At 41.0% G+C, this 51,300-nt stretch overlaps 1 pseudogene across 1 annotated transcript; it reads right to left on the bottom strand.

Annotated features, from left to right (window-relative positions):
- Positions 1 to 31,492: 31,492 nt before the first annotated feature.
- LOC308501584 (ATP synthase subunit alpha, mitochondrial-like) lies at positions 31,493 to 33,137 on the bottom strand (annotated as a pseudogene). Its single transcript has one exon. The product of its transcript is annotated as an ATP synthase subunit alpha, mitochondrial-like (transcript).
- Positions 33,138 to 51,300: the final 18,163 nt, after the last annotated feature.

Below are 51,300 nucleotides of genomic sequence, written 5' to 3'. Positions count from 1 at the left end.
TGGTAGGGGGCTTAATTTTATTTGTAGGTGAAGAATAAAACAAACACTTAAAAAATTGTGAGCTCTGGTTATCAGCTGGACTCTCCAACAATGCATTTGTAAATGTCTAGAACTGGAATTTGCCAGTTTCACAGAACAATGCTCCTTTGCCACCAAAGCATTGGACCAGTGGCATGTTTTCATGAAGGTGTTTTTACGGAGAACAAATGCACCATTCTGAAGGACTTTCTTGGAGTTGCCAACATTCATGGCTCAGTCAGGTGAGCTGACCACATTCCAACGTGGAAATACCAACAAGCCAGCTCCTAGGCGACCAGCTGAATTATTATTTAGTATTATTATTTAATACATGTTTAGTAATGCATTTAGTCTCTGAATTATACAAAAACAAAAACTTGCTAGAACCAATTTGGTTGAACAAAACATGGTTATAAAATAACAGAATGCACAAATTTCCTGAAATAAAATAGCTTATAATAACTTCCCTCAAGGGAGATTTGATTTTTCCAAAACTGCAGAGGAAGCAGGAAATGTGTGCTGAAGGACAGGCCTGGGGTTTAGTGGTGCCAGCCTGCTGTGAAAAGGACTGTCCCCAGTGTCTGGGGACAAAGTGTGGAGTCATCAGAGTGTAGAAACAGTCTACTGTTGTTGGCATTGCTGTGCACCATTTATGGCTGGTGATGCACTGTGTGCATAAGGCTTGGTTTCCTTCCCACCTGTCTGTGCCATGCTGGACCCTGAGAACTGGGACACAGAGAAGGGATCCTCCATCACAGGGTTTCCATTTCAAAAGGGGAGATAGTCAAGAAACCGTCAGTGACCCTCCAGTTCCTGAGTGCTTTAATTAGGGAACACATGGGACCTTGTCGTGTGTGTGTGTGTGTGTGTGTGTGTGTGTGTGTGTGTAAAGGAGAGTGAGAGCAGCAGTCATCAACACCTTCCCAGAACATCTAAGTCCCAGTTGAAGACTGAAGGAAGAGTTTGACCAGGGATAGGATGGCTCAAGAGTTGAGTTTTAGAGGTGGGTCCAAAAAAGGTGGTGTAAGAGGATATTGAACTAGCATCATCAAACACACAAAATCTTAGAGCGCTTCCTCCTAAGAGACAACTAAGGGCCAATTGAATAGCTTCTGCACAATAAACAAGAGGAAGAGACCACATAGAGAAGGTTGGGGAACCTTGAGAGCTCTCCAGGATCTGAGGGCACTCTCCGAGATTGGAAGTGACAGTGAGCACCATTGTTTATGTACCTCCTCCACTTAGAGAGCATGAGTGGGAACTCTATCCAGGTGTTCTAGTCACCGTGCAAGGCAGCTGCAGTGCATTCCTGTCATCCCTGCCCTGGAATTTGCTTCAGTGGGATCAACAGGGCACTGCAGCATGCGCACCCAACTGGATCAACAGGGTACTGCCACATGCATGCACTCTGGACTGCTCATTCCAGCAAGACCAACAGGGTGCTGACATGCATGTGCACTAGCCTGCCCAACCCAGACCCCAATCCAGACACTGACAGCTGGAGCTACAGGAAGCAACCACGCACATAATGTGTGCTGACATCAGGCCACCCCACCCTGAGCCCACTCCTCCTGGCCAGCTGGCACCCCACACACCCACCATGAATCCACTTGCCTGCCAAAACTACCTTGCACACAATCTACACAGTGGTTGCCTATACTCAAGTTCACTTTTTCAAGAATGCAAGAGATAGGTATTTCATCTATTTCATAGGAACAAACATAGAAAGTCAAACAAAATGAGAGAACAGAAGAATATGTTACAAATGAAGGAACAAGGAAAAAAAGACTGAAAAACTTTCATGAAATAGGCATAAGTAATTTGCCTGATAAAGAATTCAAAGAAATGGTCATAAAGATGCTCGTCAAATTTGAGAGTAAGATGGAGGAACTCAGAACATTTCAACAAAGAGACAGAAAATTTGATAAAGAACCAATCAGAGATGAAGAATACAATAACAGAAATGAAAATTACTTTAAAAGGAATCAACAGCAGATTAGAAATACAGACGAATGGATTGGTGACCTGGAATATAGAATAGTGGAAAACACCCAATTAGAACAACAACAACATAAAAGAATTTTAAAAAATGAGGATAGTTTAAGGGACCACTGGGACATCAAGATCACTAACGTTTGCATTATAGGGATCTCAAAGGGTGAAGAGAGAGAGAATGAGACAGAAAGTTTATTTGAAGAAATAATGGCTGAGAACTTCCCTAATCTGGGTAAGGAAACACATTCAGGTCCAGGAAGCACAGAGAGTTCCAAACAAGATGAACCCAATGAGTCCCACACCAAGATATACTGAAATGAAAATGGCAAAAGTTAAAGATAAAGAGACAATCTTGAAGGCAACAAGAGGAAAACAATTAGTCACATAAAAGAACAATTCCATAAGGCTATCAGCAGATTACTCAGGAGAAACTTCACAGGCTAGAAGACAGTACCACTATACATGTAAAGTGCTGAAAGAAAGGAATCTACAACCTAGAATACACTATCCAGTGAGGTTACCATTCAAAATTGAGGGAGAGATAAAAAGTATCAAAAAGTATCAAAGTATATTTTGTCATATATATATATATATATATATATATATATATACACACACACATGACAAAAAGATGGTCGAACAGGTAAACTGTGTGCTTACCTCCTCTCATGACCATATCAAAATTACAACTACACTACAGAACAACCATCATTGAGAATTGTCTGAAGTCTAGCTGAACTTAAGTACTATAGTTAAGGACACACGGAAGAAGCCACCTCAAGACTCATAGGAGGGACAGAAATGCAGAACGGACTGGTTCCACACGTGCATGTGACCATTAAGGATCCAGTAATCCCACTTCTGGGTATTTATCTTAAGAAACGCAAAATGCTATTTCAAGGGGATGTGTGCATCCATATGTTCATTGCAGCAGGAATTTACAATAGCCAAAATACAAATGCAACCTGGGTGTACCTGAATGGATGAACAGACAAAGACAAGGTGGTACATACAAACAATGGGATATTCCTCAGCCATTAAAAAAAAATAAAATTTTGCCACCTGTAACAACATGGATGGACCTAGAAAGTTTTGTGCTAAATGTAGCAATTCAGACAGAGAAAAACAAATGTCATGTGATTTATCTTATAAGTGGAATCTAAGAACAAAATAAACAAGCAAATGAAACAGAAACAAACTCATAGATACAGACACTATTTTGATGGTTGCATGATGAGAGGGGCATTAGGAGTGAGTGAAAAAAGGGAAGGGATTAAGAAACACAAATTGGTGAAACCCAAGGTCAGCAGAAGAAAGGAAATAACAAAAATCAGAGCAGAACTAAATGAAATAGAGAACAAAAAGACAATAGAAAAAATTAATGTGACAAAGAACTGGTTGTTTGAAAAAATTAACAAAATCTACAAACCCTTGGCTAGACTCAGTAAGATGAGAGAAGACACTAATTAACAAAATCAGAAATGAAAAAGGGGAAGTTATCACGGACACCACAGAAATACAAAGGATCATGCAAGAATACTATGAAGGACTATATGCCACCAAATTCAATACCCTAGAAGAAATGGACAAGTTCTTAGAAACATATAGCCTCCCAAGGCGTAACAATGAAGAACTGGAAAATCTAAACAGACCAATCACCAGTAAAGAAATTGAATCAGTCATCCAAAACCTTCCCAAAAGCAAAAGTCCGGGACCACATGGCTTCATTAGTGAATTCTACCAAACCTTCAAAGAAGATCTAATACCAATCCTGCTCAAACTCTTCCAAAAAATTGAAGAAGAGACAATACTCCCTACCTCATTTTATGAGGTCAACATTACCCTGATACCAAAACCTGGTAAGGACAACACAAAAAAAGAAAACTACAGACCTATATCTCTGATGAATACAGATGCTAAAATCCTAAACAAAATTCTAGCAAATCAAATACAACAATGCATTAAAAAGATTATCCATCACGACCAAGTGGGGTTCATCCCCGGGGCACAAGGATGGTTCAACATTCGCAAATCCATCAATGTGATACATCACATAAACAAAATAAAGGACAAAAATCATATGATTCTATCAATTGATGCAGAAAAAGCTTTTGATAAGATACAACATCCATTTATGACTAAAACACTTACTAAAATTGGTATAGAAGGAAAATACCTCAACATAATAAAGGCCATATACGACAAGGCCTCAGCCAATCTCATAATTAATAGTGAAAAGCTGAAGCCCTTTGCTCTACGTTCAGGAACACGACAAGGTTGTCCCCTATCACCTCTGCTTTTCGACAGAGGTTGGAAATCCTTGCCAGAGCAATCAGGCAAGAGAAAGAAATAAAAGGCATCCAAATTGGGAATGAAGAAGTTAAATTGTCACTCTGCAGATGACATGATGCTATATATAGAAAACCCTAAAGACTCCACCAAAAAGCTATTAGAAACAATCAATGAATACAGTAAAGTTGCTGGCTACAAAATCAACGTACAAAAGTCCATTGCTTTCCTATATACCAACAATGAAATCTCAGAAAAAGAGATAGAAAAAACAATTCCTTTTGCAATTGCAGCAAAAAGAATAAAATACCTAGGAATAAACTTAACCAAGGATGTGAAGGATTTATATGCTGAAAACTATAAGACATTTTTGAAAGAAATTGAAGAAGACACAAAGAAATGGAAAGACATTCCGTGCTCATGGATTGGAAGAATCAACAGAGTTAAAATGGCCATATTACCCAAAGCCATATACAGATTTAATGCAATCCCCATCAAAATCCCAATGGCATTTTTTAAAGAAATAGAACAAAAAATCATCAGATTTGTTTGGAACCACAAAAGACCCCGAATAGCCAAAGCAATATTAAAAAAAAGAACAATACTGGAGGTATCACACTCCCTGATTTTTCCTTTACTACAGGGCTACAATAATCAAAACAGCTTGGCATTGGCGGAAAAACAGACACATAGACCAATGGAATAGAATTGAGAACGCAGAAATAAAACCACATAAATATGGACAGATAATTGTTGACAAAGAAGCTAAAAACATACAATGGAGGAAAGACAGCCTCTTCAATAAATGGTGCTGGCAGAATTGGATAGCTACGTGCAAAAGAATGAAACTGGACTGTTATCTGTCACCATGTACCAAAATTAATTCAAAATGGATCAAAGACTTAAGCATAAGACCTGACACAGTAAACTGCATCGAAGAAAACATAGGTACTAAACTTATGGACCTTGGGTTCAAAGAGCATTTTATGAATTTGACTCCAAAGGCAATGGAAGTAAAAACTAAAATAAACAAATGGGATTATATGAAACTGAAAAGCTTCTGCACAGCAAAAGAAACTATTGACAAAATAATGAGGCAACCAACTGAATGGGAGAAGATTTTCGCAAACAGTTCCTCTGATAAGGGGCTAATATCCAAAATATACAAGGAACTCATGAAACTCAACAACAAAAAAACAAACAACCCAATTAAAAAATGGACAGAGGACCTGAAGAGACATTTCTCCAAAGAGGATATACAAATGGCAAATAGACATATAAAAAAATGCTCAACATCGCTAATCATCAGAGAAATGCAAATGAAAACCACAATGAGATATCACCTCACCCCAGTCAGAATGGCTTTCATCAACAAAACAAATAGTAACAAGTGTTGGAGAGGCTGTGGAGAAAAAGGAACTCTCATACACTGTTGGTGGGAATGCAGACTGGTGCAGCCGCTATGGAAAGCAGTGTGGAGGTTTCTCAAGAAATTACGAATAGAATTACCACATGACCCAGCAATCGCTCTCCTGGGTATCTACCCCAAAAATATAAAAGCATTTCTCTATAGAGACACGTGTACGCCAATGTTCATTGCAGCATTTTTTACGGTGGCCAAGACATGGAAACAACCAATAGTCCTTCGAAAGATGAATGGATAAAGAAGTTGTGGTACATATACACAATGGAATACTATTCGGCGTTAAGGAAAGATGATATAGGAGCATTTGTGACAACATGGATGGATCTTGAGAGTATAATGCTAAGTGAAATAAATCAGACAGAAAAAGCAGAGAACCCTATGATTTCACTGATATGTGGTATATAAACCAAAAAGAACAAGACAAACAAATGAGAAACAAAAACTCATAGACACAGACAATAATTTAGTGGTTACCAGCGGGTAAGGGGGTGGGAGGTGGGTGATGAGGGTAAAGGGGATCAAATATATGGTGATGGAAGGAGAACTGACTCTGGGTGGTGAACACACAATGGGATTTATAGACGATGTAATACAGAATTGTACACCTGAAATCTATGTAAATTTACTAACAATTGTCACCCCAATAAATTTAATTAAAAAAAAAAGAAAACAAACAAACAAACAAAAAAAAAACACAATGAGACATCACCTCACCCCAGTCAGAATGGCTATCATCAACAAGACAAATAGTAACAAGTGTTGGAGAGGCTGTGGAGAAAAAGGAACCCTCGTACACTGTTGGTGGGAATGCAGACTGGTGCAGCCGCTATGGAAGGCAGTGTGGAGGTTCCTCAAGAAATTACGAATAGAATTCCCATACGACCCAGCAATCCCTGTCCTGGGTATCTACCCAGGAAATTTGAAAACATTTATACATAAAGACACGTGTGTCCCAATGTTCATTGCAGCTTTGTTTACGGTTTCCAAGACATGGAAACAACCAAAATGTCCTTCGATAGATGAATGGATAAAGAAGCTGTGGTATATATACACTATGGAATACTATTTGGCAGTAAGAAAAGATGATATAGGAACATTTGTGACAACATGGATGGATCTTGAGAGTATAATGCTAAGCGAAATAAGTCAGACAGAAAAAGCAGAGAAACCTGATTTCACTGATATGTGGTATATAAACCAAAAATAACAAAAGAACAAGAGAAACAAATGAGAAACAAAAACTCATAGACACAGACAATAGTTTAGTGGTTACCAGAGGGTAAGGGGAGAGGTGGGAGGGAGATGAGGGTAAGGGGGATCAAATATATGGTGATGGAAGGAGAACTCACTCTGGGCGGTGAACACACAATGGGATTTATAGATGATGTAATACAGAATTGTATACCTGAAATCTATGTAATTTCACGAAAAATTGTCACCCCAATAAATTAAAAAAATACATTTTAAAAAAAGAAATACCTATTGGCAGTTACAAAATAGATATGGGAATGTACAGTATAGGAATATAGTCAATAATATGGTAATAACTATGTAGAGTGCCTGATGGGTACTAGACTAGTCAGGGGGATCACTTCTTAAATTATACAAACATCTAATCACAGTGCTGTACAACTGAAATTAATATAAAATAATATTGAATGTCAACCATAATTAAAATATTGAATGTGAAGGAATAAGAGGTCCAAATATCCAGGTATAAAACAAATTATGGAAAGATGTTGTCACACAGCATCCTAACAGTCTGTCCCTTCTACCCTTTCCTTAGGGAAAGAGGGTTGCGGGGTTTTCCCTTTAGGGGTTGAGTTTTATATGTTCTCTCTCTTGGTCCCAACATGCTGGGTCTGCAGCCAAAGACGAGTAAGATTCCTCAAAGGAGGGACAACTTAAGCCAGGCGGGACCCCAGGGACCCCCATGAGTTAACCTTAAGTTGTGAGGTGTGCTCATCCTTCAACACTTTCTGGGAAGCTGCTGACGCATGCTTCAGATGTCCGGCACCCTATTGTGCAAGGAACAGTAATTGAGCGAAACCAGCTTGCTCTGCGCTGACCTCATGGGATAATTGCTTTGAGAGATCCGCTCCCCCAGGGATCACACACACCGCACCTTGGTCATGTGGGGACGGCATGTACAGGTTGCTTTGGGACAAAATGATTGGGTGATTGGAAATATGATAATTATATTGGTGGTGTAAGAGTTTTGCAGACCCTGCCCAGAATCATGTGATGCCTATTGTAAAAAATCAATAAATACCCACGACGACCCGATTCGGGGCTCCAGTCTCTTAAGGCTGTGAATCCCTTGGTCCTCTGTGGTTTCTTTGCATTCAGTGTCTCTTGTCTCTTTCTTTAATAAACCTTAACTCTCGTCGCCTCCCTCGTCCTTTCCCACTTGCTTGTGTTGTGCAGGACGCGACAGAAAAAGATATTCCATGCAAATAGGAATTAAAAGAAACCTGGGATATCATATCAGAAAAAATAGACTTTAAAACAAAGACTGTACCAAAAGACAAGAAAGGGCATTACATAATAATAAAGGTGTCGATCCCGGAAGAGGATATAACAATTCATAACTATCTACACACCCAACATAGGAGCACCTAAATACATAAAGCAACTACTAACACACATTAAGAGAGAAATTGACAGTATACAATAGCAGGGAATTTAATAGCTCCTTACATCAATAGATAGATGATCCAAACAGAAAATCAATAAGAAAATAATGACCTTAAAAGTCACATTATTTGATCCCATTTACCCTCATCTACCATATGGTGATGGAAAGAGAACTGACTCTGGGTGATGAACACACAATGGGATTCTTAGATGATGTATTACAAAATTGTACACCTGAAATCTATGTACCTTTACTAACAATTGTCACCGCAATAAACTTTAATTTAAAAATTAATTAACTAAAAAGTCACATTATTTCAGATCATCTTGGTGGACATTTACAGAACATTTCATCCCCAAACAGCAGAATACACATTCTTTTCAAATGCACACAGAACATTCTCCAAGATTGGTCACAAAATAAGCCACAAAACAAGTCTCAATAAATTCAAGAAGGTAAATCACATGAGGCATATTTTCCTACCACAATGGTATGAAATCAAGTACAAGAAGAAAACTGGAAAAAACAGGAACACATGAAGATGAAACAACACGCTACTAAACAACCTATGGATCACAAAGAGTAAAGAGGAAATAAAAAATACATGGAGACAAATGAGGATATAAGCACAACTTTCCAAAAGCTATGGGATGCAGTAAAAACAGTTCTAAGAGGGAAGTTCATAGCTATTCAGGCCTACCACAAGAAACAAGAAAAATCCCAGATAAACAACCTAACCTTACACCTAGAGGGACTAGAAAAAGAAGAACAGGCAAACCCAAAATAAGTACAAGGAAGGAAATTATAAAGATCAGAGCAGAAACAAGGGAAATAGACACATAAAAAAAAAAAAAAGATCAGTTAAACTAATAGATGCTTCTTTGAAAGGATAAACAAAATTGACCCCTAGCAAGACTCATGAAGAAAAAAGAGAGCTCAAATAAGTAAAATCAGAAATGAAAGTGGAGAAATTACAGCTGACATCACAGAAATACAATCATTAAAGAATACTACAAAAAAATTATATGCTAAGAAATTGAACATAGAAGAAATTGATAAACTTTAGAAACAGAATGCCTTTCAAGACTGAACCAGGAAAAAAACACAAAACAGAAAATCTGAGTAGACTGATTACTAGTAGCAATGAATTGAAGCAATAATCAAAAAACTCCCAATGAACAAAAGTCCAGAACCAGATGGCTTCACAAGTGAATTATATCAAACATTCAAAGAAGAAGTAATACCTATACTTCTCAAACTATTCTCAAAAATTGAAGAGAAAGGAACACTTCCAAACTCTTTCTATGGGGCCAGCATTACCCTGAAAACAAAACCAGACAAAAACACTACAAAAAAAGAAAATTACAATCTACTATCTCTGATGAACATGAATGCAAAAATTCTCAACACTTGTTTGCTCATTTATTGACGATAGCCATTCTGACAGATGTGAGGTAATATCTCATTGTGGTTTTTATTTGCATTTCCTTGATGATTAGTGATGTTGAGCATCTTTTCATATGTCTGTTGACCATCTGTATGTTTACTTGGGAACAACAATAAATTGCAGTTCAGGACATGCAGTCTAATGGCTAATCACCTGCAAGTCCAGAGAAACAAAGGAAAAGAATGCTCTTTTATGGATGTGGGAGTGGCTGTTGTAAACAAGGGTTCATTGGGAACACTGAAAGTCGAAGTACAGTGACTTTTCATTGGCTGAGTTATGGCAGTCTCCCATTAGCTGAGCTGTTACTGGGGAAGAAGGAAACTTCCTCCTGCTGAGGTGGTAAAGTAGTATCACTTCCTGTAAGAGATGCAAGGTACATCTCTTCCTGATGGGGTCAGTAGTGTGTTGAGTGACATGCATTAAAGTTCACTCTTCTAGCCTCCCAATTCCATTTTAATGAGGTTTCTGATTATTAATTTCCACATTTCCCCTTTGCATCAAGATTGTTCTCGGAAAGCATTGCTGATCAAGAGTCAGGTTTTTCCAGCAGTGGCCTTTTGTCCCTCGATGCCAGGAAGGACATTTCTTGGATGTCATGTCCCACATTGAAGGGAAAGTGCAGAGATTGGAAACTTGTTGTGGTCACATTTGAGTAACACGGAGGGGTAGGAGGGAGATCAGATGTCTCAGGCATTTCCCATCTAAAGTCTGTGTCTTCGAATAGCGAATACCTCAAAGGTACACTCAGAATTGAAAGAATTAAACAAGCGCCTTGGGAAGACACATGCAGGAATAAAACATGAAGCAATTAAACAGTATTGTTATTGCAACACTGTTTCCTAAAATGAAACATCTTTATGCTCATCCTGTCCTAGTAATCATGAGTATATGTGAATGCAAATACATTGTATCATGCCTACACAAATAATTCAGAAAAAAATAAAAACTCAATTACACATTATCCAGGAAAATGTAGATTGACTTAGAAAAGTAAAACCTAAATCTTATTATAACCCATTTGATTTATTTAGTTGGTTAAATCTCTGGTCTAGGGAATTGTTCAACCCTTGGCTATTATTCTCATTATAGTCATCATATTAACCTCTCCAGTGTATTGTATCTTTCCCAAGGTTTTAAATGCATTTCAGCAGTTCCTCACTGGTCAAACAGTTAGCTGTCAGGGTTAGACAACTGGAAGAATTAATGATGGCTATGCAAATGATAAGAACCATGACTACATGTCCTTCCATCCTGATGACTCAACTGTGGTAGCAGAACTATGTGATTTTCTGACCTGACTACGTTAACAGTGGTAACCCAAAATAACACATACCACTTGGTTATACTCAGCTTGGTGAGAGAATGGCCAAAATGGGAGGAATTATTAAAATTAAATACAAAAATCGAGACCAGACTTGAAAATTCCCTGAGCAGACGAAACCAGTTAAGCCACATAAGTGAAACTTAATTTAGCTTCTTCTGCAAAAGAAATTAAACTTAACTTATAAATGCCTCTGAAAATAATTTTTCAAAAACATAAGCTGTTCCCCAAAATTGGCATGAGGTAACCACTTTTAACCAATCCCCTATCCCTAATAAACTCTAAAGCTGTAACGAATAAACAGCCTCTGCATTTTCACTGTATAAGCTGTCCTATAACAACATACCTCTTCAGCTTCATTCCACCGTTGGTTTAAGAGCTCCCAGTTCAAAAACTACTCTTATGTGCACAATAAACTCTTACTAATTACTGTTTTATTGACCTGATGGTTATAATTTTGCTATTTCTGGGCTTTTGACAGTGTGTTAGCTGCCAATAACTCTTATCACACAATTGCCTGTGAACAATAGCTGCATCCTCCAACAAAAGCTGCACGTCTCTTTCGGTCGCTCAAGCAGGGGTGCCTTTGGTGACATGGCCATGCACTTCCATCGTCCTCAGTCAGTTATCAACATCCCCAAGTGCCTGCTCAGGCCCCAGGACACAAAGATGAATAAGTAGGCTCCTCACATTAAGACATGCCTCACATGTCACCACAAGCACCAGGAGGTGGGGGACAGTGTGCTTGAGGTCTATTTTTAAAGATGGTTGGTGTGAATGTACAGAGTGGAAACTTTGCTATGAGTCTCCTGCCTGTTGTCGTCAGACGAGTGGCTTTAGCATAGCGCTAACCTCTCTGAGCCTGTTCCTTCAGGCATTATTTGAGCCTGCTGTGTACAAGTGACAGGCTGGTGCTGAGTGAGAGCCCCACAAATGTGACAGGGCTCTTAAGAGCTTAGTATAGAAGAAGGTTAGATGTGCTCGTACAATAACTATCAGTCAAGTAGAGAAACAGAAGAAAGACTGCAAACAGAAAGCAGGAGGAGCCAGAGGGGTCAGAAAAAGCTTGACAGAAGCTGGAAGTGGTCCAGAGACTGGCTGATGGCAGCAGAGGGGAATGTGAGCAGGCGCAGGGAACTGAGGGCCCATCGTAGGGCAGCAAAGTGGTTTGCCAATATATAGAGGAGGAATATTCACTTACGTTCTCAACAATTAAATATTAAATGCTTCCTTGTTATCACATAGAGGTAAATAAAGCAGAAAAGTCCTGCCTTTATAGTAAGTAAATTCTGATGGGAAAAGGAGAACACATATTTTTTTAAATAAGTGAAATAATGTATTAGAGGAAGAAAAATGCTACTGAGAGAAAAGAATTAAAACATAGAGGGAGGATTTAGAGTGTTTCACAAAGAAAGTGATGTACAAACAGGATCTGGACCCTGAGGTGAAGGCGAGATGTCTGGAAAATGAGCCCAAGTAAAACCTGAGTGTTCTGGGAAGAGGAGGCACGCAGGGGAGGCAGTGTGGAGCCCTGTGGTCGGAGATGTGCAGGCCTTCTCCTACTGAGCTGAGGAGTGGCATAATCGGGCCTAGCTGACAACTGTGCAGAATGAACAGCAAGCTGCAGAGGCTAGCAGTCCAGGAAGGAGGTGGCAGCAAAGACCCAGAGGACAGACACTAGCGGGCTGGGTCAGCATCACCGGGGCATGCGAGGTGGGGGACTCTGGAAAGGAAAGATCTCTTCATGTTCTCTGCCCATTTTTAATTCAGATTGCTTGCTTTTATGTTGAATTGTATGAGTTTCTTATACGTTTTGAATATTTACCCCTTACCAGACATATTATTGGCAAATATATTCTCCCATTCAATATGTTGTCTTTTTGTTTTGTTGATGGTTTCCAACACTGTGCAGAAGCTGTTCAGTTTGACGTAGTCCCATTTGTTTACTTTTGCTTTTGTTGCACGTATCTTCAAATAGCATCATCTTTGTCAACCAATGTATTAAAATATAAAAAGTGGTATTTCTGAGAAATAAAACGAAAGAACAGACCCTGAAATCCAGAAGCCGGTCTGACACTCATAGCTGTTCCATGCTTTTCTCCTGTGGGGCATAAGCAATCTCCGGAACAGCAACCTCAGACAAGATTACTCTGAAACATAATAAAACAAGACAAAACAAGGCCACTTCATAATTTTGTATAAGCACAGAGAAAAACAAAGTCAATGAACCATTCTCAAATTACCCAACTCCCTTTATCAATACCAAAATGTATGACTGCTATTTTTTGTTTAGGAGGAAGTTACAACTTCCTCCTCAGTTTAGTCTCTCCTCCTTCTAGATAACATTACCCAGTCAGAATTTTCCTCACTTTCTAACAGCATCCAATCTAGAGCAGAGCCCCACTTTCTTAGACCCTTCCCCAAACCCCCCTAACCAAGACTCAAATCCCATTAAGAGGTTCTAAAACGCTTTTACTGAGAACCCCTTGGTTCCCCTTTGTGTGTTTGCCCTCACGGCACGGTATAATAAACCCACCTTGTTCATCCACAGGCATGTTTCTGTGGCCTTTGGCTGGAGGGCTCTGGCACCCCTGCTTCTACTCTCTTGCCTCTAAAACCTTATCCCCATTGACTGAGTAATATCTCAGTTCCAGAGACTTTACATATGTTGTATTTATTTTTCAAAATAACTTGAAACCTACATTTCATGGGGAAACTGAATCCCCATGACAATGGTTTTGCACTTAGAGGTCACAAAGGAACCAATATGCAGAAAGAGAATTCAAAGCAAAGTCTGTTCGCCATCAAAGCTCTTGTGTTTATTTTTAAGGTACTTTTCGATATGTATTAAGTAAATATGTCCTCAGAAAACTTTGGCTTTCCAAATTATTTGGGTGAAAGTTTGGACAAATGTTCTTTTCTCCTGAGACATCAGTTGATCCCTGGTGGAACCCTGAACACAGAATCCAGCTAACCTGCCCAAGGCTGAGCCAGAGTACCTCAAAAATTAATCGCGGATTGAACACACTCCATTAGCTAACTCCTGAAAAAGAAAGTAGACCTGGCATATTGAAAAAGCACTCAGCATGGACGAGGAATTTATCAGCTGCTTACTCACTTCAGCAGGTGGACCAGAGATTACAGAAAAAAATGAAACAACAGTCAGTGGGAAAGTTATATTTGGGGAGACACAGTTTTGCATGCCTGACCTTTTAAGTGCAGAGTGTGTCGGGTCCTCTTGCTGCTGTAAGAAACTACCACAAACTTAGCAACTCAAAACAATACATACTTACTCTCTTACAGTTCTGTGGGTCATGTGTCTGACATGGGTCTCACTGGGCTACCATCCAGCTATCAGCAGGGCTCTTCTTTCTGAAGGCCCTAGAGGAGGATTGGTTTCCTTTCTCACTGGCCTGTTGGCAGAATGCAATTCCTTGTGATTGTAGGACTGAGGTCCTTGATTCCCTGCTGGCTGTCAGCTGAGGGCCATTCTGAGATTCTGGAGGACACCTGCATGCCTCAGTTCACGGCCCCTTCCTCCATCTGCAGAGTCAGCAACAGCAGGTGGAGACGCTTGTGCTATGACTCTCTTCCTCCTTCCATCTCATCTCTCTGATCCACACTTTTGCCTCTCTCTTCCTCTTTTAACCATTAACTCATATGATTAGATTGTGGCCATGCAAATAATCCCCATCAAGGTCCTCAACTCAATCACATCGCAAAGTCCCTTTTGCCATAAAAGACAGCACATTCGTGGGTTCTGAGGATTAGGACATAAACACCTTTGGGTAGGGTGCATTATTCTGACACTACACATGGACAGAGGCCTGAGGTGAAAAGGACTACTTGGAGGGGAAGACGCTTCATTTGTGGTCAAAGCAGGAGAAACAGTTAGGCAAGAGGTTATAGGCTCTCTCCTGTACTAAGATTTCAGTTTCCAGGCTTCTGAGAACCCAGTGTCACCCCTTTGCCTCCTTGATCTCAGTAGTTCAAAGAGAAGTTCTTAAGCTGTGGATTCTCTTGACAAGGAAAGCATAATATTTATAGATGGAGATAGTTATTAAAAATATATCTGCCTGAAATAAGAACTTACATATTTTTCCACTCTGTCAGTAAGTTCTTGCCTATTATATCTTCATAATCATGAATTTAAAAACTATAAAAAGGAGAGTAAAGCAAAGGCAAATAAAAAGTGAAGATAAAGGAGATGGAAAGGAGGAGTTTTGAAATCAAAATTATTAGTATTTCCTTCCCCCCACCCCCCTGACCCTTTGGTTAAAAAAAAATTATTAGTATTATCACTATTATTGTTTAGTGCAAAAAACTGTAAAGACATAAAACAATTTCTAGGAAGTTGGAAAGATTTCTCCTCATTACTTGCCTTAAGGCATTTTTTAAAATAAGCTGTCATAACTGATACATATTAAAGATGGATTGCACTGGAGAAATGGAGCACAGAGTGAAATGATTCATGTCAAAACAATACCAATTTGTTCAAAAGAAAAACACTGTAGAGTTAGTCACATGCTGAACAACTGTGAGACTGTTGAGCACCTCAGCTTTGATAAAACCCAGTTAGCCTGACTTGCATGTGTTCCCTTGAGGACCAATAAGCTTTCCTTTGTTGCCTATATTTCATGATCCTAGCATTAAATAAAAATTAAGCCTTTGCCTAGATCTTGTGTCTTCATCAATAACTATTGTGATGACTCTCCTCCAAAAATAAAAGAATTTCAGGGAGTGAAAGTATTAATACAGACACCATACCCAATGCATTAGCCCCTTCAGAGAAGCAGGATCACATCTGCTGGGGCTGGCCTGTGGTTCCTGCTCTGTCCCCAGCTCTTCCCAGAACAGAGTGCCTGGCTCCTGCACAGCGCCCTGCATGAAACGGAAAGAGACACACCTGTGTCCCAAGACCTGCCTGAGGGACCTGGGCTCATCTTTAAAGTGGGGAGAATAAAGCCTCCCTCGCAGAACTGTAGGTGCCTGATGACTGCACGGTACACCTGAAGACGAAGCTGAGCAATAATGAATGTCAGCTACAATTTATATATATTCATATATATATGTATATGTATACATATAGTTACAAGAGGCGGAGTGCAGCATTAGGAATAGAGACAGTGGCTGTGTGCCATGTCAGACGGGTAGTGGATGCAGGGAGGGGCGCTTATCACTGTGTGAGGGATACAAATGGTAAATGTTTAACTATTACATTATTTTGTACACCTGAAACTAATTTTTTAAAATGTTAAAAAAAAAAAAAGAATGAGATGAGATGAGCCATGGATCAGTTGTGGCTGTAACTTGTACCTCCAAGAGAGCTGAGTTAAGAGCTTGGACAAAGGGCGGTCTACACGTAAGCTAATGACTCTGCTCTTTATCTCCTCTTGGCTCCCAAGAGGCAATCCCTGAGGTTAGTGTGGGTTCCACCTGTGGCCAGCAGAGAGCAGGAGACCCAGTGGCTTGGCGGGGCTGTTTCCCTGGGAAAGCAGGAAGCAGTGTAAGGTTCATCAGTGTATTCGGATTGCTGTCCCGAAGATCTGATCTCATCCACCCTGGTCAACACTATTAACAGCCTGTTAGGAGTGGTGGCTCCATTTAGGTCCCCTTGTTCCTTTAGGGGTGCAGACAAACTGTCATGATGAATCTGCAGACTGTGTTAACAGTTCTGTCGTTCAGATACATTTTTCTTATTTTTAAAGTTCAAGCTGTGGCTTCAACCTCAACACAAACTATTTTACAAAGCTCTCCTGGCAGAGCCACCCATTCCCCGGGGATGCACCTGGTGGGCTCCTGCAGTGGCCACCATCATCTCCCTTCTGCCGATTTGTTCTCATTACATTTAATCACCATACTAACTGGACCTCAGAAAGTACCCAATAAACAAAGTGTAAACCTTATGTTTCCAATTTTATTACAAAATGTTTTCTTTATAGTTTATACCCATTTGAAAATGCTACCTATAAGGTTTCCCACTTTTTAAATCATTTTTTCACAATCATCAAAACCCCTAAATGTTTCCAAACTTCTAACTGGAAAGCTGCTGACCCCATGATTAGGCCATTCGTTGATCCTTAAAAACTTCAGGTGTGACTGGCCTCTATGTTCTCTGTAGATGGTGCCCCAGAGCAAATCCGCAAGCCACTGTGGGCCACAGAAGTTCCCAGGGCAGTAGGAGCCAAAAGACCCAGACATGGGCTCCTGGCTGGGCTTCAGGAGACAGAGGAGCCACTGACTGCTGTCTCCAGCAGCGCAGGGAGCAGGGACTGCTGAAGGGACAGTGGGTGCCCCATTTAAAGAAAGGAACACGCCTTAATCCTCTTCCTAAAGGAAAAGTAAGAGTAAAAAGTTTCCGGGGGGCACAGATGGGTGGCTCAGTTGGTTAGAGCATGAGCTCTGGGCAACGGGTTTGCTGGTTCAATTCCCACATGGGCCAGCGAGCTGCACCCTCTACAACTAAAATGAAGTCAATGAGCTGCCGCTCAGCTCCTGGGTGGCCAGATGGCTCAGTTGGTTGGAGCATGGGCTCTCAGCCACAAGGATGCCAGTTCGACTTCCCAACTCCTGCATGGGATGGTGGCCTGTGCCCTCTGCAACTAACAACAGCAACTGGACCTGGAGCTGAGCTGCGTCCTCCACAACTAAGATGGAAAGGAAAACAACTTGACTTGGAAAAAGTCCTGGAAGTACACACTGTTCCCCCAATAAAGTTCTGTTCCCCTTCCCCAATAAAATCTTTAAAAAAATAAAATAGAGAGGAGTGACGTCATAGGAATGGCGGCAGCGGGGCGCACTTTGAGTTCTCCGGATCTTATTACAAACGGGACATATAACCCATCAAACAACTCTTTGCTCATCACGCAGAAGAGCTAAGAGATTCCTAAGAGACTCGTGGAAGGATTACTTAAAGGTGCGCATATTGGGCGAGCAGGGGAAGAAGGAAGGGAGCGGAGTGGAGACGTGCGTTCCAGCAGTGGAATCCAGCTGAAGGAGGCTGCGGCAGCGGTAACCCGCAGCTCTAAAGACACAGGGGTCACCAGGGCGGAACAGAGAATACAAAAGCCAGGAGGTGGGCTCTTTCCCTGCATCCCACAGCTGATCGCTCCCACCAGGGGGGCAGCTTGGTGGGCCCTAGGGCGGACAAAGAACACAGACTCCATACCTGGGCCCCTCCCCCCCTCCAATCCTACCTCTGCCCTTCCAGAGACTTAAACTGGCCCCTGAACTGAGAAGTAGTGTCAGATTACAGAGGAGCCTTAGTGCTCAGGCTCTGGGAAGACTGACAGGCAGCTCTGACCCAGGGAAGAGGCTGGGAAGAGTGTGATTTTTGCTGGGCTAGGAGAGAAGAGACTCCTCCACCCCACAGCTACCACCTTTTCTGGCCTGTGAGAAGAGTGTGACAGCGGCTGGGCTGGGAGAGAGAAGACCCCTCCATCCCCAGCCCCTACCCTTTCTGGCCTGCCTAGGGCGGGGCAACTGCAACAGCGGTGGCACTCCCAGAGATCAGCAGTAAGCGGCAGACACAGTTCCCGGCTTTCAGCAGCTCACAAATCTCCCGCCCACCCCACCCCGACACACACACACACACACACACACACACGGAAGAAGTGCCCTAAGACTTAGGAGAACTGGACACAGGGCTGGTGTTGCTACTCTCAGTGTGCATATGTGCAGGCAAGGGCAGAAACTGCACTGACTTTGTAAAAACTATCATCCAGACCCCCCAGCCCCACGCATTTAAATCTACAATCCCAAAGTCACCCAGGGGACCAGGGGACCTGTTCTGCCTGCACAATAGGCAGGGGACTCTCTGGTAGAGCAGAGGACAACCTGGAGATTACTTGGTGGGTTTAAGCCAAGACTGGCGCTGCTTTTTGTTTTGCTTTGTTTTATTTTGTTTTGTCTTTATATCTTTGATATCTTGACTGTGTTGAGTGGGAGTTATCGGGTGTTTTTACATGTGAATGTATTTGATTTTTTTCTTTGTTGTTGTTGTTGTGCTTGGTGATTTGCTTTGTTCTGAAATTGCCCTATCAGGGCCCAGCTTAAGAGGCACAAGATTCGACATATCCAGAGACCAACTCCAGACCAAACCAGAGTACTACCGTGTTTGACCTACAAGTCACACACCCAGAGGGAATTCTCTGCAGGCACAAGAGCCCACAGAGGCAAAACCACATTTAAGTGGTCAATCCTTACGCAGCAGAACACCCTGCAGTGGGCAGAGCCAAGTCTCACAACTAGTCAGCCTAGGAGTTAACCCCACCTACTCACAAGCAAAAAGCAATTAAAGATCTTCTTTAACAGGACAATATACACAACACAACAGTCACCTTTGGAGCACACTCAGAAGAGAAGAAGGAAGTAGTGCAAGTCAAACATAAAGGACACATTCTGCATAAGACAACACAGCAAGAACTAAAAACTCTAGGGGATCTACATAATACATCAAAGCAAACACAGAGAGTCAGCCAGAATGGGGAAACAAAGAAACATGTCCCAAATAAAAGAACAGAAGAAACCTCGACAACTGGAACCAAATGAAGTTGAGGTAACCAACCTATCAGACACAGAGTTCAGAACACTGGTGATAAGAATGTTTAGGGAGCTTAGAGAAGACATAAAGAAGGATGTAGAAATCATAACAAACAACCAGTTAGAACTAAAGAACACAATTACCAAAATTAAGAACTCATTTGAAGGAATTACCAGCAGGTTAGATGAAGCAGAGGATCGAATCAGTGACTTAGAAGACAAGTTAGCTGAGATCACCCAAACAGAACAACAGAAAGAAAAAAGAATAAAACACAATGAAGATGGTTTTAGAGACCTCTGGGATAACATCAAGCGCAACAACATGTGCATCATAGGAATACCAGAAGGTGAAGATAGGAAGCAAGGGACTGAGAACATATTTGAAGTAATAATGTCCGAAACTTCTCTAACCTGATGAAGGAAACCAACATACAAGCCCAGGAAGTGCAGAGAGTTCCAACCAGGATAAACCCAAACAGGTCCACACCAAGACACATTATAGTTAAAATGGCAAGCTTAAAGACAAAGGGAATCCTAAAAGCAGCAAGAGAAAGACAGAGGGTTACATACAAGGGAACTCCCATAAAACTATCAAATGACTTTCTACAGAGACAATGAAGGCCAGGAGGGAGTGGCAGGAGATATTCAAAGTGATGGAAAACAAAGGCCTACAACCTAGATTGCTTTATCCAGCAAGGCTATCATTTAAAGTTGATGGAGAGATAAAGAGCTTCCCAGAAAAGAATAAGCTAAAGAAATTTATTACCACCAAGCCAGCATTGCAAGAAATACTAAAAGGACTTCTGTAAATAGAAGAAAGATGAAAACAATCTAACTACAAATTTAAAAATGGCAATAACTATGTACCTATCAATAATCACTTTAAATGTAAACGGATTAAATGTTCCAATCAAGAGACATAGGGTGGCTGAGTGGATAAGAAAGCAAGACCCTTCTATATGCTGTATACAAGAGACTCACCTCAGAACAAAAGACACACACAGGCTGAAAGTGAAGGGTTGGAGTAAGATATTTCATGCAAATGGAAATGAGAAAAAAAGCTGCAGTTGTAATACTTATATCTGACAAAACAGACTTTAAAATGAAGAACATATTATTGCAGCACTTTACACAATAGCCAAGATATGGAAACAACCGAAATGCCCATCGGTAGATGACTGGATTAAGAAGCTGTGGTACATTTATACAATGGAGTATTACGCAGCCATAAAGAAGAAAGAAATCTTATCATTTGCAGCAACATGGATGGATCTAGAGAACATTATGTTAAGTGAAATAAGTCAGAAAGAGAAAGACAAGTACCATATGATCTCACTTATATATGGAATCTAAAGAAAAGACTATGTGAATGAACTAATCAGAGACAGTTTTAGGGACGCAGAGAAAAAACCGAGAGTGGTTAGATGGGTGTGTGGGAGGGGGTTGGGCATAAGGGGAAAGGTGAAGGGATTTGGAAGCAGCTGGTAACCACAAGATGGCCTCAGGGTTTTTTTGAAAATTAATTTGGGGAAGGTATTCTATAATGTTGTAAAGATTTTGTTGGGTATCCGATGGACTTGCGTTCTATTTGGGAGACCACCTCAGGGATACTGTGGATACCTGATCATGGCATTGTACACCAGAAGCTAAACATTAATGAATGCCAACTATAATTTATATATATAATGTGATGGTTCAGTGTGAGGTCGGAGGGATAGTGGATGGGGGGAGGGGGATTCACAGTATGAGGGATATAAATGATGAACGTCTAAGTATTACCTTGTTTTGTACACCTGAAACTAATAAATAAATTAATTAATTTAAAAAAATGAAGAACATATTAAAAGACAAAGATGGGCACTATATAATAATAAAGGGATCGATCCGACAAGAGGACATAACCGTAGTAAACATCTATGCACCCAACATAGGAGCACCTAAATATATAAAACAGATATTGATTGACATAAAGACAGAGATCAACAGTAACACTATCATAGTAGGGGACTTCAACACACCTCTGACAACAAGGGACAGATCTTCCAGAAAGAAAATCAATATGGAAACAACAGCCTTAAATGATACATTGGACCACTTGGATTTAATTGATATATTCAGAGCATTTCACCCCAATGCTGCAAAATTCACGTTTTTCTCAAGATCACAAGGAACATTTTCCAAGATAGACCATATGTTAAGCCACAAAATAAGTCTTGATAAATTTTTAAAAATTGAAATCATACCAGTTGTCTTCTCTGATCACAGTGCTATGAAATTAGAAATGAACTACAGGAAAAAACCTGGAAGACACACCAATTCATGGAGGCTGAATAACTTATTACTAAATAATGAATGGGTCAAGCAGGAAATCAAGGAAGAAATCAAAAGATATCTCGAGACAAATGAAAATGAAAACACGACGACCCAAAATCTATGGGATGCAGCAAAAGCAGTCCTAAGAGGGAAATTCATAGCATTGCAGGCCTACCTAAAGAAACAAGAAACATCACTAATCAACAGTTTATGTTCACACTAAGGGATCTGGAAAAAGAACAGCAAAATAAGCCCAAAGAGAGCACAAGGAAGGAGATAATAAAGACCAGAGCAGAAATATATGAAATAGAAACCAGAAAAACAATACAAAAGATCAATGAATCCAAGAGATGGTTCTTAGAGAAGATAAACAAAATAGACAAACCTTTAGCCAGACTCATTAAAAAAAAGAGAGGACCCAAATTAATAAAATCAGAAATGAAAGAGGAGAAGTGACAGCAGACAGCGCAGAAATACAAAAAAAATTTAAGAAATTACTATGAGCAACTATATGCCAACAAATTTGACAATCTGGAAGAAAAGGACAACTTTCTAGAGGCGTGCAACCTTCAAGGCTAACTCAAGAAGAAACAGAAAACCTGAACAGGTCTGACTACCACCAGGGAAATTGAATCAGTAATCAACAATCTCCCAACAAAGGAAAGCCCTGGACCAGATGGCTTTACAGGTGAATTTTACAAAACGTTCAAAAAAGAATTATCACCTATTCTCCTCAAGCTCTTCCAAAAAATCCAGAAGGAGGGAAGACTCCCAAACACTTTCTACGAAGCCACTATCACCCTGATCCAAAAATCAGACAAAGACACCACAAAAAAAGAGAACTACAGGCCGATATCTCTAATGAACATAGATGCAAAAATCCTCAACAAAATATTAGCGAACAGAATTCAGCAATACATTAAAAAGATCATAATCAAGATCTTAATAATCAAGATCATAATCAAGATCAAGATCATAATCAATACATAAAAAGACCATGATCAAGTGGGATCATCCCTGGTATGCAGGGGTGGTTCAACATCCACAAATCAATAAATGTGATACACCACATTAACAAAATGAAAAATAAAAATCACATGATCATATCAATAGATGCAGGAAAAGCATTTGATAAAATCCAGCAGCCATTTATGATAAAAACCCTTAAGAAAGTTAGAATAGAGGGATCATATCTCAACATAATAAAGGCCATACATGATAAACCCACAGCTAACATCATACTCAATGGGGAAAAGCTAAAACCATTCCCCCTAAGATCAGGATCAAGACAAGATTGTCCACTTTCTCCACTTCTATTCAACAACAGTGCTGGAAGTTCTAGCCACAACAATCAGACAAGAAAAAGAAATAAAAGGCATCCAAATTGGTAAGGAGGAAGTAAAATTATCATTATATGCAGATGATATGATACTATATAGAGAGAACCTTAAAGACTCCACCAAGAAACTATTAGAGCTGATAGATGAATTTAGTAAAGAAGCAGGATACAAAATTAAGAAATCAGTTGCATTTGTATATACCAATAATAAAACATCAGAAGGAGAAATTAAATAAACAATCCCATTTATAACTGCTCCAAAGACTATAAAATACCTGGGAATAAATTTAACCAAAGAAGTAAAAGATCTGTACTCAGAAAATTATGACACTGAAGAAAGAAATGAAAGAAGATATAAATAGATGGAAACACATATCATGTTCATGGATAGGAAGAATTAATATAGTTAAAATGTCCATACTGCCTAAGGCAATATACATATTCAACACAATTCCTATCAAACTACCAACGACGTTTTTCACAGAAATAGTACATATAACCCTAAAATTTATATGGGACCATAAAAGACCCTGGATAGCCTCAGCAATCTTGAGAAATAAGAACAAAGTGGGAGGTATAACAATACTTGACTTCAAATTATACTACAAGGCTACAGTAATCAAAACAGCATGGTACTGGCATAAAAACAGACACATAGATCAATGGAACAGAATAGAGAGTCCAGAAATAAATCCATGCCTATATGGCCATTTAATCTACGACAAGGGAAGCAAGAATGTACGATGGGGTAAAGACAGTCTATTCAATAAATGGTCCTGGGAAACCTGGACAGACACATGCAGAAAAATGAAGCTGGACCACCTCCTTAGACCATATACAAAAATAAATTCAAAATGGCTTAAAGACTTAAATATAAGATCTGAAATCATAAAATACCTAAAAGAAAATATAGGAAGAAACTTTACAGACATTACCCGGTGCAAGATTTTTACTGATATATCCCCTCGCGCAAGGGAAATAAAAGAAAAAATAAACACGTGGGATAACATCAAACTAAAAAGTTTTTTCACAGCAAAGGAAACCATCAATAAAACAACAAGGGATCTTACTAAATGGGAAAAGATATTTGCCAATGATATATCTGATAAGGGGTTAATGTCACAAATCTATTAAAAAAACTTACTCAACTCAACTCCAAAAAAACAAACAACCCAATTTAAAAAATGGGCAGAGGACTTGAAGAGACATTTTTCTAAAAAGGACATACAGATGGCAAACAGACATATGAAGAAATGCTCAACCTCACTAACCATCAGAGAAATGCAAATAAAAACCACAATGAGATACCACCTTACCCCAGTCAAAATGGCTGTCATCAATAAATCAACAAACAGATTGGTGCAGCCACTATGGAAAACAGTATGGAGGTATCTCAAAAATTTGAAAATGGAACTACCCTATGATCCAGTAATTCCACTCCTAGGTATCTATCTGGAGAAACCCAAAACTCCAATTCAAAAATCTTTATGCACTCCTATATTTATTGCAGCACTATACACAATAGCCAAGACATGGAAACAACCGAAATGCCCATCGGTAGATGACTGGATTAAGAAACTGTGGTACATTTATACAATGGAGTATTACGCAGCCATAAAGAAGAAAGAAATCTTACCATTTGCAATAACATGGATGGACCTAGAGAACATTATGTTAAGTGAAATAAGTCAGACAGAGAAAGACAAGTACCATATGATCTCACTTTATGCAGAATCTAAAGAAGAGAATAAGTAAATGAACTAATCAGAAACAGTTTTGGAGACAAAGAGGAAAAACTGAAGGTTGTTAGATGGGCGGGGGTTAGGGATAAGGGGGAAGGTGAAGGGATTAGAAAGCACAGTTGGTAACCACAAGATGGCCACGGGGTTTTGAAAATTAATTTGGGGAACGTAATCAATAATGTTGTAAAGATTTTGTAGGGTATTCGATGGACATGTGTCCCATTTGGGAGACCACCTCAGGGATGCTGTAGATGCCTGATCACGGCACTGTACATCGGAAGCTAAACATTAATGAATGCCAACTATAATTTTATATATATAATGTGATGGCTCGGTGTGATGTCGGAGGGATAGTGGATGGGGTGAGGGGGGTCCACAGTGTGAGGGATATAAATGATAAACTTCTAAGTATTACTTTGTTTTATGCACCTGAAACTAATAAAATATATATATATATATATATATATATATATATATATATATATATATATATATATATAAAAGGAATGTTATGGTAAAAAAATCTTTGTGAGGAAATAAGTGTATTTCATTGGTTCATTCATTCATTTGTTCAACAAATATTTATTGAGTACCTATAAAATGCCATAACATATGTTGTACTACCAACTTTTGATAAGTATTAACGTATTCATTTATTGTATTTTTTATTCATATAGTCTATTATAAGTTGTTCGTCTTTAATATATTTAATAAATTCAATGGTGAAACTCTTCAGAAAATCCCATTAAAAAAATAAAATAAATAAAATAAAATAAGAAAGTATCCGGGTCTGAGGTGCTCCACTTCAGTGGAGATAGGAGGGAACCTACTGCAGAAGTACCACAGACAACATTTCAGGAAAAGGGCAGAGGACTGACAGAGGAATATGAACAATTGCTAAAAATACCTCATCAGCTTTCCTGTTATCTTCCTTTTCCTTGCCAAAAGCTGCTTGTCACTTCCCACGAATTGCTGCAGAGCTGCAGCCAGAGCAGCTTGGAGCCTTGCACAGGTGATTAGTGATTGTGCAGCTGTTGACTAGGGGAGTAACCCACCCCAAGTCCCACCATGTCACTGTGTCACCTGCAATGCACACGACAGCTGAGGGAGGACAGCGGCCCACTCTGCTTTTCCGCAGCCTTACCTCTTGCAGTGGTCCTCACCTTCCCTTGCCTCCATGGGGTTTGTTTGTTAGGTGAGCTCAGCACTGTGCATTTAACATGTCCTGCTTGCATGCAGGTCACAGGCCTAGCACTTTACACATGCAGTGCCAGACATCCCCATGGTAGCCTTCTGAGTGAGGCAGTATTTTTATTTGGCACTGGGAAACCTGAGGCACCATCAAGAATAACCTGCCCTACTGTTGGAAAGTAGTAGAGCTTGCCTTCAACCCAAGCCCTGACACACATCCTGCCCTGCTTCCACAATGCAGCTGGACAAAGGGCAGCTATGTCTGTTTTCCCATCTCACCCCGGGGCACTGATGATGAGTTGCCAGCATGGAGACCCACTGTGCCCGGGACTGTGCTGAGCCCTTGCCGTGAAGCCCATTAGGGGCCAGGGCAAGAGCTGAGTGCAGCCACTTCCTGTCACTGGGGAGACTCCAAAAAGAACTCTTGCCCGGAGCCAGGAGGAGGCCCTCTTGGTGCCTGCTAAGGCAAAGCAGGCCCCCTCTGTTCACTAACGTTGGGCTTCTCGGCTACACCCAGAAAACAGGAAAGTGATATCTAAAATTACATGACTGTAACAAAATTCTGTTACTGTTAAAAAAAATAACAATACCAATTAATGCCCAGCGTCACTGACACGACTTGTGTTGGCCCTGGGTCTTACCCCTGGCCTGTGAGCCCATCCCATAACCATGGAATCTCAGCGCCCATCTGTGCTCACTCTTCTTGCTAAAAGATGAGGCCTGCAGAACCTAGGGCGCTCAGCCAGGCAGCAGGAATTGATGCTGGCACTTCGTTCCTGAACATGTGGCTATGGGTGTAGAATAACAAAAAATGTCCAGTATATTAAGACAAAATCCACAAAACTGTTTTGAGAATATACTCCAAACATTATCATTTATACATCTGACGATGGAGCACGCTGTGTATGACCAAAATGGGCATTTATTAAACTGAAGCATTTAGCAAAATTTCTAGAAGAGTCTGAAGTAATTTTAACATCTTTATCACAGACTCCAAGGCCTCAGGCCAGTTCCCAGGGAAGCCCGCAGGTGTGATGGCAGAGCTTGCCTCGGGGCAGGTAGTGGGTTCCTTCCCAGTCCTGGAATCTTGACTGTTCCATGAACGCAGCTCATGTTACATCTTCTCTACACTGGGGTGATGATATTCACTTCTGTTTCTGGGAAGATTAAATGAGGTGAGAAAAATGCTAGATATATGGCTCTGACACATCAATCAAAGCCAGTTCCAGCCTCCTCACTTCTTCTCTCCTTCCCTCCCCAGGGCTGATGTCCCCATGGAACAGAATGGAAAAGGACATGAGTTCAGAACCCTGGCGCTGTGCTTTTCCCAGCATTGGTTCCTCTGCCCACGTGTGGGCCTGTGGAGGAAGGATGTGGCCAGCAGCCTGCACCTGGTCTCTGCAGGTCATGTGCCTCATGGGAACTGCAGGGTTTGTCTCCCTCTCCCCCCACAGGGTTATCTGCTTCTGTTACCATGGACTCAAAGGGTCTGCTTGCCTGCGAGCATCCAAGCTGCAAAAGACAGGGGCAGGAATTTGCAGCGAAGAAAGTAAAGGTTTATTTAAGGTGTTGGCACCAAGCCCAGAGACAGGTGAGCTAGGGCTCTCAAAAACCTGGCTCCCGGATGTCTTCTAGCAGCTAGGTTATATAAAGGAACAGCCATTAATCGTGGTTACTATGGGAGCTGGGGCCATGGGCTCTACTGACTGGTGGAAGCTAAGGCGGAGAGCAATTAGTCATGGCTCCTGCACCTGCTGTCAGTCATGGCATTGCTCCCTTTGGTTTCCAGGGGATGTGATCCGGGTCCATTCTGCTTTCACGAGTGCAGAGCTGAAACATACCTGAGGCCAAGCTGTTACCTTTAATTGACTAAAACCTTATTCTAGTTTGAGGTTTGGTTATTGTATGTTGGTCATGGTTGGTGGACCTGAAGCTTTATTGTTGAGTTTGACACTGACTAGGACCTAATGCCTTAAAGAGTTAATGATTAGAAGGAATGGACATACAGTGGACGTACAGATAGAGAGATCTGGAGAAAGAATGTAGGTGAGCCATAGTTCCATCGGGCTAAACAGAGCGAGCTTGGGTTAAAGCAGAATGTGTACTAAAGAAGTGAAGTCCATGTGGGGTTACACTTCCTGGCCCAGACTCACCGGTCACCACACTAGCACAGAGAACTTCAAAAGATAGAAAAGGCTCATGTTTCTGTCCCAAGTGTTTCACTTGGGATCGTCTTGAAAGTATTGACAAAAGAATATCCAAACCTATAGAAAATTTTATGAGCTTATTTGAGCCAAAATTTGAGGACTTGTCCAGAGCAAGGTCTCACTGGATTGAGAAAATGCTCTGGAGAATGGCAGATTTGCAGTTCATTTTATGTACTTAGAATCAAAGGACAAAACACAAGGAAAGTTACATGAAATCCCTTGCTGGCAGATTAAGGAGGCAGGAAAAAGCAAAAGGGGGAAATCTCTGGGATTGGATAAAAAGTAAAACAGAGAGACACATACTTCTTTTATGTTGGTGGGTACAGAATAGGTAACATTTACAGCATATGGAGATGGCATATGACAGGCAACAAGGTAACAGTGAGGAGTTTCGTGGTCTTATGTTCTAGAAAAGAAGATTACTCTGGCATTTCAAAGGTATGTTATGTTAGATGCATAAGAGCAATGGACAAGTCTGCTTCAGGTAAAGATTGACCTTTGCTAAGAAAGCTATATGTCTGGGATGTGACTACCCACCATGACCTGCCCACTTAGGAATTTATGATAAAACCATCCTGTGTGGTTCCTTTAGGTCAATGAACTTGTCAGGCCTGCCATGCAGCTCTCCTGAGCTTTCCAGATTTACACACCTTTTCATTCACAAAGGTCCAAGGGGATTTCAATCACTCTGCATTTTCCACTGACATCCAAAAAATCTTGTATAATAAACATAAACAAACTAAAATGATTTCAGTACATGCTGAGTATTTTTTGTTATTAGAGTTTTTTTCTATGGGTCAGATACTTCATATATATTATCTTATTTAATATTATAAAGGTAAATTTTAAAAAATGAATTATTTCTGTTGTCAAGAGGGAGAGAGACCTTTCTGCCTCCTTAAATTTCTGTGAGAAATTTAGTTGTGAACCTTTCTGTAATCTTTTAGCATGTCAACATAAGAACATCCAAACCTGTACAGAATTTTCATAAAAATTTATTTGAGCCAAACAGAGGATGCACCTGGAAGCATGATCGCAACAGACTGAGAAAAATGCTTTGCAGAATAACAGCTGGCAGTTTCTATTACTCATTTGAGATTAAGGAGGGAATGTAAGGAAGATTACATGGAAGCAGGAGAAAGCAAGGCAGGTGTGGCATTACAGGATAGCTAAGTTTTTGTGCTTTCTTGAGAATGGTCACGAATTAGAAGGAGGGCTCCGAAAGGGGGCGTTTCAAAGGTGTATTAACCTGGATGTACAGAAACAAAGGACAGGGCTGCTTGAGGCAAAGATAAGCCTTTGCTACAGAAGTTACATGCCTGGGACGGGACTACCCGCCATGGCCTGCCCAGTTGGGAACTAAGCGACCTGTGAGGTTACTTTTCATAGAACCCCTTTTTCATCCACAATTCCCCCTTTTGGTCATAAATCAATCCAAAGGATGCATTGATGACCAAACTTTCAGTCGAATAATGTGGTCTCAGAGTGCTAGGAAGGCTGATTCCTAGGAAGTCTCAGGACCAATGTCACCTTGATGACCGTTGGGTGTGAGGCAATGCGATAACCATGGGATGTGAGTTGGGACAAAATTTTTCCACAAAAGGGAAGGGCAGGTAAATGAAAAGCAGTCAGGTCTTATGGCCTTCATTGAGAAAGAACACTCTGGATCATTTCTATCCTGTGAGCTATCATGATCTCAGTTTTGCCTTCAGTCCTATTTTTCTGTATTTAACATCTAGTATAACATTTGTGTAAGCCATAAAAAGGATATTAAAAGTTATGTCATACATTTTTTTTAGCTTGGCAATATTGTAAGATGTCTCCTTTCATAGTGTCAGCTGATAAGTTCCTTCATCTAACTTAAATTCAGCTTAAAAAGCACTCTGATGCATGAAGGAATGTAAAAACTGAAAAATTGGGTGCCTGGGAACCAGAAAGAATGAAGTGGTTCCCTTGGATTTCCCACAGCCTTGACCATTCATTTAATTTACAACCATTGTTTATCTATACAATAAACCCTAAAAGTTTTTCATCACTTATTTTACACTGCTTCTCCTGCAATCTAATATACAAAAACAAACCTTGTGGTGTTTCAGGGGTTCTTCTGGAACACTGCAAAGTTATTCCTACATATATTGAAATTAATCCTTAAAACCTCAATTTCTAATGAAAACTGAGAAGTAGAAAAACCTAGAAAAACCCAGAGAATAAGTGTAACTATTATTATGACTAATATCATTAGCAGACAGGTAAAGACAATCAAACAATTGGTTTCTGAGTTCAGCAGCAAGCCGTAGGTGTACAGACCTGATTGATGCCTGGGAACAGCTGTCTCCCTCTGACATCAGAGGTTTCATCCCTGAGGACTCTGCTGTCCAATGGGCAGGAGTACATGTCCACTCGTGGGGAGGTGCCTTTATAGATGAGAAGTGTGAACCCATGAGTTAACTCCTTTAAGTTTAGCTACACATAGATTAGTTAGTAACACCTGATATGGTCCTTTCCAACAAGGTTGGAAGAATCCTTTTTTTATTTACTGTTGTAATAGGTAAATTGTGTCCTCTTGGGAGTCTAATGTGTCCTACAGCATAAGAGTAAATCATCCACATATTGGATTAGAATGGAATCTCATTCAAATCAGCCTTTAGTATCCAAGAGAAATAGGTGAGACTCTCTGTATACTCCTGGGGCATTATCATCCAAGTAAACTTGTCATCTTCCCAGGTGAAAGAAAAGAGGTATTTACTCTCTTTTTTACCGGAATGCTAAAAAAAAAGCATTACACAAATCTATCAATGAAAAATATTGGCATACCATAGGAACAGCTAATAATAGGGTATGTGAATTTGGAACCAAAAGCTGTCTGGGAATACCTTTTTTTTTTCACCAAACAATACGGAACCTTTATTTTTAATGTGATTTCTGTACATCTGGAGTATGAGAATAATCCTTTTATAAATGGAACTGATTACTAAAAGAAACAATGACAAAACCAAACTGGTATTTGATGTGAATCCATAGGAGTTTAAGCTTCACATCCAGCCAAGAAGTTTGTTGCAATCTCTTTCAGCTTTGCATCCGATTGTTCTGAGATCTTTCCATCAGCCCTCATAGTGCCCAGCAGAGCTTGGTGTTGGCTGGTAACATGAGACAAGCAAGCATTCTCAACCTTTGTGATCTCGCTGGGCTTTCGTTTATCAAGATAGCCCCTTACACCAGCATAAATAACAGCCACTTGTTCTTCAATAGCCGTGGGAGAATACTGTCCTTGCGTCAGCAATTCTGTCAGATGCACACCACAGCTCGAGAGTTGTTGAGTGGCAGCCTCCAGATCAGAACCAAACTGAGCAAAAGCAGCAACCTCATGATACTGAGCCAATTCCAGCTTCATGGTACCTGCCACCTGCTTCAAGGCCCTGGTTTGGGCAGCAGACCCAACACGGGACACAGACAAACCAACATTAATGGCAGGACAGATACCTTTGTACAACAATTCTGTTTCCAAGAAGATCTGTCCCTCAGTGATAGAAATGACATTTGTTGGAATGTAAGCAGACACATCATCAGCTTGTGTTTCTATGACTGGTAAAGCAGTCAAGGAGCCACCGCCAAACGAATCGTTCATTTTGGCTGCTCTCTCTGGCAGACGAGACACATGACTAAGACAGACCTCACGACCAGGGCTTCGGTGGAGCAACAGAGACATCTGACAGTAAGCAACAGCCTGTTTGGATAAGTCGTCAAAGATGGTCAAAGCATATTTGCCATTATCCCTAAAATATTCTCCCATAGAACCGCCAGAATAAGGAGCCGGGTACTGAAGTGGGGCAGCATCAGAAGCAGTAGCTGAAACCACATGGTTACTTCATGGCATCTGCATCTGTCAGTCTCTTCACCAACTGAGCAGCATGGATCTCTTCTGACCAATAGCGACATAGATACAGTACAGCTTCTCCTTTTCATCAGTTCCTTCGTTGAAATGTCTCTGGTTAATGATTGTGTCAATAGCAGTTTATGTGTTGCCAGTCTGTCAGTCACCAATAATTAGCTCAAACTGACCACGACCAATCGATACCAAGCTTTCCACAGCATTGATGCCAGTCACAGCATTGGTTCCTGCACAGAGATTCGAGGAATTATCCCAGGTGCTTTCAGGCCAGCTCACCTACGGGTCTTGGAACCAATTGGACCCTTTCCATCAACAGCATTTCCAAGGGCATCTACTACACGACCCAACAGCTTCTCGCCAACTGGAACGTCCACAATGGCTCCTGTTCACTTCACAATATCTCCTTCCTTAATTAGTTTATCATTTCCAAACATGACACCAACATTGTCAGGTTCCAAGTTCAGGGACATAACCTTTATGCCTGAAGAAAACTCTACCATTTCTTCTGCTTGTACATTCCTCAGCCCACGTACCCGGCAATACCGTCACCAATACTTAAGACGCATCCAGTCTCTTCAAGGTCAACAGAGGTTATCAGCTCCAACAGTGCGCTCCTCAAGAATAGAGGACATCTTGGCAGTGCCAGTCCTCTGAAGACGAATGTTGGTGGCATGGAGGTTCCTTGCAGCAACGAAAGATGATTCCAAAGCATTTTTGGAGACCGGCCCGGCCCCCAAGGGAGGGTGCGGGTCACAGCAGGGGCGAAACACACGGACAGCATCTTTGCAGCTTCTCTTCGGGTGATTCCTCTGCAGCGGCAGCCCCCCACTCACTGGGACGGGGAATACCATTTGTTTATAGCTCTGAGGCCCTATACAGATCTCCAACTTTTCCAATGGTTTTCTTTACTTGAAGGATAGGAGAATTATAAGGGCTCGTACATAGAATTATAAGCCCCCTTTTAAAGTAAGCTTGTGTAATGGGGCTTAATTCCAGCTAGTGTGTCAGGTCTTAAAGGATATTGGTGAATATTAGGTAGAGGCAAAGTATTGTCAATAGATATTTTTATAGGAGTGGCTGACTTGAGCTTCCCAATATTGGTACTGCAAAGAGCCCAGAATTCCACAGAATGTCTTACAGCAGACATTCAGTGTCAAGATAAGTTTTTTCTTATGGAGTTTCCTTTAAAAATCATTATTTTCTGAACTTGTTCAGCATATGATCCATTTAGTTCTAAATACAGTTCATCCAGATATGGAGATGTGGGCACCATGGGTTTCAAAAGTCTCCCCTATCAGGTAAATTGGGACAAATTTGACTGGCAAAAATACATGTTGCTCTGTAACATTCCTTAGCTGGAAGGGAGTAGGTTCTGACTTAAAAACAGACATTGGTTGATTAGATGTCCCTATCGTTTGTACAGAAGCTTTACTCTGAGGAAGAGGGTAACTTAACTGGACAGGGGTAAGAAAGATAAAGCAGCCCCAGTATCTACAAGGGCCTTAGTAGTTCCTTCTTTTGTGGCAATTTTAATTTCTCCTGAAGTATTGATAAAGAGGAGATGCTCTCTCGCAATCCTCAGAGCAGCCCCATGCTTGCTCCTGTCTCCTTTCTTTTCCTAAATCCCATTTCAGTTTCCTACAATCCTTAAGACCTGGATCTTTACAATAGAAGCCAACTGCCCTTTCCCCTCATTGAAAAGGCCTTCAGAAAGGTTTGACCTGATTGTTTAGTTGCTGGAGCTATAAATTCTTAATTTGCGTAGCTTTATCCTTTCCTTCCTTTTGAATAGTTTTAAATAATTGACCAGCCAGAGTTGCCAATTTATCAGTTTGTGTGGTCAGCCAATTTAATTCATGTTGTTTGAGCATTGTTACAAGCTCCTAATCTAATGCTTCCAGAAATGCCAATTGACCAATGGAACATTTTGATGATCCTTAAAACTGTCTAGAGACAATCCTGAATATTGTTTAAAAGTTTTTTCAAAATGTTCAAAGAAATCAAGTATTGATTCATCAAGTTTTTGTCTACATTGCTGGATTTTCACCCAGTCTATTTTCCAGGCTAAAAATCTCAGGGATGGCTTGGTGAAACTGGTGGGCTGATTTCCTGCATTTTCCTAATCTGTTTCCGTTTGTTTGTTTGTTTGTTTGTTTGTTTGTTTGTTTGTTTTAAGTCCTCTATAGGAATTTTCCGGCAGACCTTACCTACTCATTCTGTTGCTTTGCCCTCAGAAACCAATGGGTATATTAGTTGGAACATGTCAGAATAGCCAGGATCATATGTTCTAATAAACAAATTCTTTTGTGAACCCAACAAGGTCTTGCAGAGCAAGAAAATCTTTAGTTAGGTTCCTTAATTCTGCTTTAGTCCAAAGAGAGTCAATTATTGCTGGTTTCCCTTGTCCTTGAGACTGTTTTTTCTCTAAAGAGAGCTTACAGAATTTCTGGGTTTTCTAGCCTATGCTGGTCTGACTTTCCATTCTTAGTTTCCCCTAAGTCAGTAAAAGGTGATGGAGGAAGAGGTGTAGAGGGGAGAAAACACGAAGGAGAAAAGGAAGGGCAAGTCTGGAATAGGGAGCTCAGAAAGTAGGGAGGAAGTTGGAGAAAGGGGGAATAGTAGGATACAGGCATTGAGTGGTTTCTGAAGGCTTCTTTAGTTCAGACAGTCTCTAAAAGGGTGTTATTAACTTCCTGAAGAGAAGAAAATTTATCCGTGCTCCTTTTAGGGCTTCTGTTTTCCAGCTGAGGTAAGCATTCCATTTTCTTTTGAGTCAATTTTAAAAAGCAGCCACATTAAGTACAGCTCAGATAAAGTCAGGTACTGCTACCCAAGGAAGGTAGGTTCAGGATTCCAAGCAAAGATGTGAAGAGAGGAGCTGGTGGGGCACAATGGGCCCCTGCTGGCACCTGGCACCCGGCCCAAGTCCTCTGGGTGGTGTTGGGTGAGCCTCTTCAGAATCCTGTGGAGCTATGCCAATTAAATGTCGACACAAGAATGCCCACACTGTTGAAATTTTATAAAAATTTATTTGAGCCAAACAGAGGATACACCTGGAAGCATGATCTCAACCGACTGAGAAAAACACTTCACAGAATAACAGTTGGCAGTTTCCATTACGCATTTGAGATTAAGGAGGGTGTGTACGGAAGATTACATGGAAGCAGGAGAAAACACAAGGCGAGCGTGGCATTACAGGATAGTTAGGGTTATGTGCTTTCTTGAGGGTGGTCATGCTTTAGAAGGAGGGCTCCGAAAGGGGGCGTTTCAAAGGTGCATTAACCTGGATGTACAGAAACAAAGGACAGGGCTGCTTGAGGCAAAGATAAGCCTTTGCTACAGAAGTTACGTGCCTGGGACGGGACTACCCGCCATGGCCTGCCCAGTTGGGAACTTAGGATCAGATCACCCTGTGAGGTCACTTTCCATAGCACCCCTTTTTTGTCCATAAGTATGTGTATAAATCTTTGTAAAGATAAGCCACTTGCCAGTTTCACAGCCCAAAGATGTTTCCCAAGTGTCTGAGATCCACCCTTTTTGAAATGTAAATATCCTAGAAGATTCCACCCCACCTCCCCACCACTGTGAGGTTTAACCCGAGTCTTCCTTGGAGCAGTGACCATCTGCCAGCAGGGAAGATTACAACAAAAGTTTTATTATTCCCATGGATGAAAGCAATTAACTAGAACAAACAGCTCCCTGATTCCGAAATTACCGTAGATACTATCAAGTTCTCTGTGGGAAGATGTGCTGTGTTAATCTTGAGAATTCAAGTAGTTGTTAAAACTAGTGTGTCACAGAAGGGCTGGCAGCCTGGCTGGAGAAGGGGTGGACTTTCTACTTTTGTTCTTTATCTTCACAGATACCCTCTGTGCATTGTACTCTGATATATTATAAAATCACTTGCTCTCTTTTTTGTTTGGGGGAAAGGACTTTGTTTGGTAGGAATTTACTTCCCCTAAAATACTCACTAGAGTCCTGTGGAGCAACCACTCTCCTTGTCCCCATTTTACAGATGAGGAAATGAGATGAACAAGCTAGTGGATGGCAGAGCCCAACAACATTCCTGAACTGCAGGTTACCCAGAGCTTCCAAAGGCCCTGCTGGTCACATTGACAGCATCTGGCAGCTTCCTATGACTTGATCCAATGATTTGAAGTTAGAGAAGGAAAAGGTGCTTTATAAACTTTGAAGTGCTACAAAAGCGTCGGACACTCATTGTGTAAAGCATTAGATGAATATTCTAGACTCCAAGAGAACCCCTTCACCTTACATAACAAGGATGCTTCCGGAGGACAGAGGGCCTGGCTTGGGCGCTACAAAAAACAATCAGTGTAATGATTTTATTTAATGATTTGTAATATTTGTAATTTAATGATTTGTAACAAAATCAAGCTAATGTAAAATTAAGTTTTCTTTTAGGTAAGCTACTCAATGTAGTTGGACTTCAATTTTTTTATTTAATTTGAAGAAAAAAGGCCCAATTCTAACACAATCTACCAGCACTGTAATAGAGATTCCAGGCCTCTCAGTTCTCACCTGGTGTTCTGAAGACAGGCCGCCTTGTCAGACCGTTGTCAGGCCTTTGTAAGTCAGCAGAAAACAGATGAGGAGAGAAGTCTCTAGTGAACACTCTTGAAATGGTTGAATTCTATGAGGCACATTGTTTCTCATTTGGTTTTGAATTCACAATTGTGAATTTGGGCACCCCTGTAAGGTATTCTAGGTCTAAACTTCTGTAGTGCCAAATGGGGTCTATCTTTTCCACTGTCCTAGTTTTATAAGCTAAACAGAGCCAGGTGGTGTCAGCATTTGCAAATCGTTTTGTGATTTCAATCAAAAGGAAAGACTTCGTGAGTAAATAGAACAGGATCCCTCCGTATTTAAAATGGTCTTTGCTTCTCACTTCATTTTTTTACAGCCGTAAGTGTAAAGCTGTAGCTCCTTGAATTTTCCTATTTAACTTAGAAGGGCTACATTTTTTTAAGTGTATTAATCAAGTTTATGACGTTAATGCCATGGAAGGATCCTATCGTGATTCTTCTAGTGACCAGACACAAATGGGCAGAATCAAGGCCTTGATTTTTCTGAAGACTGTGACAAAGGTAGTTGGAACTGAATGTATGCCTTTATGGGTGGAAAGTAAAAGGAAACAAAGGGGCATTTCCTGGGCAGTTTCTCACCAGAGGAGACTCAAAAACTTGAGAGATAAGAAATAACAATAAAATGTGCCACCTCAGGCCATTTGTTTAAGAGCTGAGGAATGAAAGCTGTGCTGAATGCAGGGTTCTTTCTCCTGCTGCCCTGTCCTTCTTCCCAGAGACTGAGGACACCAGATGGCACATTACCTGACTGCATATAAAAGGAAAATAGAACCCCCACTGCTGTGGGAAGCCTGGGAGAGTGGCCTGAAGGGGTCTGGATGGGAAGACGCTCCCTTCCTGGGATCAGTTATAAACAAGGTGAGGCTGGAGATGACCAAGGAAACGCCAATCTCTTTAGTTATAAAGCTTATTTTAGGCCACTGACTTTATTCTGAAAAGCCATTAAACGTGTCTATTTGAAGAGGATGTTTATATCTTTAAAAAAAACGTACCCTCAGCATCATCCAGCAATTTCTAAGTACAACTGTATTGCATGCCTTTCTGAGACTGGCTGCAAAGCCAGGCTTCCCAACCCTGGGTCATATTAGCATCACCTGTGTGGCACTGGCCCCACCTCCAGAGATTGGGATTCAGTAGCCTGAGCTGCCCTTCTCCCATGGGTGTTTTTAAAATCTCTCTAGATTATTCTAATCCACAGTCAGGGAGGACACCCAGAGTTTGCCCTCCCTTTCCGGCATTTCCCTTCAATCAGAAGGCAATCTTGTGAGGTAGTGCAAACCAAGTGTCATCTCTAATCTGACAAATCAAGACATTATTCAAGGCCGACTTGATGCTGGCAGTCAAGTGGCAGTCAAGGAGGGAGCACCTGGATTGGGGAGGAGCCTGGGAAAGGAACGGGAGGGAAGGAGCCCAGCTGCTCACTGCCCAAAGGCCAGAGGCTATGTAGATGGGGGGATCTAGCTGGAGTAAGTAACCATCCTAAGGACAGGTGACTGGTGAGAAGCTGAGGGATAGATGAACCTAAGTCACTCTGACTCCAAAATCTTTCTGAATCTAAAAATCACAAATAGCCTTAAAAATCGTGAGGCTACTATAGGCCATATGTGGGCCTTACTTTCTTGCATGGGTTCTCTTACTTCATCTTCGCTGCAACCCAATAAAATTGGTATTTTTATCTCCATTTTCTAGATAGGGAAAACAGAGACACTGAGATGTTAATAACATGCACAACAGGCAGTCCAGGGGCCAGCCCAGAAAAAGTATGCACAGCGCCTCGGGCGCAACCGAAACGCACCTAGGGCGTTGAAATGTGCTGTCAGTGTAAAATTCTCACTGGATTCTGAAGGCTTAGTACTAAAAATAAGTAAAATACTTAATTAATAATTGTTTACATTGGTTACACGTTCAAATGATAATTCTTTTGATACATTGCATTACATAAATTATATTATTAAAAGCAGTCTCAGGTCTTTCTTTTTGCTTTTTTAATGTGGATACTAGAAAATCTAAAAATATGGTTTTGTAAAGGTGATGGTACACTTTTAAGGATTTAGCAATCTAGCTTGGTTTACTGAATTGTCGTTTGATTTACTTTATTTTGTAGTTTATTTTTTCCCCCTCTTTGTTTCTCTCCCTCACTGCCCGATTTAATTGCTCTGCTTTCCCAAGGCCACATGCATACCTTGTTAATCTAGGTAATTAGCAGAACACTAACTTGAAAGAAACAGTCAGCCATCTGGACACCGGCAGCCTGGGGTAATTCTGGACTGCCATTCTCTGTCAAATGACATATGAATCATCGTAAGACCGGGTCCGAGATAACCATTTTCCAACAAACCAGACTCCAGAAGATGGTCTCTCTGGCGAGTCTCATGACTAACTCCCCCTTTCCTTTGTTCTACTTCTTCCTATGTACCTATAAAATCTTCTGACGGGTCTGGGAACCAGGAGATGGCCTTTGGACAGGAGTCAGGCATTCTGAGTAAATCTACTTTTCTTTCCACCAACCTTGTCTCTCCATTATTGGTTTGCAAGCACAGAGCAGCCGGACCTTCACCCCATAACAGCTGGAAGTGTACTTCTGGTGGATACAGCCTGCCCTCCTGCCCCCCCACAGGTGCTCAGTGTGGAGGATTCCTGTGCCACCGGCTTCATCACCAAGTAACTGCACAATCCTGGGAAGGCACTTTATATGCCCGAGACTCAATTTCCTAACCTGAAAAATGGGCAAGGAAATAGCCACACCACAGAGAAGCTACTAGAACCGAGGGTGATAAGGGACATACACTTGGATGGTTCCATGAGCAAGAGGCCGCGACAGCCTGGGCACTGACGGAAGGCTGGGGAAGCAGAACTGCAGGACTGGCTCCTCTGAACAATGTAGGTGCAGACACTGGCCAAGTGGTGCAGCCCAGGGCTTCCCACACTTCTGGCCACCGGTCAGTGCAGCGACATCAGGTTATTAGGATGTGGCGAGTGTCAAGAAAGAAAGGTAGAAAATATTAACGCAGTTCTTCAATTAGGGGAAGAATTGTTCTGAGAAACTTTTTGTTTACTTTGTGTCTAATGTACATGTGTGTGAGCGTGGTAATGGGCAGTGATATGAAAACTTTTTTTAGTGTGGAGAATAGCAAACATTTGTGAGCCCCTAGAGTGGATATTAAATCAACTCTTTCAGGGACTGACACAGGGACAGTATTGAGAGGAGACTGATGAAGGGCTGCAGGAAAGTGCGTGGAGAAGCAGGAGGAGGGTTCCTGTGAGTGCAGGAGGGCAGGGCTGCAGGGAGGGCACCAGGCAGGGCAGGATCGTGTCCCCTAAGGTAGCAAAGTGCAGGGACGGTCGGGGACAGGGAGGCAGGGACCACACTGCCCCATGGAGCTGCACCACTGCCCCTAAGGGGGCTAGGATGACCAGCCCATCTGGCCAGGCAGCCCTGCCCCATGGCCCCGCATCCCTGCCAGAAACCGCCTCGGGGAGCTCGGTTACCCCAGCGGACCCCACCCCGCCAGCCCCTCCTGACCTCCGTCTGTACCCGCGGAGGCCCAGCACTGGACCCCGGCCATGTCCCAGGCTCACTACCTCCGCACACCTCAGCCCACCGACCTCGACCCCCACGGGGTCCTTACCTTGTTGTCACTGTTGTCTTTATATCCACTCTTCGATTACCTGAAGTTTCTTTCAAGTCGTAAGTATGGCAATATGGCAACGCTTATGTATTTAGCCGATCAACAGCTGTTCAGAAAGTATGGATGCCTCCATGGAGCACGCTTCGCAGAGCAGTTCTGGGGACACATACGGAGTCTCCCATCAGCACGAGGGGATGCGGCAGGCCCTGGAATATGGGGATGAGGAGAGTTTCTAACAGGGTGTTGGCACAGGGTGACAGCTGCACGGGAGGCTGCTGCAGGGCGTGCTCCCTCTCCAGGCCGCGGGCAGGGCCAGTGGCCTGGGAGTCTGGGGACAGTGCCAGGGAGGAGAGTAAAAGCAGCTAGCTGCCTGGCCTTCTGCCCCGCAGGGCTGCTTCTCAATGGCCTCCTAGCCAGGGAGCCTTTGCCCGTGGCATGTGTAAGAGTAGGTTAGCATAAGAAAGAAAGCCATTTTCTGGATGACCTTAACAGGGTGTGGACCAGATGTCCTGTTTGAAAAGAGCTTATCTTGTTAACTGCCGACTGGGTGGGGTACAAGCCAGCTTATCTTGTCAAATCCCCAGAATGTGGTCCAAGCCCATGATATGTATACTCTTTGAAGCTATGGAAAATTACTGGATGCTTTAAAGATGCTTTATAAACCCTTGGCTTTGAGTGCTCAGGGTCCTTGTTGAAACCCGCTGCGTCGGGCAGATACTCGGACCCCAGCTAGCTGGAAATAAACCTCGCTGTGTGACTGGCATTATCGCGTGTGTCCTCTGTCCAATTGAGGGGTGGTCGATTCTAGACCTTAACAGCATGCAGGTTGCCTCCTAGATTTCCCGCAGATGGTGATGATAGGTGTGTGTCTGACCCAGGATCTAACCCAGCGGGCATTGGCTACAGTGACAGTAAACCAGAATAGGTGGGCTTTGAGCACCAACATACCCAGCCTCCCTGAACAAGGAAGCTAGAGGCAGGTATCTGCAGGGTGAGTTCAGCTGCCCAAGGTCATCAGCAGACCCTGAGTGTTTTCTGTCCTTCTGCCTGACCATCAGCAGCATAAAGCTGTTTTGTCCTGAGTCTGCCCTTCAACCAGGAAAGAAGGACCAAGGACAAAGGCTTTTAACATGCAAGACTGTTTTGTTTGGAATGAAGAAGTTCTTTGCCAGAAACCAGTCCCCTGAGAGACCAAAAGTGAGCCACTTAACTACTCTGAGCTACAAGAAGAGTGGGGCCAAGCAGTGAGCCCATGTGTGGCTGCTGGGCTAGCGCATCTGCTGCCCTGGACACAACTGGAGTATGTTAGCAAAGGAGAGGATGGAAGGACACTGAGGAGACGACTGGAAGAGTCTGCACAAAGTAGCCAGTGATCCCAGGGATTGGAACAAATGCTTAATAGGGACTCTGCACCCTACACCTTCCATCCACACAGTCTTTCAATGCCGCAGAATACCTGGCAAAGGATACAGTTTTATATATAGGTTAAATGAATGATAACTATCTTAATGTGTAGAAATGTGTCACCTGGGCTGAAACTATGCAGTTAGGAAATGAGGATGAAAATCAGAACACTAATTTTGAGCTTGGAGAAAAATCTTAGTTATAACTGAAGAGATTCTAAAGATAACCTTGGCTCATCTTCAAGCATTTCTAACCCCCACTTTTCCCAATATAGCTTTAAAAGCATCAAAAATTTAGCATCCTCAGCAGTGCTTGAGCACTTAGAGGTGGAATCGACCCAGTCTTACAGAGCCAGCTGAGGTTAAACCTTTTTCCTTAAGTACTGCTTACCAGGACACCATCTAATGGGTTTTGGGGTGTGTGAGTTGCACTGTTTTCAGAGGAGCTGTGTCCTGGAGGAGTCCTTGGCATCTTGCAAGTTTATTAAGATTCTGGTCATCCCGACCATTCACAACTTATTCACCATTCACAGCTTCACACTAACTGAAAATATTTAAGCAACTGAGGATGTCCTCATCCAACTATTAGACAAAAAGGGAGCACAATTAGAAATCTACCACAAGAATCATCCACCACGTTTCTCCCTCACACACAAAGTTGTCATGAAGGAACTTGTCCAATGCCTTATCGAAAACCCAGGGCATGCAAAGTGTGTTTCTCCCAAGAGTTAATCCTTAGAGCAGCTCTTTGAAAAGAAGTTCTGTGGTCACTTCACTTTGTCAACCCTGAATACCTTAAGTATATCTTAGCATATCAAAGGCTCTGTGTTTGTTTTTAAATCAAACTGGTTAACAAAAAACTTCATTTGTTTTTTTCATGTAGTATCAATTAACATCTGAGGAAAGCAAATTAATGGCCCTTCTAAAATGTCCCCATCCAAATCCCTGGAATCTGTGAATATGTTAGGTTTTATAGCAAAGGGGAAATTATCCTGGATTATCTGGGTGAGCACAATGGAATCACAAAGTGTCCTCAGATGTGGGAGGCAGAAAGTCAGAGTCATAGAAGAAGATGTGACTATAGAAGCAAGGTTAGAGAGAGAGATTGGAAGATGCAGTGCTGTTGACTTTGAACATGGAGGAAAGTGCCATGAGCCAAGGAATTTGGGCAGCCTCTTAAAGTTGGAAAAGGCAAGGAAATGGATTCCAGAAAGGAATACAGTCCTGCTGACAATTTGAGTTAGCTTACTGATATCAATATTCAACTTCTGATCCAAGAACTATAAGATAATTTGTGTTGTTTTTAGTCACCAAGGTTATGGTAATTTGTTACAGCAGCAACAATAAACTAACACAACATCCTACATGGGGAAATATTGATCAATAGCATGCTTCTGATCTACCTATCTAATATCCCAATTAGAAACGGAAGAAAGACACCAGGTCTGTCTATTCCTGAATAGAAGACTGGGTCCTGTCATGATTACTGCCCTTCTGAGCACTTAACAGCTGCCATTCATAACCCACCTCTGGAATCCTGCCACACAAGTCCCCCACGTACACAATGAACCACCTGATTCATCCTGGTAAGCACCAAAGGTCAACGAGCATAGTATGCTCCAGTTAGTTAAAAGGCAGGATTACACACACACACACACACACACACACACACACACACACACACACTTATACATACAGTTGACCCTGAGAGGAATATATGTATCAAAAAGGACTCCTTATGGTTAACTGGGCCCAAATTTATAATCAGAATCTAGCAGCCCTTATTTACATGTGTCCTCTCAGAAACATTGCATTTCAGGGAAAAGCCACAGAGGGGCTGCCAAGTGTCCTGCACTGTGTTATTGCTGGCTGAGGTGAACCTTATAAAGGAGTTCCTGGAATTATATTTCCACCAATGGGCTGAGTGAGACCTGCCCTGTCCAATTGGAGCTGCACAGCTATATCTTTATTTGCATATTCACTGGCCAATCAGAATCTCTCCATAACGAGCAATAAATACACACAATTCCTATAATCAGGACAGTGCTATTTGCACCAATTAAAATGTAAATTGGGAGTCCTCATTTGCATAAAAATAGACTGATCAAATACCAGGGTGGACACTTCCTCTATATAAGTAGACCTCTATTTTGTCTCAGGGGAGTGCACTTTTGGTTTCCACTGGAGACTGCATTGCCCCATTTTGCAAACATTTCAGCTGATTAAAGTCTCTTCTTTTACTGTATCCCAGATTGGGAACTCCTGCTGGCATTAAATGTGTGGCAGTAACCTTTTGTTGACATTACTTAGAATATTTCTAGAAGGATGGAAGAGAAACTTGTAACAGTGCTTGCTAACAAGAGGGCCTGGGTCTGGAGTCTCAGACCTCTTTGTGAGACTTCTTTGTGCTGAGAACATTTTTGTGTGTGTGTTTTAAAGTATTTTTATAGTTTCACCAGGTACCATTTTCTTTACCATGGTCATGTGCTCCTTTTCCTATAAAACGCAACTGGGGAGAAAGAAGAAGTGCAGAATACGGGTGGAGACAAGTATGAATCAACAGCAGCACATATGGGAAAGCCTGGGAGTGCTACAGGAATCAGTGTGGCAATCTCCCGACTACACTTTCACTCTGTGCCTCCCTTTCTAAGCTAGAAGACAGAACATTCAAGGTTCTATAAAGGCAATGAGACCCACTGGTTGATGGACTGAAGAGGAGCATGATGGTAGCGAATGAACTGGCTCTCCGGGCACCACCCGATCAAGGGAGCAGGCACGAGAATTCAGAGGTCATGCCTGCACACAGGTGCTCCCTTACAGACTGACCGGTGTGTTGTCCAGGCCTCCAACTCCTCTCCTGAACTTGAGGCACACCTGGACACTCAACGTTGAGCTAAGATGGACAATAAAAATGGGTATGAAGATATCGTCCAATGTAAGAAATTCCTGGTCTTGAGGGTTTTTTCAGTGTTGGCCAAAGTCACTAAAGGAGGTGGCAAATCCACTTCTGTGGAACTCAGTAACAATAAGGTAGAGCCTTGCCTGCCAGGAATACTCAAACCAGTGTATGAGGCACGCACTGCCTGATCCCTGTAGACACCCTCCACTTTGTCATGGAATCAGCTGCAGCAACTGTTGAGGACAGAAAGTCATGAGCCCATGCTCGTTGCTCCTACAGATCCCCCTCCTCATCATCATATTTTTAATATCACTGAAAAAAGGTTGGCAATGAAGCAGTGTGTTAATGCAAAAAAAAAGTAATCAGTAAAATCTACTGAATAACATTTGATTAAAGCAGAACCGTCTAGTGATGTGCTCTAGACTATGTCCCCAGTTTTTCCTATGTCCACCACCTTGCTAGAGGAAAACAGTGGAATCAAATAATGTGGAAATGTATATACAGTGACTAGCATTCTCACTTTTAGTAGTAATTATTTCTTAAGTTTTCTCAGCTATAAAGCAGATGTGCTCTAGAGGCTGGGGCAGCTGCAGCCAAATTTGGATGTCATGATTGTCACCCAGTATCTGTGCTGTTTGCTTCCAAGAGCTCTCCCAGAGCTCATACTTTCATCTGGTAGGTTAACTCCTAAGAATATTTATCTTACCCACGACTTGATTTTGGGTAAGAGGTTTTTATTTTCTTTTATTTTGTTTTTTAAAGATTTTATAGGGGAAGGGGAACAGGACTTCATTGGGGAACAGTGTGTACTTCCAGTACTTTTTTTTTTCCAAGTCACGTTGTTGTCCTTTCAATCTTAGTTGTGGAGGGCGCAACTCAGCTCTAGTTGCCAGTTTCCGTTGCTAGTTGCAGGGGGCGAAGCCCACCATCCCTTGCAGGACTCCAGGAATCAAACTGGCAACCTTGTGGTTGAGAGCCCACTGGCCCATGTGGGAATTGAATGGGCACCCTTTGGAGTTAGGAGCATGGAGCTCCAACCGCCTGAGCCACTGGGCCGGCCCCGGGTAAGAGGTTTCTTAAAGAAAAAAAACAATCTCTTTCACCTTTGTGAATAATGCTTGCTAACCTTTAGTCGCTAACTCTGGGTTTCTGGCCACAAAGAGGGTGTTCCTCAGAAACACCCTGCTGATTGGAGTCCTGTCTAAACTTAGTTCATTAAACAGAATAAATGTTGCAAACAAAAATGCCGTTTGTCTAGTCTTTTGTGTTCCCTAGCCTATGGAGTGTGTGCTCCTGGGGGTGACAATTTGATTACAGGGACTCTGATGAAAAGGTTTTAATTTTAATAGTTTTAATAATGTTCATATGTATTAATAAATTATAGCTAACAAAATATTGCTATTATTTAAGATGCAATCAAGTAAAAAGAAGATTGCATTCAAAGTCAATTCTGAGAAAAATAGAATTAAACACCTAGATATCCATGACAAATATCATGAAGTTGGCAGCAGTGACTGACGCTGAGCACTGAAATTGGGTGGAAGGAAGTCCTTCGCAGTTTTTGCATAAGCCAGTACATCAGACAGCACGCAGGGACAGCCTTCATGCTGAGGACACGTGCATCTCTGCTTCCAACACTCTCCAGCTCTCTACACTTTATCTCCTGATTTGTTTAGTTTAATGTTTATCATTAGGAGAGTGTCCTGCATTTCCCCCACTGTTTTCACTTCTCCATATTCTTTTCCAGGAAGAGGCCATTTGCATGAAGCTATTTGCGTGCATATTTTTTCATGGTTGTTGTTATCATAAAGATAGTTTGCATCTGGCTCATTTCATTCAATATTATATCCAAAGCATTTTCCATGTTGCATATAGTTTTCATTTTAAGGGTTAGTTATTTCCATTTTTAAAAAATGAATATGGTTGGACACATAGCTCTTGTCTACTATTGAAATTTTAGTTATTTTGGGAGAACAAATTCATGTCAGTGAGATAGATAAACATTTTCATCACTTCTTAACTGTCCACACCCACAGAGCTTGAGACCCCTTAGCCCATAAAAATTATAGTCACCTTTGTTCTTAATATGCAAATAAATTTTTTGAAGAAAGGAAAGAAAAACCCAGTGGAAAAAGTGACAAAGGATATGAATGTCCTCTCAGAGAAAAAGAAATATAGTTGACCATAAGCTTATGATAAATGCTCAACCTCACTGATAATTAAAAATTTATAAATTCAAGCAAAGAAAAGATATCTATCGAATAAGCAAGGTCTGAAAGTTTGATAACACTCCTTTGAAGGTAATGCCCAGGGAAACAACCACTTTCATTCTATCTTTGTAAACATGTGAATAGACAAGTTTTTAGGGAAGGGTAATTTGGCAATCACTGCAAAAACTTAAAATGTGTATGCCTCTTCACCCAGCAATTATACTTGTAAGACTAGATCTTGAAGACTCGTATACAAAAGTACACAAAGATAGAAGAGCAACTGTATTCACATCAACATAATTTTTAATAGTGAAAACTAGAAGGACTTTAAATCTCCACCCATGGGAGACCTGGTCAAATAAATTATGATACAGGTACATCGGAGCAATGCCATGGACGGGAGGACGTGGGTCTGCTCACACAGCCCAGACATCCACTGAGGTTCACTCCCAAAGTACACGCTGGCGTGCAATGTGAGCATAGTTGAGTCCATTTGTATTTAACATGGGAAGTGGGCAGCATCTATGATTCTTCACTTTATATCCTTTATGCTATTTGAATTTTGTATAAAAAGAACATATTACTTGTGAAATGTAAAATATTAAAGAAATAGGAAACTCTTATGTAAGAACAATCAATAATGTATATTTTCTAATGTATTTAATGTATTTTACCTTGGCTAAAGGTAATTCAGGCTAAACCAGAAAAATAGAAAATTAGAAGCCAATATCCTTGATGAACATAGATGCAAAATTTCTCAAAAAAATATTAGAAAACTGGACTCAATAATATATTTTTTTCTTTTTTTATTATTATTAAATTTATTGGGGTGACAATTGTTAGTAAGTTTACATAGATTTCAGGTGTACAATTCTGTATTACATCATCTATAAATCCCATTGTGTGTTCACCACCCAGAGTCAGTTCTCCTTCCATCACCATATATTTGATCCCCCTTACGCTCATCACCCACCTCCACCCCCTTACCCTGTGGTAACCACTAAATTATTGTCTGTGTCTATGAGTTTTTGTTTCTCATTTGTTTGTCTTGTTCTTTTGTTGTTTTTGGTTTATATACCACATATCAGTGAAATCATGGGGTTCTCTGCTTTTTCTGTCTGACTTATTTCACTTAGCATTATACTCTCAAGATCCATCCATGTTGTCACAAATGCTCCTATATCATCTTTCCTTAACGCCGAGTAGTATTCCATTGTGTATATGTACCACAACTTCTTTATCCATTCATCCATCGAAGGACATTTTGGTTGTTTCCATGTCCTGGCCACCGTAAACAAAGCTGCAATGAACTATGGAGTACACGTGTCTTTATAGAGAAAAGTTTTCAGATTTTTTGGGTAGATACCCAAGAGAGCGATTGCTGGGTCGTATGGTAATTCTATTTGTAATTTTTTGAGGAACCTCCACAATGTCTTCCATTGCGGGTGCACCAGTCAGCATTCCCACCAACAGTGTATCAGGGTTCCTTTTTCTCCACAGCCTCTCCAACACTTGTTACTATTTGTTTTGTTGATGAAAGCCATTCTGACTGGGGTGAGGTGATATCTCATTGTGGTTTTCATTTGCATTTCTCTGATGATTAGCGATGTTGAGCATTTTTTCATATGTCTATTTGCCATTTGTATATCCTCTTTGGAGAAATGTCTCTTTAGGTCCTCTGTCCATTTTTCAATTGGGTTGTTTGTTTTTTTGTTGTTGAGTTTCATGAGTTCCTTGTATATTTGGATATTAGCCCCTTATCAGAGGAACTGTTTGCAAAAATCTTCTCCCATTCAGTTGGTTGCCTCATTATTTTGTCAATAGTTTCTTTTGCTGTGCAGAAGCTTTTCAGTTTCATATAGTCCCATTTGTTTATTTTAGTTTTTACTTCCATTGCCTTTGGAGTCAAATTCATAAAATGCTCTTTGAACCCAAGGTCCATAAGTTTAGTATCTATGTTTTCTTCGATGCAGTTTATTGTGTCAGGTCTTATGCTTAAGTCTTTGATCCATTTTGAATTAATTTTAGTACATGGTGACAGATAGCAGCCCAGTTTCATTCTTTTGCATGTAGCTATCCAATTCTGCCAGCACCATTTATTGAAGAGGCTGTCTGTCCTCCATTGCATGTTTTTAGCTTCTTTGTCAAAAATTATCTGTCCATATTTATGTGGTTTTATTTCTGAGTTCTCAATTCTATTCCATTGGTCTATGTGTCTGTTTTTCCGCCAATACCAAGCTGTTTTGATTATTGTAGCCCTGAAGTACAAGCAAAAATCAGGGAGTGTGATACCTCCAGTATTGTTCTTTTTTTTAAATATTGCTTTGGCTATTCGGGGTCTTTTGTGGTTCCAAACAAATCTGATGATTTTTTGTTCTATTTCTTTAAACAATGCCATTGGGATTTTGATGGGGATTGCATTAAATCTGTATATTGCTTTGGGTAATATGGCCATTTTAACTATGTTGATTCTTCCAATCCATGAGCACAAAATATCTTTCCATTTCTCTGTGTCTTCTTCAATTTCTTTCAAAAATGTCTTATAGTTTTCAGCATATAAATCCTTCACATCCTTGGTTAAGTTTATTCCTAGGTATTTTATTCTTTTTGCTGCAATTGCAAAAGGAATTGTTTTTTCTATTTCTTTTTCTGAAATTTCATTGTTGGTATATAGGAAAGCAATGGACTTTTGTATGTTGATTTTGTAGCCAGCAACCTTACTGTATTCGTTGATTGTTTCTAATAGCTTTTTGGTGGATTCGTTCTATATATAGCATCATGTCATCTGCAAAGAGTAACAATTTAACTTCTTCATTCCCAAGTTGGATGCCTTTTATTTCTTTCTTTTGCCTGATTGCTCTGTCAAGGATTTCCAACACTATGTTGAAAAGCAGAGGTGATAGGGGACAACCTTGTCGTGTTCCTGAACATAGAGCAAAGGGCTTCAGTTTTTCACCATTAATTATGAGATTAGCTGGGCTTGTCGTATGTGGCCTTTATTATGTTGAGGTATTTTCCTTCTATACCAATTTTATTAAGTGTTTCAATCATAAATGGATGTTGTATCTTATCAAATGCTTTTTCTGCATCAATTGATAGATTCATATGATTTTTGTCCTTTATTTTGTTTATGTGATGTATCACACTGATGGATTTGCGAATGTTGAACCATCCTTGTGCCCCAGGGATGAACCCCACTTGGTCGTGATGAATAATCTTTGTAATGCATTGTTGTATTCAATTTGCTAGAATTTTGTTTAGGATTTTAGCATCTGTATTCATCAGAGATATGGGTCTGTAGTTTTCTTTTTTTGTGTTGTCCTTACCAGGTTTTAGTATCAGGGTAATGTCGGCCTCATAAAATGAGTTAGGGAGTACTGACTCTTCTTCAATTTTTTGGAAGAGTTTGAGCAGGATTGGTATTAGATCCTCTTTGAAGGTTTGGTAGAATTCACTAGTGAAGCCATCTGGTCCAGGACTTTTGCTTTTGGGAAGGTTTTTGATGACTGATTCAATTTTGTTACTGGTGATCGGCCTGTTTAGATTTTCCAATTCTTCATGATTCAGCCTTGGAAGGCTGTATGTTTCTAAGAACTTGTCCATTTCTTCTAAGTTATTGAATTTGGTGACATATAGTCCTTCATAGTGTTCTTGGATAATCCTTTGTATTTCTGTGGTGTCCGTGATAACTTCCCCTTTTTCATTTCTGATTTTGTTAATTAGTGTCTTCTCTCTTTTTATCTTAGTGAGTCTAGCCAAGGGTTTGTCGATTTTGTTAATCTTTTCAAAGAACCAGCTCTTGTCACATTAATTTTTTCTATTGTCTTTTTGTTCTCTATTTCAGTTAGTTCTGCTCTGATTTTTGTTATCTCCTCTCTTCTGCAGACCTTGGGTTTCGCTTGTTCTTCTTTTTCTAGTTCTTTAAGGTGTAACATGAGGTTATTTATTTGGGATTTTTCTTGTTTCTTGAGATAGGCCTGTAATGATATAAATTTCTCTCTTAAAACTGCTTTCGCAGCATCCCAAAAATTTTGGTAGGATGTATTTTCATTGTCATTTGTTTCTATGTATCTTTTGACCTCTCCTCTAATTTCTTCTTTGACCCAGTCGTTTTTTAAAAGTATGTTGTTTAATCTCCATGTATTTGTGTTTTTTCCTGCTTTCTTTTTGCAGTTGATATCCAATTTCAAAACCTTGTG

The sequence above is a fragment of the Rhinolophus hipposideros genome (assembly GCF_964194185.1).
Source record: "Rhinolophus hipposideros genome assembly, chromosome: 9".
Classification (NCBI taxonomy): domain Eukaryota; kingdom Metazoa; phylum Chordata; class Mammalia; order Chiroptera; family Rhinolophidae; genus Rhinolophus; species Rhinolophus hipposideros.
Note: the sequence above shows the minus strand (reverse complement) of the source record. Positions and strands in the feature narration are given on the sequence as shown.